Source organism: Telopea speciosissima, chromosome 2 (assembly GCF_018873765.1).
Source record: "Telopea speciosissima isolate NSW1024214 ecotype Mountain lineage chromosome 2, Tspe_v1, whole genome shotgun sequence".
Lineage (NCBI taxonomy): Eukaryota > Viridiplantae > Streptophyta > Magnoliopsida > Proteales > Proteaceae > Telopea > Telopea speciosissima.
The window spans coordinates 78,476,781-78,540,785 of record NC_057917.1 but is presented as its reverse complement, the minus strand read 5'-3'; the positions used below and the strand labels follow the sequence as shown (position 1 = coordinate 78,540,785).

The 64,005-nt window shown below is 38.7% G+C and overlaps 1 protein-coding gene across 1 annotated transcript; it reads right to left on the bottom strand.

Moving 5' to 3' along the window:
• Positions 1 to 3,553: 3,553 nt before the first annotated feature.
• Positions 3,554 to 43,202, bottom strand: LOC122651541 (vacuolar protein sorting-associated protein 53 A). The gene is made up of 24 exons (XM_043844957.1): positions 42,966 to 43,202; positions 40,572 to 40,666; positions 39,648 to 39,704; positions 39,268 to 39,418; positions 38,736 to 38,806; positions 29,371 to 29,495; positions 27,578 to 27,738; positions 27,325 to 27,466; positions 26,929 to 26,992; positions 22,500 to 22,679; positions 22,372 to 22,413; positions 21,788 to 21,892; positions 21,588 to 21,644; positions 18,892 to 18,969; positions 15,113 to 15,220; positions 14,956 to 15,021; positions 10,045 to 10,122; positions 9,836 to 9,969; positions 9,654 to 9,747; positions 8,918 to 8,995; positions 8,131 to 8,193; positions 5,705 to 5,773; positions 5,532 to 5,627; positions 3,554 to 4,109 (listed from the first exon to the last, which is right to left on the bottom strand). Exons 1-24 carry the CDS (start codon positions 43,021 to 43,023, stop codon positions 3,810 to 3,812), a joined length of 2,472 nt encoding a protein of 823 aa, XP_043700892.1. The 5' UTR covers positions 43,024 to 43,202; the 3' UTR covers positions 3,554 to 3,809.
• Between the last annotated feature and the right edge of the window lie 20,803 nt (positions 43,203 to 64,005).

The following is a 64,005-nucleotide window of genomic DNA, read 5'->3' as shown; positions in this document are numbered from 1 at the left end:
AGACTTGTTCTGATTCACTTCCTCTACTAGTGTTCTTGGTTGGTTTATAGCATTTAGAGAACAACATATATAAGAACTTTAATTAGTTCTTGCTAATGTTTGGAAAGTGTGTATCAAGGACCATATAAGAACTTGCAACTCATATGTAATCAAGCTTAGAGTTACTATAACAGATGGGTTTGTTTCTTTGGAGAGTATTAAGCAGTTGTGGTGTCACTGTCTCTCAACAACTATATCATATAATCACTTAATAAGTTATGGGTGTTATTGTACAAGAAATGGAGGAGACTTAACTGTACTTGGGAGCTAAGCCATACGTTTCTATTGTTATATTTCCTTTCTCAGGTACTAAGAAGGTCCTTTGTTAGCTTGGAACATTTATTGCCAAACCATAAGGACAGCAATGTTGGGCCCAGTTGGGTCAACTTCAGATTGAGATCTGAATAGCCCATCTTGACACAGACTTGTTGAGATTAATCAGATCAAGAGAACAGGCCAACCCAAATAACATAATTCCAGCTAGGTTTAGACTTTGGATCAGGTTAGAAATTTATCGGGCCAAAAAATGGGGACCCAAACCGGAACCGGTCCTTGGGCCGGTTATTTATAGAGGTAGCTTACAATGATATATGAAACTACCCATATGAGGCTATTTGAAGGACTGTAGAACAATGGCCTATTTTTTGCTCTATTTTGTGTTAGATCTTCTTAGTTTATAAATAATAATTCAAAATCAAATGGATAGATGAAAATAGAAGGGAGGTTAAAGCCAATGAGATAGGGTTGATGGGCCTAAACCATCAATCCAACGGTGGAAAGATGAAAATAGAAAGGTGAGAGTACCATGATGGTTAATTAATGCTTTGCTTATGAATCAACATAGAAGTGTGGAATCTTGTTGGTACTACTCTTGTCTAGTGAGTGATAGAGAGAGACGACTACGGAAAATTCATTGCATAGTATGGGCCTTTCTGTGTATGGCCCACCAAATATGGCCCATATAATTAATAGAATTCAAAGGACAGGGTACTGTTGTTCTGTACCACGTAAAAAAGAGTACTCCAAGGACGAATAATATGGTAGGAGAAACTTTCAATCATCCGTGCAATCAAAGTGTAAGTGTGTAACCCCATAAGGCCCATAACCGAATCTTTGGATTTCCAAGGGTATAATAGTAATACCTTCTCATCCAAGTTAAAAAGAAATGGTGAACAGTCGCTTGCTTGGCTGGTTGGTTGCATGCCCTCCAGGAGGTCATGGGGTCATGGGAGCGACTTTTCTGGTCACATTTCTTAGCTTTCCGTTTGGTAGTTGTAGTTGGCCTATGGACCCTTGATTAGAAAGATAGACCCAAAAAAAAAAAAGTAAGAAAAATGGGAGAAGATTCATGTAAGAAGGAATATGTTTGGTACCCCCAATGAGGCCATGAGGGGGATGAAAGATGGTATCATCTATATCGGGTTTACATGGAACCCACATGATCAAAATAAGAGAGAAATCAATGTGGGTCCCACCGTTCATTATGTAAGAAGGGTATGAAAAAAATCCACATGTCACTTGTCCAATTGTCTGAATGATAGATCATTCTTCCGCATAACCTAAATTAATTAAGGGGCCCTTTTCTTTTTTCCCATTCACCCTAAGGGTAATTTAGATTCAGCTTATGATAATATTTAGCAATGGCATACTATGTCTATTCGGAAGGGAAAATCCAATAAAAATACTTGGAGAGAGTTTTTCACTACTATCCAAAGTAGTGTGATCCTATGATTGAACATTAGATAGTGAGTTCCATCATTAAACTCTTGACCCATTATTTTATGAGGTCGTAAGTATCAGGATCGATCTTTGTGGCTTAAGAGGTTGGAATTTTTACCCTCTGCTGTTCGCTGTCCAAATAGCACAGTACTGTCCCCTCACATGGGGCGCAAAATGACGACTTAACCTCCCTCCGATAGTGTGTTCAGGCAGTCATCATTTCACCCCCATGTGAGGGGACAACAAGTGCTATTCGGGCAGCGAACAGCAGAGGATAACGATCCTAAGAGGTTGTCTCTTCCTCGTGGGTAAAAACTCGGTCTTTGTATGTAAGACTGCCAATAAAGGCCATACGGTGGTCACAAAAGATGTTGACACTTGTTAGTGAGCTAGCTAGATGGGTCCACTATTTAAGAGTCAATTGAAAAGCTGACGTGGTAATATTGTCCGTAGGATATATCAGTGTGACCTATCCAGCACTCTCATGTGTCTATCACTCTCCACCCATGTGAAAAGACACATCTGCCCCCATTTTGAGGAGGAAAGAAATAGACACATGGGAGTGCTAGCGTAGGCCACACTCTCCGACAGAAAACTGCTTCCCATACATATATAAGGTTGTTAGTATACATGACTAACATGAAACAAGTGAATAGGCTGATAGTCATTGCCAATAAAAATAGTGTATTAATCAGCATTTTCCTCTCCCCTAAAGCAATTAAAAAAAAGGGGAGAAGATTACACACCTTTGAAGTGGGACAAAATAGTAATCCTAGGTAAGAAAGGAAGAGAGATAGACATAAAGGTGCAAATGTACCCTGCCTAGGTATAACTTTTTCCCAAAAAATAATTCACTTTTTTTTTTCTCTCTATCTTCGGTACTTGCATGGAGGGCAAAGAAAGTCTTCTTTCGGAGAAGGAGGTCAAGTCATCAGTGAGATACCACTCTCGAAGTGCTGGAATTCTAATCCTGTCAAGTCCTACGAGGCAAGGGACAGTCTCAGGTCGCTAGCCTCGGTGAACCTTTAAAGTCATAATATGAATATTCAGGAAAATTCCTTTCGCCCCCCCCCCCCCCACTTCCCTTTTGGGTGGGGGAGGTTAGTGCTTGTAATTTGTGAATGATTCTGCTCAGAAAATTAGATGCTCAAAAAAGGCCTACATAGAAAATCTTACCAATGGGGTGTCATTATTCCCACTGCCCTCTATTGTACGGAGCCTAAAATGCCCTTGGCACAATTTATTGAGTCGATTGAGTCCCATCCAACCACTCTTCACCGTCGGTGGAGAGAAACTGGGTCCCAATAAGAAATAGAGAGCAGCAACATAACAATTTCCAATTGTCCAGTATATTGATATTCATCAGCCATCAGAATATTGTAACACTTGAGGCTCTGATCAATGACCTAGTTGACAGATCCAAATAGCTACTGAGATTTGAAGAAACTGGACCAATACATTCCCATTCCACTGTTTCATGGCATACCATATGTAAGACATGTAACACCATTTTGATGATAGAAACAGGAAAGATCCAAGCTCTAGAAATAATTGAATCATGAAATAAATTGCATTATCAAACATTGTAAGGTGGTGTCAGCCATCCAGAATATGCTACTGATTCACTGGTTAGGATCTTTGATATCATCACTACAAACCTAAGCAAAACCCCACTGATGAGGTGGTCCATCAATCCAACACTAGAGCACTATTATAATACACTTACTAGTGTTTTTTTTTCTTCCCCTTTTTGGTTGGGGGGTGGGGTGGTGGGGAAGGGGTTGTGAAGGGTAGTAAGGATGGTGAAGCATTCAAAATTGGATTATCTCAATTACAATATCTTCTATGTAACACAAGCATGTTTCTTTGATTTTTAAAAAATTGGATACTGATTGATTACACTTCCAATGGTAAAATAATGGTTGACTATACTTGTTGAAAAGGAAAAAGAAAAATTTAACTTACCTCTACAACAATACCTACTCTGAGAAACACACGTATGCTTTTGGAAGCTGCAGTTAATTTCTCTAGAAATCGATGCCATAAGCACATTATGGGCTGAAGAGCTTCCGGAAAGGTCCATCCTTCCTATCTTTTGCTGCCTCTGTAAGAGCAAGGAACCTTCTGAAACCAGTTGTGGCAGCACCCCGTCCTAGTGCAGCTGCTCGGGTGAGCACATCTTCTCGGGACACCACTATTGCTCCAACTGAAGCAGGATTGGCCACAACAGGAGCAGCTGGGGCAGGTGGGACAGCTGGCACAACTGACTGAGCCACAGAAGGTTGTGTAATCCCAGACCCATGCTTGTTAAAATCATCCAGAATACTCTGTTGGTCTGCTTTCTTCACACCCTGCAAATCCATTCTCTAGGCAGGTCAGCTAATAGAGAAAATATAAAAAGGATATGTATGTAATAATTTAAAATTTCCAAACTTAAAGAACGTGGTTGGATCTAGCAAATTCACTAAAATTAACCCTATTTCAGATGGCAGTGTGCTGGACAGTGTGATTCTGCAGCTCGATAGTGAGCCATGAGTCTGACAAATGCTAAAAACTGAGTACTTTAAAGGTTAAACAATGAGTCATACAAAGATTCTACGACCCTACTGCTGCAGGATCTGATTTCCAACTATTCTGTGAAAGTAGCTGAATTTAATCCTTCCGAAACAAAAATTAATTTTTGTTTTCTTTCACAGCATGCAGTATAACACCCTGAGTGATTACATACCAAGTGACATATCAAAACGTTTCTGGTGAAAGCCTAGATTTATCAGGGTGTACAAGCATGAAGCTTCCATTCATAGGTAGTAAGGTCACAGAAAGATTATGTATAGTTTTATCATCTAGTGTCTAACAGCTTTTAGGGGCAATTGGGCAAGTTGGCTGCAACAAGAGTTCTGCACACTTTAAAAGATACAAGTTATATTTTTTTCCCTAAAAGAAACAGGGGTATGGAGAATAATTTTCATTCAATATATCCATTTATCCGTCTTCAGCTCAAGTGAACTCCAAAAATTACACTAAGACTCAGCTAGATTGATTGGTGCAGAGTTGCATCGAACGGATACTATTGGATATAGCTATGCATGCTTACAACTAGCTGGTAACATTTCCCTTTTTCCCCCCCTGTTTTGTGAAATCCATTCCCCAAAGCAGAAGGAACATTCTGTAGTTTTGCTTTCTGTTGTTTGTCTTGGACTCTTGGTGGTTTCCTATTAAGAGTCTAGTTCTGGTTTTATTATAAAGGTATTGCTGGTCCATGATTGGGATTATCTCATCCCATCGTGTTCAGATTTTCTCTCCATCTTCTCTCTATTGCCTTCCTCTTCTCAATCTTGGTCAGTGCTGATTGGTATCAGAGCAATTTTAAATCAGTATTCACCTTTTTTTTTTCTTCCTGGTTTGAGAGTCTCACAGAGACCCTTCTTGTGGTTGCAGTTACAAGAGCTACAAAAAAAAAGAAGCTCTGAGGTAACATTTTCCTGTCGCTAGGTGGCAGGATAAAGGGGTCTCAACCTTAGCAGAATCAGTTGGCCCAAGTTGGCCTTGGTCTCGACTTTAATGTCCAAGACACAAACTAAATAGTTCAAGGTGTCATAAACTCGTACCAATACCATCTCAACTTTGTATTTATCCTTGGTCCTTACAACGCAACACATAAAGAGTCCTTACCTCGTTGCTACTTGCTAGAGGTAAATAAAGGGAATAACAACTTTTAAGATCAAAATAAACTAAATATGATGAAAGAAAGTTGTGAATTAAAGGAGCAGAACCTTAAGCTCAAGAATCCGCTGAAACTCCAAAGGTGTTCCCTCAGGAAGAAGAGCTCGGTATGTATCCGCCACAGAATCAATTGGAGATAATATAACCTGACCAAAAATATTATAAATTAGCCAAGAGCAGATAATTCCCAAAAAATGAACACAATCTTGATTCAATAACTTACCTTCAAAAGTGCCTCAGCTTTGCTCATCTCACGGCTGACAAATTTTGAGTAGCCAGCAGCACCTGAATTCTGTTTTGGGGGGGGGGGGGGGGAGGGGAGTTAAACTTAGACAGGAACTTCAAGTACTACAAGGTGTTACATGCAACTTATCCTAAATTTGCAAGTTGTATGGCTTACAAGCAAAAAACTCTAAATTACAAAATGATATGACCAAATTGCTTGGACAATGATAGATCAATCACTGCATGGCTAATGCACCAGAAACAAAGTCCAGTGGCAGATCAAACACTAAAGACTAATTTCAATCAAGTTGTATTCTCTAAGGTAACACCATTAAGGATATCCATTGAGGTACTACCGAAAAAAAAAAAGAGGTACTGCCTAAAGGTCACACCTAGGTGTTTTAAACTTTATAGAAGAGACTTCTCTTGGGCAATGCCGAAAGGATTCTTATGTGATCAAAATTGATTCTAGACTCCCATAAGGTTGAAATAGAGAACTTTTAAAATATGCAGTAAAGGTTTGGCTATGTATATTTGTGGTGTTAGGTGCTGACCTAACGCACAAACCCACCTTTTATCCCAGGCTTGAGAGCAACAATAGAATGAAACAACCCATAAGCAAGTGTATCTAGGATAATAAGCTGAGATGGATGAATTGAAAGACAAGAAAAGGCAAAATACGAATGGAAAAGAAAAATTGATGAGATTTAAGAGATAAGTTGAAGGAGAGTCGTATCCGGTGGTATGGGCATTTGTACTGGATGCCATTTAGTACGCCAATAACGAGGAAATATGATGCAGATTAAAGAAGTTAAAAGACCAAGGTATAAGTTGAAAATTACATTGGAACGAGTGGCTAGAAAGGTGGGACTGAATTTGGGTCCACAACAAATGTAGCTTTAAGCATAGTTGAATGATCAAACAAACATAAACATACACGGTGAACCAAAATTACAAGCATAATGACCCAAAAACCATATTTCAATTATTTTATTCCTTCGAATAACTTCATTAAGGCTGTAACCGGTGCAAATCCTTCTTTCGCAGGGTCCCAAGATGGTAGATTGGAGTTGGTTCATTGACAAACTTCAGTCAACTTTTATATCACATCCACATATGCAACCATAATATCAGACTAAGAATACGAAGAAAAAAAAACTTTATTTTAATTTTCTTCAAACCATGTTAATATCACTTAGGAATGCCTCGCACCCACTACCTGGCAAGACACTGATGCAGATCTTGTTTGGCTACTGGTTTGATGCAGTTAAATCACCTAAAGAGGCTTATTTTAACAGAAATTAGCCTTGGGTTGGGTTGCATACATGTTGGGCCTTTGATCCCATGGGTTTTCAATGTAATAGGCCACTTTTATGGGCCTAAAGCATGAGTAATAAGGTTGCAAACGGGATTAGCTATTTAGTTTCTTTACTTAGTTTATTTTTAAGTTGTTTTGGGTTAGTTCAATTGAATCGGTTCTGAACCTAAGTTGCAAGTAATTGTTAGTAAGTGTTTTAGTTGGCTGGATTAGGATTTTATAAGCCCAGCCATGTTTTAAGCCTTTTTCCTACTTTCCTTTGTTATTTCACTTTCCTAATCAATTTAGGATACCTTATTAGTTAAGGATTGGGTTAGGCCTTTCCTTTTTAGTGTTTGAGTTTACTTTTGAGTTTTCTATATAAGGTTGTAAGGGGGAAAGTATTGTACGCAAATTTGATAAATAAAATTGCTGTGATTTCTTGCTGATTGCTCATTCGCTCATTACTCAGGACTCCATGCTCATTATTTACGACTCCTCGTGCTGGTGTTTGATCAAACGAACCACCTTATGGTGTGAAGCCTGGGTGTTATTTTTGTTGACCTTATTATTCCACCATCTTCTTCATCCATTAACAAGTATAAACCTTCAAACCTGCCTACTTGAACCTTCCTTTCTAGAAGATCACATACTAGGTGTTTTCGGAGATTAAGCAAATCAGCCACCCGATGACCTAAGATTTTCACCATACCTCCATCAAATTGATCAAATCCACCCGTCATAGCATAAACCTTGCCAGATATCATCCATGATTATGAAATCTATTCTATCAGCTGTAGTTTGACCACCCAGATAGCTTTACATATTTCCTCATCAATTAATATCCTAAATATACATGAAAATATACTTTGACAATCATTGAAGGACTCAGGATCAACCAACAGATGGAGATTGTAGGAGTTTGCATAAAAGGATGGTGCCTAAATTGATAGTCCAGAGTGACAAGCCTATTGCCAAATTGTGCAGCACTGCATCTAAAATAGGGTGTGTATCTGAGCAAAAAGAAATTTACCCCACAATTACGACTATTGAGCCGCCAATAAGAAACATGCATAAGTCGCATTGGTTAAGAGTTTATTCATACTTGTATTGGCTATAGAGTGTACCTGTTTTCCAAGAGCAGGAATATCAAGGAGGATTGTCTTTACAGCCTGCGTATCCAAAAGCATCTGCAAATTCATTGAGGAAAAGAATAAGAACAAAAGAACCATATCTAATTTTGGAATTTTATGATTCTACCAATTCTAAAATTGCACTCATTGCCTTAATTCTGGCATAAAAAATTAGTTCTCAGATTCAAGAACCACTCATTAAAGTTTCCCCAAAATCTGGAATTGGCCTTGAGCTGAATTCTAGATTCTGAGGATTTTGGGGAGCGGTGTGATTAGGCATTGACCCACCAGATTTCAGCCAAACATGCCTAACAAGCACCAATTTGTAGTTCTGGACCAGAACCTAGAATTAAAATTGTATCCAAACAAAGCCACTTCTAGGTTTAAGTTTCCTTCTCATTGGGATGATTAATAGACAGGGTCTCACAAACCATCCTTCAATAATGGGCATAAGTAAGGAGCATGTATTTAAGGTCGGGTCCACCTACAATATCACCTTACTCCCGGGGATCCAACCTGTAGATATTTTGATTATGTCCTCTGCCCCTTCTGCCTTTCACTATTGATCATTCAAAAAACATGAGACAGATTTGCTCAAGAGTCGAGTCTGATCATTTCTAGAGTCTAGACTGGGTGGACCCTCTACCCTACATGAGTATAATAGGTATGGCTCCGCCATTGGTTAGTGGTTAAAGTTCATAGGATTTTGCCTTAAAATTTCAACTTTGTACGATCAATCTTCAAGTATCTGCCTGTGAGCACAATGAAAATGGGTTACTACCTGTTGGGCTCCAGTTTCAGAAATGTGCTTGCATTTGTAAATGTTGAGGTAGAAGCGAGGACCAAGAGATGCAGCCAGCTGTATGATAATATTAAAAAATGAACAAATAAAGCATCTAAATATCATAAATTAACTTCAGACATTTTCAAAATTTAATTCTTTGGCATGGAGTAACCGAATCTCATTAATATGGGCAAAAAGAGTAAGAGAAACCATTAATATTGTCACAATGGATAAGGGTTCACAGTCAAAGTGTTCCAGTATGTTGCATCACAGAGAAATGGATTCTTGACCATAAGGAAAGAATGAGCCATGAAATATTACCTTATAATGCCAAAGCTGGTAATCATCATGTAGACACAGGGTATCTAAATAGAGATCCTGATTTTAAATCGTTACGCAAAGAACCAAACAAATCTCAGACTAAGTAAGGTTTATAAAATGGTCTCACTAAGAGTGTGACTCAGAATAGCATTATTGAGTAGTGATACAGTACAAGTTGAAGGCTCTGAAAGGACAACGGGTAAGTCATCAAGGACTTGGATGTAAATGGTGAAAAAAGACGTGAGCCTTGATGACTAAATAGGAGAAATGCCCAAGATAGAATAATGAAACAGGATCCATGTAGCCAACCCCAAATAGTTGGAAGAGATTTTGTCCAGTTAAAGTATAAATTCCACTAGAAATGAAAAGAAAATATCACAAAAGATTGAACTCCGTAAGTGCATATAACCACCTTATCAAGAAAAAATTGGAAGTAAACAGGAGATAATAGGCTGCCAAGCACAGGAATACTGCTTGTGAGGATCGAATTTATGCCATTGACATACCTGCACGGAAATGCAATTTGTTATTTCACAAGCACCTGCAAAGACATCACTTTTCAAGGTAGAACAAGTTCAAATATTAAAATCATACTCTGATTGGTCACCAACACTTTCAAGTGTGCCCCAAGGAACACGTGTCATTGCAGCCATTTCAGCATCAAATTTGGTTTCTAAACCATGCACTAATGTCATTAATGCTTTTGTAATTACTGCAGAGAATTCATCCTGTACAGTTGCGTAGATACCATTATGATGCATGGAATGGTTTTAAGTAATCCAGTACAGAAATGGTTAAATTACCTGCACTTCTGACATATCCACCTTGTCAGCATATTGAGAATCAATGATTTTTGATACATTTTCTGCTAGCTCACCAGACTGTAGTACAAAGACCTAGTTAGTCAATATAAAACCACAGAAGCAGACCAATTTAGAATCAGATAACCTTCAGAGGAACCTGATATGCACTCACTTAGTGAATTAACGTGATACCTTAATCAAATGGGGAGTACACTCTACCCAAAAAAAAAATTCTAGCAAGCAAACAAACCATAATTTCTTGAAGATAGTCAAATCAAATGCACCTTTCACAATGTAGCCTCATTCCAAAACATAGTTCTAAAACTCGCCCCGAGATCTCGGAAAACTCGACCTGGTCGAGATGAGATAGCATGCGAAATAAAAAAAAATGCAATGTTTAAAAAAACTCGACCGAGATTTGTATATTTCGAGAAATCTCAGTGAAATCTCGAATATTTTGAGAATCTTGACCTCCTCAATACTCCTAGAGTCATAGTATTGTATTGTTGGGACTTGGGACTTGGGACTTGGGACTTGGGACTATGTAACGTGCATTGTGAACTATGTATTATTCATTGTACTTGGGTTGGGTGTCTATGTAATATGCAGTGTGAACACTTCACTATATCTTGTGGTTTGTAGTATTGTAGTAGAAACTTTAAGTCTTTAATTATTTCTTAAATAATTATTCAATATTATGTGTCTTCATTCATTATTGCATAATTTACTTGTTTTACTTGCCAATTATGTCTCATATCATTCAAATAATGTGTAGAATAGGCAATATTACATTAAGGGTTCGGCCTTTAATGCCAACCAAGGATGCAAATCCAAAACATCAAATTAGGTGTATTTTTTTTTCCAATTTGAAGCTTTAAATATGTTTATTAAGACTAAAACAAGCTTCCCTTGAGTTTTGGAGCCAACTGTGGCCATTAGCCCACTGAAACATAGTTCTAAAACAAAAAAAAAAAAGTACATTGTCTCGCTGAAATCTTGAGAACTCAGAAAACTCGATCTAGTCGAGATGGCTGTTCGAGACGAGTTTTTGAACCATGTTCCAAAATAACCAATAAGTCTCACATAATGTAACTCTCCAACCAACAACAACTATTCAACACATCACAAGGCATTTTTGATGAAACAGAGAGGAAAATCTGAAATCGACGGTACCTGTGAAGCTGAGAGAGAATGAGTTGTGCTTCCATAGGACATCACTTCAGCAACCGAGGCCCTAGGGAGGTGAAAGCTACCTCCTAGGCAATTCTAACAAGCCTAGCTACACTTCAATGGTGGCTTGATGAGAGAGAAACATGATCATGAAGAGGAGGCTGGCGGTAACACTGTATTGAGCTCCTTGTTCTTCAATCGACCTTCACACCCCCAAATCATCCTCCATTAGGTCTTTTAGTAGATGGTAGAACTCTATTAGATCTTCTAAGTGTATTATCTTACATGGTATAGCCTTTATTGGAACCCTCTCCTTTTCTAGGGTTCCAAAGAGAGGAACAAAGGAAGTGTAAACTTGGTCGACTCTCAAACCAAGCTCTGATACCAAGTTGGAAATAAGCAAGGATCGATTCAAGAAAAGAAGCAAGAAGGTAAGATCTGAGAAGAGAAGAAGAAATGAGGTGCAACCGTATGGGAGAGAGAATCAACTTCTCTCCCCTATATTCTTCACTAATCATAAAGCTGGAATTACATACACCTCCATAGGGAGGTAAAAGGTAAAAAGAGAAAAATACAACTTAAGGTGACAATACAATAAACGAGTTACCAAAGTACCCCTATTACATAAACTCTAACAATGCAGACACGGGATCATGTTCAACTACTTAATCTTTTTTACAGTAGTGAATAAGGAGACGGCTTCCTTCGCTGCCTACTCTGCTTTCGCTGCTTAGCTTATGCTATCCTCTCAACTTACTGTAGGCGGCTAGTCTTCTCCGACTGAAGAGAATACCAAGTTAGTACAGAGATCTTGGCGGAAGCTCTTTTGGATGTTGAAGGGTTTCCGTTGTAGGATTACAAACGGTCAAGCACAGTGCATTGTTACCCATCATACCTTTGGTTGACAGCAATTCTGGATAAAAGCAACCTAGCTGTTGTAGGGAAAAAGAGGAAAATTTTATTCCAAAGCAAAGAAGCCCAGTTTGGTGATAAATCTGCATCAACTCTCCCCAGCTTGAAAAAATTTGTCCTCGAATTTTGTAGTGATGAGGGGGAAACAACATGTGAGTTACAACTTTAACCATTCCCAAACAAAACTCTGGTGATGCAGGAACATTAGAAATAAAGTCTTCAAGGCATGGAGCTTTCTCTTCACAGAACCATGGTGGCACAACAAACTCTATGTGCTCGACCTCTGAATCAATATCAACTGTGTATGTCGTATTCATAGAGTCTTCAACGTAGGTATCCTATTCATCTAAGACTTGAGGCACAAGCTCCACCTCTTCAAGAACAACATCTTGAATGCCAATAGTTTCCTGTGGAGTGTTCTTGACCACCCCTTCACCTTCCACTGTTTCAGCTTTATCTACCTTGATTTCTTCAAGTAGACCTTTTCAGTAGAATCTTCCACCTTTGAAGTTTCAAGCACTGCCTCTTCATTATTATCATAATTCACTGTGATCACTTCAGCTTTATCTACAACTTCAGGCTCCTTTTCATTAAATGCTTCCTTTAGTGGTGGAACCTCAATTTGCAAACTGAAATTCATTGTAAGAGGCTTCAAGTTGTCTTCGGCTTTGAAGGCCTCCCGTGGTAATGTCGTCGAAGAGAATTTAATTGACCTTGCCGTCGAGCTTTGAATGCCCGTGGTAGATATGTCCCTCAATTCTTGCTTCATCTTTGCCCATGTAACAAGTGCTCTACCAGGGTATTCAAGATCATTCTCATTCACGGGCGGAACCCACTAGCTTAGTACACGCTAGTGTCATCTTTCTAGACTCAGGCAAATCATACCAATCAAAATAATCATCTTAAGCAGCTAACCAATCATCAAATACCTGTGGATCATGTTTGCCATCATATTCCTTCAACTTGAACGCCTCTGGAGGTCTAGACTATTCCTTTCCTTCTCTGTGCCTACTAGGAGGTCGATGAACTTGAGACTGTACTTGATATCTGTCCTCTTCCATTGGTATGTTGTTGTCCCTTACTGGAGTAGCTTGACGTTGCTCAATTAATTACAACCTTTCATACATAGCTTCCTATCTAGACCTTATTTCTTCAAATATAGCTCTCTGTTCAACAGAGAACTTTGGAAACATCTCAATCATAGTAGCCATAGGATCGGGTGTTGCTAGAAGCATTGGTCTACCATGTTCATCCATGCTCCGATACCACTTAATGTAGTTTTAGATTAGTAGGAGACCAACTAGAAGCCAAAAAACAGGATCTGCTATGAACTAGGTAATTGGCTAGGTCAAAATATGTGCAAATTGTGAAATTAGGGTTAGGGTATGATGGGACCTAGGGTTTGAAGGTAAGGTTAGGTTAAGTTGATGGAGGGGAGTCTATCAGTGAAGGTCTTGTTAAGTTTTAAAGTTTAAGAGTGCAAACTTGGATTGGCAGCAATTTAGGTTTAGGGCTTTGAAAAGTGGAAGATGAGGGAATCTAGGGTTTAGGATGGTCACCTAGGGCAGGGGTTTGGATCGAGCTTCCCTTATGGGGAATGAGACATTCGGTCAGACTATGGAGGGTTTCTGATGGTCAGAATATGCTGGGCAGAAAGTAGGTTTTTGGGGAAATTGGAAACAAAAGGGGGAATGTTAGGGTTGGGTGGTTTAGAGGATTAGGCGAAGAAAGGTTGGGGATGGGGAGATTCAAACTCACTGTTGTTGCAAAGAATCCTTGGAAGCAGCTTGTTTGAAGATGAAAACTTGAATAAAAACTAGATATTGAACTAGAACTTGAAAGTAGCTTCAATAGAACCACCCGGACTTCGCACCGCAAGGTGTCGATTGGATCAAACACCAATTCCACCAGCCTTGATCAGAGACAAGACTAAAACTACAATGGAGAAAGCAAGTTGCAGAGCAGCTTCAAAGAGAATCAAATTTTCAGAGGTGAAGTCTGAAGAGAGTCCCCACGATTTTTATTATTGATAATGGCCAAAAGGCCTGCTGTCCTAATCAGGCTAGGAGTCTAAAAGCTCCTAGCCGACTCTAATTACAAATCACAACCTCTCTCAAAATCGTGGAGAGGTGTGGTCCCAAATATACTTTAAATTAATTAAAAGAAAGGTGACTCAAGTAACTTAAATTGAACCACTGGTTCAAACCAGTTTTGGATTGGTTCAATTTAAAACACTTTAACATGAAAATAAACTAAGTATAGAAGCTAATCCCATATGCAACCTAATTACCCATACTTTAGGCTCATATAAGTGGCCTATTATATAGAAAACCCATGGGATCAAAGGCCCAACATGTATACAACCCAACCCTAGACTTATTCCTAAGCAAAGAGGCCTAGTTTGGTGATAAATCTGCAGCACTCCCGGTGTGTGTGGAGAGCTCAACTCAAATCTAGTAATAAACTTATAAGGAACAATCCACACCTTCACAACCATAACATTTTCTTCATTCCCCCCCCCCCCCTGATCTGACTTGAAATGGAAAATTCATCATACAAATATTGAAAATAGAAATGTTTCCACAAACTAAGAGATCTAACAATTTCTATAAGTTTTTTACAGTTCATAGCTAGTTCTTTCCCAATTTTACCTGAAAACCCAGTAAATAATCACCTATCAACTGATTCATCAAACCAGATTGCAATAACCAACCCAATGTAATTGTCAAGAAGTGTTCGTGAAATAATCAAAATATCAAGTCCTGAAGTATAAGAAAAGCATTATCCAATTTTCTCCAACACATGATGGAAGTCAATAAACCAACTGACCGTTTTATGGCAATATTCTGCTGTGTTCACAATGTAGCAGATCATCCTCTCGTCCCTGTCAGATGTCTGCTAGCTTTATTCAGTGGACTGATAAAAAAAATTTTAAAAAATAAAAACATTATTCACATCTATGCATACAATATCTACTTGTGGCTACCTTGATCTGTCCATCTGTGCCAGTGGCAGCTGCAACAATCCCTGTACCACCTTTGGGTAACCGCCCATAAAGCTTTGTAGCATATGCTTTAAGAATTCGTTGAAATACCTGAAGACAGAAATGACTCCATTGTCACGTTCTTTGAATCATAAGAATTTCTTTTTAAACCAGGTTCTTTCAATCTGAACTATGACTGAGTCATGCATCCAAGACTGGAAGCCAGTGAACGGAAATTCGATTGTAAGTGAAACATGCTACAAACATTTAAGGATTATTCAAGATCTCTTGACGGGTATACAAGTCCAGGGAAAACAGTAACTTAGATGCCCAAAGAACCAATAAAAGCCTAAAGCAATAAATACCTACCACAATCATAGTTCAAAATCTAGCCAAGATCCCGGCGAGATCTCAGAAAACTCGAGCTTCTCGAGACGAGTTATTATACGAAACAAAAAAATGTAAAAACTCGAAAAAATCGACCGAGATTTTGAATATTTCAAGAATCTCCGAAAAATTTCGGTGAATCGAGAATCGACCTCCTCAATACTCATAGTATTGTATTGTTGGGACTTGGGAGTTAAGACGTGGAAGACTAGGGTAGTAAGGTGTCTATGACTTATGTATTATCCATTGTATCTTGTGGTTTGTAGCAGAAACTTTAAGTCTTTAACTATTTCTTAAATAATTATTCAATGTTATGTGCATAATTTACTTGTTTTACTTGCCAATTATGTCTCATATCATTCAAACAATGTGTAGAATAGGCAATATTACATTAAGGGTTCGGCCTTTACTGCCAACCAAGGGTGCAAATCCAAAACACCAAATTGGGTGTTGTTTTTTTCTTCAACTAGAACCTTTAAATATGTTAATTAAGCCTAAAACAAGCTTACCTTAAAGTTTTGGAGCCAACTATGGCCATATGCTCACCGAAACATAATTCCGAAACATAAAAAAAAAAATACACTGTCTCGCCGAGATCTCGGAAAACTCGACCTGGTCAAGATCATGGTCTAGACCGAGTTTTAGAACCTTGACCACAATAACCATGAAATACCAAATAAGAGTTCTTCTAGCCTTTAGGATGTGAAACTGTACTTAATTGCTATAAACTATAAACCCAACAAACCAACTACACGTATTCTCCTACCCCTTTTTCAAATTATACCAAATTCTCCTCCTTCAGTAGGACTGTTTTCCCCACATCTTTTTCCCCTTTCTAAAGGAAAACAGTACAGCCAAGTCCAAGTAATGCAGCAATGGATTCAATGTGATGGTTCTTAGTTTCAGACGAAACTTGTAGTTTCGACAGAGACAAATTGGTTTAGACCTTGTCCAACACGAAACCAAGGGTCGAAACTGGTTTATAACAGGTTTTGACAGGTTTTGCAAGTCTCGACACTTGGTCGGCCAAGAGCTGAGAGTTTCGCAAGGTTCGACACTGCCAAGGGAGATTTGGCCAAAAAAACTTGTAGCTTTTGGCCAGATCACTTGATTTTTTCCTACTTTTTGGCATTTTTCTACTCATTCAACACTTCCACCACTTGGATGTTAAAAAATGCATTTATCCACCCGTGTCCACCTTGGATAGTCCGCCGTGTTAGAGCTCCTGCTTGATATACATATTGTTTCCTCCCTTTCCTACAAGGTCGGCCTTTTAGAGGAAGCGGTTCCAACATTGGATTTGCGTCATTGGAACTTGAAGGTAATGGTTTTTTTCCCAAAATATAATTTTTAGAAGAATTAGTATATAGACATAATGTTGGGCACAAAATATGTCATGTGATACATATGTGCTGCATTCGAAGGAGCATCACCAACATCTTCAGTGGTACGCAGCTGGTGGATTAGACCCACCAAGACACTCCATAAATTGAGTGGTGAGTGTTCTATACTAGTATTTCTCTAACCTAATGCATGTTTTGATTGTTTTAATTGCATATTTACATTTCCAGTAGCTACATTATATGTAGTCATTGTATATAGTAGGGCTAGTGTACAACAGCATTCAGCATACACTAGCAAACTTGGGTGGGATCCAAACCACAAGTACCATTTTTGGGAGGTTTTTTTGTGAAACTAATTCATGGAATAGGTGTCAAATGGAAAAAATATGCAGTACAAAAAAAGGGCCAAAAAACCATTTTCTGGGCCTTGAAACCTAAGTTTCAATAGGCCCAGTGGTCAATACCCGAGATATGTTGGTTTCAGCAAGGGCAAAAACCGGCCTCCAAACCGAAACCTCAACTCTTGGATATGGATCTCGCACCCATATCCATGTCATGGCAACATGATACATGCGGAAAAGAGAAGTGTCCAGGTTACATAGTGCCCAACCGCTAGTCTAGTGGGGAGCTTTCCTAAAACAAAAATATATAAACAGGGAGGCTAATCTCGAAGTATTAAAAATGAAAAATTAAAAACAGTAACAGAAAACAAAGAACTAAGAAACAGCATATTGACCATAACTACGATAAACTAATCAACCCAAAAAGGAAATCTAAGGAAAAAATGTTACAAATTTCAAGCAAAAAATCTACCAAAATTATGGAACTACTTTTCTTTCCCCAGGGTCAAAAGCTCACAAACTTGCTGAAATTGGGGAGATTTTGAATGAAACCTGTGAAATTGGTGAAATATTTCTCATTCCCCCAGGTTTGATATAACCCACTAGAAAAAATTTCAAATATTGCTAAAAACAAGCCCAACAACCCAAGAAGACAGTAAAGACCCCAAAACGCCCCAGCAATCCAAGAAGACAGTAAACACTCCAATTCCCTCAGAAAACTCCAAAACCATCCCCAGCCACCCTGTTCCACAACAAAAACGGAACTAACTTCTACCATGATAGAGACTTTTCCCCTGCTTCCATCCCTCTGTCCTAACTCCATTGCCTCAATGTCTCCTAGTGGCAATCCAACTTTGCAGTATATGGCAAGGGGTGGTCACCTCCTTTAAGTGGTCAGAAATGCTTGCCTTTATTACCTCCTGATGAGTAGGAGGCAGGCCTCGGCTACTCTAATGGTCACCTCTGTAGTCCCTCACATCCAACATTTCAAAGCGATTTGCAGACACCCCATTTAGTCACCCTGAGGATGTTCAGACAAAAATCGAGATCACAGTTTTGCAGCTAGTTTCGGTCAGGCCGATACCGAGACTACTTGGATCTCGTTTTAAGGTTTCGACACTGGGTTTCGACCATAGGCCTCTCTGGGTTGAAACACAGGATCGAAACTTGGGTTTCGACCATGGGTTTTAAACCCTGGTTTCGTTTCGGCAGGCCTGAAACTGGGACAACTCGGAGGTTTCGGTCAGTTTCAAACGAGATTTAGTTCCATATGTTCAAGGCAATGATGAGATGGACATTCTGAGACAAAAGGGAATACCCACCTTTTATAATTAAGTAATTAACCCCGAGAGCAAGACCGCACAGCCCAGAGCCCATGGTTCTTACAAACTGATGCCAAAATTGTCAACAGCACCACCCCCTCCCCCCAAATAAGGGGAAAAAAAGGAATAGCAGGCTCAAATTCAACTGCAGGAGCCACTGTTGCATCAATTTTAGTACCAGCATGTAGAGCTCACTATACTTCTTCCCATTCCCCGTGTCTTCAATGGAATTCTTTAATACCTATAAAACTAAATTAATATAGCAACAAAGGAAGCACCTTAAATTTACAGATGTAATCAAAGTCCAATGTTCAATAATGTTGGGCTCAATTACAAGTTTTACACAAACCAACCTCCAACAAATGTAAAAAATGAGTTACAAGAATTACCTTGAATAAATTAAATAACGTCTGGCTCTTTGTCATAGCACTGCATCTCTTTAAACTTTTCCTGATTACCAAAAATACCTACACAACACAACATGGGAAACTAAGTCTTTGCAACAAATGTGGAAAAAAAGAAGAGATTATACGCTCGATACACTAAATTGTAGCAATGATATATTCGAATTCACAGAATCCACGCATGTAGATTGTAATATTCAACCAGCAGCAAGGGAATATTCACATTTTTGTAGGAGATGAGGAAAAGGCGGCCATTGATTTCCCAGCGTCAAGCAGCAATAAGGCAAAATTTCTAGTCTTATCACAGATTTTTTGAGAGAGAATTAACAAAAGTGTCAACAGAAGAAACTAATTTCTATCTGGTATCTGCTTCACAGGGGTAAAGGAGAAGAAAAATAACAAGCTCAAAGGGTGTTATTTCTTCCAAAACTATGACCTATAAACCTGTCCTCACCAATGCAGTTGAATCACTTCCTAACCAATTCATGAAGAAGAGACTTCTGGACTTAAAACTACATATTCAAGAAAATAAATAAAGATGTACAAATGTACAATTACAAAGTAATAAAGAAGAACTAGTAGCTCTAGAAGCAGAATAAATAGGGGGGAAATGCAAATCATTCTAGCCATTTAGTGGTCAAATTCAATCTAGGAGTTTTAGAATCCAATTCGGTGTTTTTAAAGTGCGCTTTCTTTCCTTTTAAACCTTTTGATCTTTTAATAGATAACAGGGATTGACTATTCAGTCTAAAAAAATTGTCAAGATGTACCCACAATCATGACAAAAAAAAAATACATTAGCACTATAGGATTGAAATCATATTATTCCCAAGATCAATTCTATCACTTTCTCCAAAGACAATCAAAATAGAGACCTAATCCAGCATCACAGAGCCAATATCTCTACATTCTAGTATTTTACAAAGTTTCATAAGGTAGTTTACCCCCAAAGACTTCAGTTTTCTAGATTCTCCAATTAACCAACATGTCAATAAGTATCCAATAATGTCCAATTGAGAGGAACGTCTGGTAATGCTGCTCAAGCAGGAGCATCTCCAGCAATATTTTCAAACCTCTATTTTTAAATAAATAATACTCAATCTTCTTTTCAAGACATCAATTATAGCTTGTATCACATGTCACATGTTCTAGTATAATTTAGTCTTTCCTTGCTTTTGAGAAGGAGGTTTCTTTAGGGCTTATAAATACAGGTTGTTGGTAATACTGTAAGAGATTAGATTTTACAAGGAAAAAGATTTGGGAATTATGCTTAGCAGGCTGCAGTCATGCTACCCCATAGCTGTGATCGAGGTTTTTCATGTTGATATTTTACCATTATTGTATTTTTTTTCCTTCAAAATTCTTGATCTTTTTTCCAACTCTGTTTGTGTGCTTTTTGATGAATAGTTGTTGTTTGATGTTATTTTAAAATTTGTGTGCATTGATATTAAATGGGGCAGCAAATTTGAAGCCTTCCTCCAATTCTGGAACAATGAATCACAATGTATTGTTACAATCATGATATGTCTGGAGGCTCTTGGATTCAAATATGTGATCATGTATAGCATAACTGATATGCGCGGGTGAAAGCATTCAAATAATTACTGAAGAGCATGTCCTCTTCTTAGCCCCTACAGGCTCATGTTCTTATTGAATTAAACATGTAGAAAATGACAAAAGCAAGGTTTAATGGCTGGGCAATGCAGCAAACAGGCCTATGTTGATAGAAATTTTCATTCGGTGGCTGAGTGGCTAGCTTAAGGAATTTATGTATTTCACCATCTCATCCTCTCTTCTGCACATGCAGCTGTGGCAACTGTCATCCCAATAACCATCTGATGAAGAACAAAAAGATGACTGTTTTCTGCAATCCACTAACGCATGGACGATTCAGATCTGGACAGATCCAATAAAGAAGTTTGAAGACCCAAATTTTCTACTACGCAATCCAGATCGAGACACCATACTTATTATTCATATCCAATAGAAGATTCAAATGCATCAGGAGTACAAATTGGATAAGGGTCAGATAGCCCATATGGGCACTAAGGATCTGTATCACTGTATGGCAACCATTCTGATTCAAACACCAGAATCCATTTTTTGGAAGGTTACCATACAGATCCTAATACTCTATTTTAGTATTCTTCAGGCTGGATGCTTCTGCTCTGGTTTTAACTTTTCCATTCCCTCCTCCCCCTTTTCCTTCTTGGCTTGCATATGGCAAATCAAAAGAACCAATATTTGAAGATACAGATCCACATACAAAACATCTTGTCCAAACCAAATCCAACAAAAAAATTGGATCTAGTTCTAAGATCTAAACCTGATTAAAATGGTGTCTCAAATCTGACCTGCTTCACTCCATTCCCTACATGCTACAAGATGCATGATTTTGTCTTTCTTAATTAGAAGATACCGGCAAAAATTACACCTAGTTCGCACCTTTTATTTGGTTATAGGTCTGCTAATTGAAAAGTGATGATGGTGAGGTTGTAAATTGCAATACAAATTCACTATTTGGGCCTCCCACTTCGGTTGCCATGAGGGAAAATAGAAGGAATAACAAAAAGAACAAGTATTTACATAAGCTGGGCTTACCACATTTGCAATACAGAAAAATGCTAGCCAAAAAAGAAAACAGAAGAAAAAAGTAAAAGACCAGCTTCCAACAGACGTACCTGCATGCTGCTTGATAAAATATTTGTCTGACCTTCTTCAATATCCCAGGATTCCTCCTATAAACATCAATTACTTGGCGTGAACATTTGTTTTTTTTATTTTTGGAGAAGGAAGGATAAGACAGCAAAGATATTATTAAAGGCCCCAAATATTATAAAAAAGACATACAATGTGTTATATTCTCAAAAATAAAAAATACCTGGACAAGTTTTTCCAAACTCTCCATTAGAGTTCTCTCCTCTAGTTCTACATATACTGTCAGGTGAGGTTCAAAGCAAGATGATATAATGCCCCGAAAGTTGAACTGTCAAATCAATAAATAAAAACACATATAGTGGAGTGTGAAGTTAATGGCTGAAACAAGACAAAACACTATAAAGGAATGGCAGCTACCTCACAAAAGACCAAATGGACAATCTACCAAAGGTGGCACACATGAAGCGAGAGGCCCACATCTAAATAGATCTCACCAAGGATATAGAGTAACGGTCATGACTGAATGATCAAAAATATCCGTTTTTAGGATATTCTCAGGGTGAAAACAATACAATTTTCTGTCTGTCGAATGGGCAGCCATAGATACAGAAAGTTACAACTGACCCTATGGTCAGCTTATCAAACAACTCTGAAGGATGGCTCACAAGTCACAACTGTTTGACTATGTACTGCATAATGTTGGTAGATTACCCATATGATCCATCACTCCATCAGGTAATAGCTTAGTATAATCAACTCATCAAAAAATAATAAAAAAACAATACAACTCAGAACTAGACAACATACCCCAGCTCCTGGCACTGAAAAATCTTTAGGCCCATCCGTTTCCTGCCATCAGATTACAAGAAAAAAGACTTGATGACCTAATAACACATGGAATATGCAAATTACTTGCAGCAATTTACAATGCATACATCAGTTCCACTTCCATGGTGAGCAGCAAGCTTTTTTTCATACTTCCTTCGGATATCTAATACAGTTTGACTGTTACTCTCTGCTTTATCTATTTCTTCAATCTCAGTTTCCTTATTGCGGGTGCCTCCACCAAACTTCTCAGCTAATTCTTCCTCAAATTCAAGAGTCCTTTGTAATGCCTGCAAACAGTAGCCAAACAAAAGGAAAATCACCACAACAAAATAAAGTTGTGTGAGATGGAAATATTCAAACATTCCACCAAAAGCCTACATAAAAAGATTTAGCCAGCCAAAACAATAAGGAAATTTGAAACCCTTTCCTTCCCATCTACATGGGCAAGTAATAAAACTAGGAAGTCAAAGACAACTTGGTATTTCCAATCTGGCTTCAAAGTAGACATTCATGTTAATAGTCAGGGTTCAACTATTACAAATACAGAGTAAAGGCACTTTCTTGAAGGAGGTAGTTACATGTGGATCACAGGGGCAAGAAGTAATTTTCCACAATCCACACTACAGAAATGCTTAATGATCATGAAACTCTTTTTCTGAAATGCCACTGCCCTAACAAAAAACTTCTGCAATGACTAGATGAAGAACATGAAAAGGCCCCAGAAGAGAAGGTAAAAATCAAAATTTTTTTAATTCTTTGGCATTATTGAAAATTTTGCAACCAAGACTGTATAGCTCCCTCCTTTGAGCCATACAAAGGATTTCTTGTTCGGTCCAGAATCAAGACCCCCTCACACACAAAATTTCTATACTTTCCTCAACTGTGATAGCTTTTGCTCCTATAACTTTTGCTCTTCTGAAAGTACATGAACACTCATTTTAAATTGTACATATCTGAAAAATATATATCTGAAAACTATATGCATTATATTCAGTTCACTGCAGTTCAAATGTTCAATTGAAATATGACACCACTAGACAACAGCTTTCAACCTGTTCAGTGATCTAGAATTTCCTATATTACTTCCTTCAGAGAAGATCTTTGCTACCAATTAATAATAATAATAATAACGATGATAACAATAAGCACAATACTAAAATATTAATATTATAATATTGCCACTATCATTATTAAAGTACCTGTGCATCTCATACAGTTACACTAGTAAGGAGTAACTTCTCAACTCTCTCTCAACTACTAATTTGCCAAATCAGGATCAATGATACTTCAATTGACAAGGGATACGGGATAGCTCACTCTGCAAAAGAAAATTCCAACTCAAAAAGCAATGGAAATTTCAGCGCTTTAACTGTCAAGCTACTTGGTCATATTGAAGATGCATGTACTCCAAGAAATTGTTCACATGTTAATTAATTCATTTATGAGTGTGTTTGATGTAGGATGTTAGAAAATCCTACAAATGAAGGCCCACAAAGAGCATAAAAAAAATCTAACAAAACTAATCACTTTATTCAGAATTGCTAAATCATGCAATCCTTGTATATTGTATAAATGGCAAGCGATCTCCATAGTGACAGTCAACATAACTTTTAAGGTGATTCTAGACGTCTAGAAAAACATAATGAAGCATGATACGTTTAAAGAAAAAGTTCAATCCATAGGCTGAACAATTCAACCAACAGGGTTTCTGGGAAGAGTAAAATTGACTGACACAGGCTTTCATTGAGATTAATTCAAGGGTTTGAAAGAAATCCTATAAAAGTACTACAGTAGTCAAGTAGTCAAGCCTAAACTCTCAAAGATATAAGATGTATGTTGGCAAGGTTTCAAATTGTTGCGCAGATCAAGATTCCCAAAGATCCTAAAGTAAACCCTGTTTTATAAATGCCTTAGCCAATAAGGCCTTGCCTAGGCAACTTGCTTAGGTGCCTAAGCGACAAGGCTACTGGACAGTACCTTGGCTCACCTTGGCACCATTGAAACTATGCAGACAAGCAATCCAGACATTAATTACAACCTTTCATGACTTAAATAACCCACCTAAAATAAGAAAGATATAAAAATGCTTTCAGCCTCAAAGATATACTATGACTATGGGGGCTTGAATCAATGGACCTCTCAACTGGAAAGCCCACTCTACTTGAAAAATTAATTGAATTATAAAAATAAACCCTTCTCTAGCTGTAAAATAGATTCTACCTATAAAATAAAGCCCCTCCATAATCCACCATTAAAATTAGACAGAATTAAAAGACAAGCTGATCCCAAGCAATCTCAAGTCTAACCCATATCTGGATTAAGCCCCCATCCTTAGCTTCAGACACAATGCTTCGCATGGGAATTGCTGGCACTGGATTTACTTAGAAAGTAGAACACCTCCTCCTTGTTTATGTGGTCACCAGACTCACCACGGCATGGATTTCATGTTTGATGTTCCAGCATCACTATATATGTCTGCTAGTGTTAGGATATACATCTTCCAACTATTTATTATAGCTTTTTGCATCTTTGTTTGGTGGATTCCAGTGAGAATACTCAATTTTCTTGAGCAACAATTACATGTTACTACTTGGGGCCAGAGAAGAAAATCTGACCCATGTAGCTTCAGGGACAAACTGAACATTGACTGAATCAGTCACAGATTTAATAGAAGACTTGGGATCACTAGAGCTGGCCATCTCCAACCAAACAAGTACCACAAAGCAATCAGCAGTACTCAACAGCACAACTGATAGTCACACTTGCACAAACCAATCAAGAAATTACTTCCCAATGATTAGGAAGACACAGAGAACTAAACCTAAGCACATATCACTAGTTGTCATTAAGCACAATAACAGCACCTGAACACAATTGCACTCGTCACACAGAACATCGCGATGGCCACACCAGTAAATGAACCACAGTAAGTAATATGATAGCAATAGCAGGTGTTACATTCACAATCCTTCCCAGCCACACAGAAAAAGAAAACAGCACATCATACGAATATATGCTTCACGCACATGGCAATTCCATACAATCACAGTAGATCAGTAGACCATTAACAACTGCAAGGGGCAACCAATGCCATTGATAGATCACAAAAACTTATATCAAATCCTTAGAGAATTAATTAGCAGACCATAAACATAATCGCCAACAGATTACAACAATGACTAAATCAACCCCAGCCTAGATACATTATGTATCGGACCACAGTTCCAGCAGATAAATATCCCATTCTATTGACCATCATTAGAGAGGGAGATGATACATGACATTAAGTTGCTGCACAGAGACACAAAAGAAGGGCTGAGATCTGAAGATCAGATCCCTAATAGAGATAAAGCGAAGGAGATAAAAGAGAAGTGACTACAAATGAAAAGACAAGATGAGAGAACAAAAGCAAGAAACAAACACACACACACATACAGAGTCTACGTTTGGATCTAGAGCTCTGATTTAGTAGTTAACTAGAGTTTATTCTTGTTAAGTTCTTAGTTAAATTAATCAATTTCATGACAGGTTTAGGAAATATAAGTTAAGTAAAACTATTATTTTTCTGCTTTTTTTAGAGAAGGGATGTGACCCCCACCCCATAGATTGTGCAGTTTTTGAATAGGAATATTTTATTTGAAAAATGTCTGAAGGTCTCTCTATCTATCTATCTCCTCCTTCCATCGATCTGATTTCTTCCCTCCTACTTCCTCACTTTCTTCTCTTCTTTATTCTCTCTTTCTTTTCCCCATCACAGGCAAAACCAGGAAGAATTTTAATCTAGGTTTGTCAGGAAATAAATCAACTCTGGGCCTATGGAGCAGCCAATCTGATCTTTGATTCTTAATCTGGAATCTGGGTTGGCTGGCTGCATCACCATCAGGCCTCTATTCCTTGTTATACATCTCAAATAAGATTTCCAATAAACATAAAAGCTCAAGCTGATACTTATCTATCAAAAAAGCTTTCTGTTCCTTCTATTCCAGATATCATATCACATAAGGCAACAATTTATGTAGGGCCAATATCTCCAAGACAATGACTAGGGCAGAACTATGCTGTGAAGATCAATCAGATATGTGTTAGAACCCAAAAACCCAAAACCCACTAATCTCAGACCCTTGGTTGGGTAATGCCAAATTACTTTCAACACAGAACACACAAAATCTTAATGAAATGTTTCTACATATGGCACCACATTCCTGCCCTAGATATTAGAAGTGGGAGCCCATAATTATTTCGTCTAACCCACAAATTTAAAAAAAAAATCATTTCGTCTTTCTCTTTTGTGCCTTTACAGGGATATCCAAAACTAGAAATATAGAGATAATATCACAAGAGAGAGAGGGTACTCCACAACACATATGCAGGGGAGGGGGAACCCACGCACACCAATGACGATGCGGATAACAGAATCATCCACATGAGGTCCACATGGTCATAGCAGGAGAGAATAGTATTCTGGCATCGTGGGAAAGTTTTTCCCATATCACAAAATATTCTACAACTCATTTAGTCCAAAGTTTCAAAACATACCATCAGCAACGTCCCAACATCTGGCTTTTCTTTGAGGGTATCAAGGATTTCCTCAAGTTGTGCCCTGCAACAAAGAACAAAAGACGTGAGCAACTCATAGAGCTCATTGAATTCAAATGTACAATGAATGCCAAAGATTGTTTTTCAAATTAAATTCAGATTTGGAAGGAAATTGTAATCTTTGAAATTAAGGACACAATTATTACTTGAGTTAATCATACCGTCCATTGTTTGTTACATATTAAAAGATAAGGAAATGATGTCGTTTTGGTAGATATAAAAAAATAAAGAAATGATACCAAAAGAATTGGAATGCCTTCTACAGAATTAAACAAAAAAGGGAAAAAGTGCAACAGAAAAGCTCAACAAGAAAATATAAGGATAGAGATGCCAAACCTTGTCAATTTACAGAATTGAATACAGAGCAAATATGCAACCTGCCATGAAGAAGGAAAGATCTTCCAGATCTCCTCATTCGTACGAAGACGGCGCTTGATCCATGCATATCTACGTTCAGATTTATCCAATTTTGCAAGCTCTGACAGAATGTTTAAATATCAACTTCCAACATTAGTATGACAGAAGCTGAGTACCAAGATCATGATAGTCCATGAACTAAAATGCAACCAAAATCATTAATTGAACAAACCTGCTCCTTCAAAAATCTGCCGATATGAAGTTAGTTCCCTGTTGCAAAAGATTTTTACCAATTCTTCCCGCACAGATGGCTCCAAAGCATCAACAACTAAACAAGCATCTGATAACTGCTGCAGCAAATTCGTTTCTTCTGTCTCTTTCCCTGTACCTAAGCTGCCAAAAGAATAAATTTACAATTTTCAACCAAGGATAAGCTATTGCTTTCTTTAATTGAAAAAGGGCTCTTGTATGGCTTCTGTTTATTCCCCTTCCCCCTCTCCAACCCCAGGTGATCAGTGACACTCAACATGATGTTAATTACAACATTTGGTGTTCCTTAAGTTGATGAAGCTAAGAAATTGCTTGAGAAAATCCATCGGTAGATTTGTATAGAGAATGCATCACCAGATTTGGCACCAAATCATCACTCTTCTAGCATATAATGTTTCCTCTTAGCAAACCATAGATATCCTCTCAAGCCTCATCACTGAAGCAGAGATCAAAGCTTCAAGTAAAAAAAGAAAGGGCGTACCCAGTGCACGAGGCTCCCGCCACTGCGGGGTCTGGGGAGGGTCATAATGTACACAGCCTTACCCCTGCTTTCGCAGAGAGGCTATTTCCAGACTCGAACCCGACCACTTGGTCACAATGGAGCAACCTTAGCATTGCATCAAAGCTTCAAGGATCACTACCAAATAAATCAGTGAGAATGGCCAACCCACCAATATGATACCAATATCATAAAGAACTTAGACTGCCCTCAACTGTTCCCTTCATGTATCAGCCAGGATCTGCTTGGAGCAGCTGATTCAGACCAGATCACTATCAGTATCAACGGAATCTGATCCAATCCTGAATCCTGAGTTCAAAATTCTTGGCAGAGGTCTTAGAGATGTTAAACCTGTATAAATCTACACTCTTCTTTAGTTTTCTTGCATATTAGGACAGTTCGGAGATTTCACCAGTTACAAAAGGCGAAGGCTCCATTTGGCTAGAAATGAAGTGAAGCAAAAATAAACTAATTTGCATAGGTAAAGTGAAAGTGAAATGGAAAAGAGAATATAAAATAAAATTTCCAATAGGGTGTTTAGATGGAAATAAAGCTCATGTAAAGTAGTCCCTGAATCATGTGGGTCCCACAACATTAAAAAAAACAGCTGAAAAATGTTGAGCTGTATTTCTGCAGAAAATGTGATAGAAAGAACATGGGACCAACAAAACTTGAATTACATCTGAACACAGATTTATTCTCAAAATAAAAAGTTTTGATTTTGTTTCTCTTTGCATTCAGAGTTCAGATCTAAAAAACAGAACCTAAGTCTCTTCAAAACTTCTTTCTTTTTTTTCCCCCAATGAGACAATCTTCCCTCCCTCTCAAGCTTTAACAGGTAACTAATATGCTGACTCAGATATATATGCAGTATCTTAAGGGGAAAAAAAGGACAGACGAGATGAAACAAGCCGTGACAAGCACAACAAAAGGAATCTATTGGACCTCTTCTCCATTTGAGACTTTCTCTTTTACTTGATTTCTTCATCTTTTTCAATGTCTTTAGAGCATGGAGGGGATAACTTTTTCTAATAAGAAAATATAGAGTATATCCCAAAATTACGTTTTGATATGATTCCATTAGTGCACATGTGATAGAATTTAACCTAGTCTAATGAATAAATTACAATATACATAAACAGAAGAAGAGAATCAAGTGCATATAAACTAGTTTATTCACATGAATAGAATGTTTTGCAAATAGGAGCCCAAAGATGACGTGAGAGAACGTACGTAAGATTTTTAAAATGACGTACCTTGAGAAATCAGAAAATACATGAGACTTGAGTATTTGTTTGATATTCTTGAATTTTTCTCTAAGTTCAGTAATCTTTGGAACATCCCTGTATGCTTCAAAATGACTGCATAATTGATTTACAGCCTGGAACACAAAGAATTTTAGGTAAATCACGACAACATCCAAAACTTATATACCTTTGAAAATTATTTGATACTTAATAAGAAGATAACTAACACTAAACAAAAAACAAAGGAAGAAGCATCAGAGAAGGTCATTTTCTGACCTAATCTAGATTCTAGGATTTATAGATGTTGTTGTATATTACTATACTATGTGGCGTACCCTTCTCTTTCTTTTTGAAAATTTTATTTTGTTAGTTACATAGAAAAAGAATTATAGATTGGCTGTCATACTACTTGACCCTACAAACTATTTTTTTTTTTTACTAATAAGCCAAAATTTTATCAAAAAAAGGAAGGCTGGTATATTATGAAAAGGTCCAGAGACAGCCTATACAAAAAGGAACCAAGGATCAGTCATCAAAGAGAGATGATCATTCTCTTCTAGTTTCAGATATACCCATATCCTGAACTGCTTGTTTTCTCTTTAACCTATGATCAGCTCTATGTGCTGGTTTTCAGGAATTACAAGATGGCTTGTTCTTCCTCTCATACTGTATTGTAAAAAAGTAGCTCCCAGCAGAAGTACTGGTAATTTAATTCTTTCACTTCGGACTTTCTGCCCATTCGAAGCCCCTAGCAGGTTCCCCGTATTATTTGTCACTTTGTCATAGTCCAGCAGAATCCAATCTCTTCAATTATAGCACCCAAATTTCAAATGAGAACTGGCACCGAAATGAAAGATGGGGAACATCTTTTTAAGCCCTTTAGCATAATAAAGAAAATTGGGAATACAGCACCCTACAGGAATCAGATGATTTATTGTTGGGTAGAGTCATTACATGTGGCGCAGACCAAAAACTGAACTTCGGTTGGAACTCTTTGTCTACAGGAAAGATGGAGATTCTACCACAGCCAAAACAGCAAATTGGGATTTCATCATGAAATTGCCAGAGGATAGCACAGCATCCACCTCCTGACATTCTCATTCGCTCTAATGTGTGTAGTAGCCGAACAATTTGTTGTAGCTCAACCATTTACATTCCTTCTTAAGGATTGGCTTCATTTTTTTTTTTTTTTTTTTTTGGGGGGGGGGGGGGGGGGATGGGGACTTGGGGAATCAAGTATAGGCTCAAAATTCTGTTCCATTCTTGAATACAATTTACTAATTTTGCATGATTCTCCATGGCTACATGATATATTTCAGTGATTGCCTCCGAGAATGGGATTTCTAGCCATTTATCAAACCAAAACAAAGTAAAGGCACCATTCCTAACATTAATCTAATGTTTTATTTAAAGCTCTCATTGCAAGTCATAATTCCTTTCCAAAGGGTGGTAGCATTCACTCTAGATATTTCTGTTAGCAGACCTGAATTAGAGAGTAATTGCTTGAATGATCAATATGAGAAAACAAGCATTGTATTTATAATATGAGAATTACATATTAATGACCAAAAATACCCCTAGTACAGCCGACTTAACTAGGAGGTACAAAGAAGTAAACAAATACAACTGTAAAATGACCAGAATACCCCCACGGTATTCTGGTGTACATAATTCAACACTCCCCCTCAAGTTGGAACAAATATGTCAATCATGCCCAACTTGACTAGATTAGGATGGAACAACTTCCCAGACAATCCCTTGGTGAAAATATCAGCAACCTGATCAGTAGACTTCACAAAGGGAACACAAATCAACCCTTCTTCCAACTTCTCCTTAATGAAATGCATGTCCACTTCAACATGCTTGGTGCGATCATGTTGTACCGGGTTGTGTGCAATGCTGATTGCAGCTTTGTTGTCACAATACAACATCATAGGAAGATGAACAAGAACACCCAGGTCTTGTAGCAAGCCTTTCAGCCAAAGTAACTCACAAATGCCCTATGCCATAGCACGAAACTCTGCTTTAGCACTAAAACGAGCCACCACATTCTGCTTCTTGCTACGCCAAGTAACAAGATTGCCTCCTACAAAAAAACAATACCCAGAGATAGACTTCTGATCTGTAGAACCAGCCCAGTCAGCATCGGTATATGCCTCTATCCGTAGGTGACCATTAGGAGACAGAAGAATGCCTTTGTAGGAGCTGACTTCAAGTAGTGAAGAATCCGAAGAACAGCCTCCATATGAGAAGAATAGGGGACATGCATGAACTGACTCACAGTACTCACAGCAACAGCAATGTCTGGACGTGTGTGTAAGAGATAAACCAGCTTCCCCACTAGTCTTTGGTACAGGTCATAGTTGTCATGGCGTTGCCATGGCGTCCTGGCGCTCGGGGAAAGGGCATATCGAGGTCCGCCATGATATATGTATATATATCGAGCGATATGGCTTCCATGGCGTCGCCATGGACGCCATACCACAATATATGGGTATGTCGACCGATATTTGAACATTTAATGTATAAAAGTCAGGTTTATATATATATATATTTAAAACGATTTAATAACTTAGATGCTTTTTCGTTAATGTGTATTGGAGGTGTAACTTGAAAAGTTACACCTGCAATACACATTATCATAAAACTTAAAAATATTAAACATAATAACTTATACCCTAATGGGGGGAAATAGAAATCGCAAAAGGGAAAATCGAGAGGAGAGGGATCGTGACTCCGGCAACGGTAACTTCCTCGCTTCCTGCAACTCTCGAGTCTCGGCAGCCTTCGAACAAGTTTGAAGTTCGAACTTCTCCGGCAATCTCTAGGACTCCAACTCTCCAAGTAAGTAAATTTTTATTATTTTTTTTTAATTTGGATCTTCTTCCTCCTCCCAGGCAGACCTCTTCTTCTTCTTCTTCTTCAGTTCTTCTCCTCCACCTCCGGTAGTGATTACGCCAGTAGTATCGTTTTTTTTTTTTTTCTCTTCTTGTGCTTCCTCCTCCCAGAGCACCTCTTCTTCTTCTTCAGTTCTTCTCCCAGCCTCCGGTAGTGATTACATCCAGTAGTATCGTTTTTTATTTTATTTTTTCTCTTGCCTTGCACAGCCACATTTACACACACAGAGACAGGGAGAGAATCGAGAGACAGAGGGGGATTTATTTCATTAGTAGTCCTCGACTCCTCTCGGTTTTTTTTTTTTTTTTTTTTTTTCTTTGCTTGTCAGTCACAGAGACAGGGACATAGTCGAGAGACAGAGGGGGGAGGGATTTATTCCAGTCAGTGCTGTAACCATAGTCCTCTCGGTTTTTTTTTTTTTCTTTTTTCTTCTTTGCTTGTACAATCACAGAGACAGGGACATAGTCGAGAGACAGAGGGGGGAGGGATTTATTCCAGTCAGTGCTGTAACCATAGTCCTCTCGGTTTTTTTTCTTTTTCTTGCCTTGCAACTAGCTTGCTTACAGTCGCAGACCTTGGGACTTCTTGCCTTGCATTTTAGTATATTAGTAGTACACTTTCATGTAGATTTTTTATGCTATAGGACATATATTATAGCATACTAAATGACATTAAAAATATAGAAAATAAAAAATAAAACATAGTTGACATGCTCGCCATGGCAACGCCATGGCGGGCGACATGTCGATATATCGACGTGACACCCCTCCACCGACTTGGATCGCCATGACGCCGTGACAACTATGGTACCGGCCATTATCAACAGGTTTACCCTCCTTTTCTTTGAGATGGACAGTAGCCTCCATAGGAGTATCTAAAGGGTGACACCCTAACAAACCAATTTTAGCCAACAAGTCTAAGACATACTTCCTTTGGGAGAGAAAGATGCCTTTAGAAGATCTGGCAACCTCAATCCCAAGAAAGTACCGTAGCTTCCATAGATCTTTAATCTCAAACTCCTGCCCAAGAAACTTCTTAACCGGTTGATCTCATTACCATAGTTGCCAGTAACCACAATGTCATCCACATAGACTATAAGAACAGTGAGTTTTCCACCAGCCCTCTTTATAAAGAGAGTGTAATCAGCATTACTCTGCTTATAGCCCACAGAAATCATGGCCTTGTGAAATCGGCCAAACCATGCTCGAGGTGACTGCTTCAGCCCATAAAGTGCTCGCTTCAATTTGCACACTTTACCTTGATTACTGTCACAAGAAAGCCCTGGTGGAATATCCATGCACACCTCCTCACCAAGTTCTCCATTTAGGAAGGCATTCTTCACATCCAGCTGTTGTAGATCCCATCCCAGATTGACTGCACAAGAGAGCAAAACCCGAACTGTATTTAACTTTGCAACAGGAGCAAAGGTCTGCTGGTAGTCAATCCCATATGTCTGAGTGAAGCCTTTTGCAACCAGACGTGCCTTATATCGATCCACAGTCCCATCAACCTTTTGTTTGACCACAAACACCCACTTACATCACACTGGTTTTTTCCCTAGAGAAGGAAGATTTTGTTGCTGATTTAATTAGTTATTATTTACTTAATTTTCTATTTTTGCTTACTTTCTAACTTTATTTCAGTTTAATTAGTTAAGTCTTACTTAGTCAAGTCTTAGATAACTTGGTATACAAGCCTCAACATTCTCTTGTAAGAGGCTTCTAGTAGTTTCCTTTTTCATTACTTTCTATTTTTAAGTTTCTAATTTTGTAAGCTAGCCTACTTCATTAAATAGGCAGCCCCTCTTCTAATAGAAACAGAATTTTGAGAATAGAAAAAATTGCTGGCCAAGCTTGCCATCGAATTATGGGAGAACCTCCTTGTTTCAACAGTTGGGATGGCTGTGGGTGAGAGAGCCATTCCCCCTACCCCCTTTCTTCTGTCTTCTCCTTCTTCTCTTACTCGTTCCTTACTGTTCCTGCTGTTGTGAGACTGCAACCAAGTGCTGCTTCTACATCTGCGACGACCTAGAAAGCATCCTAAACATCAACTGAATCTGCTGTTGTTGTTCAGAGGGAAAGAAGACCACTTCTCACACCTGCGGCTGCATCAGTTTCTTAGTGCCCGCTTGATAACCGTACGGGTGTTTCTGTTCTGGTTATGTGCTGAGAAACAGCAGAACAGTTTTTTCATTTTGTGTGTTGAGAAACCATTTTTGACCCGCTTGGTAAACCTGTTCTGGAAACGTTTCCAGAAGACAATTGGAACACCATTGGTGCTTGATAAAATCTGTTTCTGGGAACATGTAATGTGACCAATTTTAATAATATTTGTCTTGAATAATGTACTTTAGACAAATGGTCTGAGCTGACAAATGAATAATAAAATAAACCATGGATTTAGCTTCTGTACTCCTAACCAGCCATTATTGAATCAGCTATGAAAACAGGGTTTTAACACTAATAGAGTTCTAATAGAGCCACAACAGTAGCTTAAGATATACTTAAGATATAACCTGATCCAGTACAATAGATTTTCCTAATTAATGAACCTGTCTCAAGCTAACTCAGTGGGTACTAAGGCTCCTAACCATGGACTTAGAAGCCTAGTTACACACCCCCCCCCCCCTTGCTGCCGAAATAAATTATCATTTTCAACCAAAAACAAAAAGACCCAGCCGCTGCGAAATGTCTTTCATCATATGGGTAGGGAATCCAAATCATGCTTCCCCTTGTGGCCTCTGTGGTGGGCTGGCTTGGCTGTGTAGCTAATGAGAATGGAAGATATTCCATCACAGGTTTGTATGGCTGATTTGTTCAGTCTTCTATTCATAATTTCATACTGAGTAGTCTACTCATGTGGAAGGGTCATGTGGAAGGTTCACCTTATATTTGTTTGCTTCTGTTAGAATATGTAAAGATACAAGGAGAGCTCCAATAATGAGGAATTGATTGTCCATTGATATAAAACACTGTCATCGATCCCCTCAATCTCCCTACTAAATGATCAAATGTGTTGCTTGATGAGCATAATAGAATGGTTCAATAAATTATAAAAGAAGACATATATTACAAATTACAATCCAGCCAGATGAGTTGAGAAGTGAGGAATTAGAATTGTGGTTCTTACTTACTGCCTATTTAGAACATTATATAGATTCAGATATTTTAAAATGTATGGAGTGAGATACTTGGAGATTTCAAGCTCTTCTGGAGGAGAGCATCCCACAAGCTTCAAATACATAATTATTACAGAACTGAACTCCCATATCTAGCTCTCATTTGGCAGTAAAGAGAGAGAGCTTCCTTATCTATCTACCATGGCTAAAAGACCCAGAGTTCTGAAGGTTGTTATCTGAAGGATCCCAATCTAAGGAAGACGAGAGAATCTTGGACAGAGACAAAAAGACATCAGGGATGGCTGGACGAGAATTCAGATCGTATGCCACACAATTCTCTGCAAGCTGGGCCATGGAGAAGGCCAAATCCAGGGGATACTTGTTCCTCAAACTCTCAAAGAAGGATCCATGAATCCCCTTAGCTTCTCTCTCACATTCTCTCCTTTCAAGACCTGATGTATACTTTCAGACAATAAGCTTTCTGTTTTCTTTTCATCATCGAAGGCAGTTGCAGCTTCCCTTCCAGACAAGAGCTCCAACATCACCACTCCAAATACAAAAACATCTAGTTTAGGAGTAACTACGCCATTTTCTATATATTCAGGGGCCAAATAACCCTGTGTACCCACTACGTGCCTTGTCAACTGGAAACCTTCTTCTTGATTCTCCTCCTCCAAGGTTCTCGCTAACCCGAAATTTGTAATCTTGGCTCTGAAATTCCCATCCAAGAGAATGTTACTGCTCTTCAAATCCTTGTGAATGTAGGGAGGATTCGTGTAGTTATGAAGGTAATTAAGCCCATCTGCCACATCGTAAGCAATCTGAACTCTCTGCGTCCACCCAAGAGGGCAAGTACTCTGATACTCCTTCTCGTGAAGCCAATCGCTTAGAGAACCCTTCTCTGCAAACTCATAAACGAGATAGGTGCTCCCTTGGTGTAAACAGAAACCAGATGGTCTGATCACATTGGAATGGTTGATTTGTTTTAGAATATTCATCTCGTTTGAGACATCCCCTTTCATCCTCTTTATAGCAGCATCATCGCCATTAATCTTGCCGCGATAAATAAATCCCTTGATCCTATGACCTTCACTGAAGGACCCAGTAGCGCTCTGCAACTCTTCGAAGTTGTACAAGGTCAATGATTCGATTACATAGCGAGCCCCTTGGGGGGTGACGGACCCAGATCTATTTTCAGGTATGGCAGAGTAATCAGCCGATCCACCAAGCTTATTACATACCCTCTTCTGGAATTGGCATGGGTCGCCAAGTCCGGCGACACAGGAACCAAACCAGACAACCGGAGAGGGCCAAAAGAGCTAAACCAGCTGCAATTCCAATGCCAACAAAGACCCATATCTTCGATGAAGAGTTACCTCCGGGAACGACAGGAGGTGATTCAGGGGACTGCGATGGCGGTGGGGGACTTGATTTTGTGATGATTGTGGCGGGAAGCCTTGGATTTTAAAGGTTTTTGCAAAAATCATAGGGAGAGAGAAAGACAGAGACTCACTGAGAGAGCGAGAGAGAAAGACAGAGAGAGAGCGAGAGAGCGAGAGAGAAAATCAGAGACAGCGAGAGAGAAAGTCAGGAGAGATAGAGGGTACCTGAGGTTGTCGATCGATCTACAAAGCTTGCCGCCGTTAGGGTTTTCTTCTCAGACCCTATGAAGAGGACGACCCTGTGAGAGTTGGGTAAGTGTTTAGGTATGGATTTCAATTTTATCGGGAACAACTTGGCAATTTTGTGCTGAGAAACGACAGAACATGTTGGACATGTTCTGTCAAAAGCCTTCTAGGGAGCATAAATTTTGATTTTTGTTTCCAAAAACAGTCACAAAAAACACTACGTTATCAAGCGGTTTTTGGGTATTTTTCCATTTCTCAAAATGGAAAAACACCAGAAATTGTTTCTCGTAAGGTTATCAAGCGGGCACTTAGTCTCTGCAGCTGTTTTGAAGATCCTAATCTCAGCACCCTTCCTCCCAACCAGGGTGAGATTTGTTGTTGTTGCACACCATTAAGAGATCCTTATCGTGTTGATCCTGGCTGCAATCAATCTCTCACTGGTTTCTCCCTGGTTCGAGGTCGACCCTTGCATTAAATAAAGGCTCAGAAACTAAAAACAAGAAAATTAATTCTTAGCACACAACTATTGCGACTCCCTAGACTAATAACTCACCTAGAAACTAATACCAATAAAGTATTAAAGACTTAGGCTTTAACTCTTAAACTCCTAGTCGAGGAATTTAAAAAGTTACATTAATACATCTGGGACTATGAAAAGACAAGTACCGGAAGAAAAGAAAACACACATAACTAGAGACTCTAAAATTCTGGAAGCTTCAAGGATTGGACCACATGGGCCCCACAATCAAGGGAAATGCAGGGGTTGACCCTGGCCAGCATACACCATGGCTAGGCTTGGTTCTGGGCCCTACGGTTTGGGTCTAGTTCTGATGTGGACCAAAACAGCATGAGGGATCTTCTTCAGGCTTGATACTGCATCAAGATCTATTGCCAGAAGTGTAACGGCCATTGCCACTGGAATCATCATTCCCGCATCTACTGGAAGGAGGAAGAGGAAAGTACGAAAACCTCTAAATGACGCTGCAACTACCACCGTTGACATCAAAGAGGAAGAAGAAGACCACCTCATTGGAATTCATTTGTTACAATTATAAGTTCATAACTTTAAGAACATATTAATAATTTTAATACACTGGGTGCCATGCCATGCCATTGCCTGGGCTCGCCTTGGTGCCATGACAACTATGATTACAGTACCATTGATCACTGGGACATAACGATCACCTGCCTAACAATTCATGGTATTGCCTTGGCTAGCATACCATCCAATCTGACAGTCAAATGTTTCTGACTATTTTTGAATGAACAGTCTTGTACATGCCCATTGTTTAATTACTTTTCTCATCTAATAATTGCATGACATATGATGGCCAAGGTCAGACAGTCAAAATTCAGGACCAAATGATCTAGGTTCCAGTCCGTTTTTCAAAATATTACCGTTTAGTTTGTTGATTGTCTGCTGATGGATTCTATTTCTGATAGAGTATCCAAAACTACATATTTGACATCCTAACTTTCAACTTATGATTATCAGAGTTTTTTAATTTAGTACTGAAAATTTAAAAATACCCTAGACAAGGGACTATTGATAGGTAGATCTGAAGAAAAGGCTTTTGAGCTGCCTAAATATGTTACCTTAAAATACATAAACCTTTGCCCAAAAGTGAGGGAGGAAGGGAAGAAGGAAAGGGTTGGGTGTAACCAGAAACTTAACAGTAAAATTTACTAAAACTTTATTGTATAAAAACTGTACTAATACTTTGTTGTACCTCCAACTGCGCAGCAGCCTCCTTATATTGTCGTTTTGAAGCCATTACCTGAAGCTGCTCAACGGCTGAGACTGCAAATGTAAAGAAATAGTTTTATCAATAAAAATATAAAAAGGATAGACATCCATTTTCAGTACTATGTTTTGGCAGGAAATGAAAAATCATCCATTAATAAAAAAAAATGAATACAGAAAATAAAAGATAGCGAAACAGCCATTCCATTTACTAGTATAAAAGAACAAATCTAAAAAAACAGCAGCAGTCCTCCAACATACGATTTGTCCAATCGCACCAAAGCTGAATCTATGCACCTCCAAAGAACCACTAGAAGCAGAATTGTCTCAGATATCAAGTTAACAGACTAACAGTATAGTTAGTAAAGTCCCCCCACCCCCCGGTTTAGAAATCAGTCTCATCCAGGCATACACATCAAGGTACAAAATTTTATAGTTGAATCAGAGATAAGGAAAGTTTTATGCAAAAGTGACAAAAGCACAAAACTCAAGGAAGTTACAAGGAATAAAAAGCTAACCTAGCATGGTAAGACGATGAAGAGCAGTGATTGTAGTTGTTATATGCTTCTTTGCAAAATCCAGCTTTTTAATGTCACGACAAATTTCCTGAACCATTGTCTCACTTTGCTCTGCCTTTGTTTTTATTTCTCGGATCTTGTACATAAGTTCCTGTATGGCAAGAAAAACAGAGTTCCAAGCACATGTAAGAAACACCATCATGCCCCACCAAGCATATGACAGACTCAGATGCTGATGGTGTCCAATCACAGAATAATACAACAGCCTCATTGGAACTAAATATCCTGATAACTAAAAAATGGGAAAAATCCCAGTCACAAATTATTTAAGGGTCATTAAAAAAAATGGTTCACTCCCAATTACATATTTGAAAGCACACCTCAACAGCACTTGTAGCCGCAGCAAGATCTTCCTTAGCTTTAGTTCCAGAATTACTCTGAGAAAAAAATGTTTCAACCATCAAAAGATTTGAATAGAGAGAGCGGAAAAAAAAAATCAGCAAATATGACATGCTATGAAAGGGGGGCATTGGGAGGTGCATTTATGCAAATGGATGATTTTACATTTCAATTGTGAATTTTTCATAACTCAAGTAATTAGACATACACATGGTGAACAAGGTTGCAGGACTACTATATGATGTGTCCACATAGGACAACTTGATGATCATAAGCTCGTTGGGTCATCTTCCAGGACTTCTTTTGCCATTTCTTTCTCTGACCATTGAAGAGAATATAACATAAATAGCATTGTTAGGAACCAATGGGAACAGAAAATTTTTCCCTGCAGGTGATTTTGCCTCTAGGACCCATCATATGGTTGGTCCGCAAAAGCATTGATGCTATCACTGCATTTTTATTTTATTTTTTTTGACTTACAGATTTGTCACTGCAGTTGCTTAGAAATGTTAAATTGCAATGTGCTTTATAAGACACAAGACAGTAGTGCTATCAAGCTATAAGGATAAGTAGCAATAACAGAATAGAGACAGTAGAGGAAGACAATTTTTCTCTGCAGGTGATTTTGCCTCTAGTACCCATCATATGGTTTGTCCGCAAAAGCATTGATGCTATCACTGCATTTTTTATTTTTTTTATTTTTGACATACAGATTTGTCACTGCAGTTGCTTAGAAATGTGTTGCAATGTGTTTTATAAGACACAAGACAGTAGTGCTATCAAGCTATAAGTAGCAATAACAGAATAGAGACAGTAGAAGAAGCGAATTCAGTGTAGTTCTCAATAATTTTGAGAACCAGAGTGGGGAAAACCTATTGAAAAGATGACTAAAGAAGGACTATGACCTGTTGCCGAACAGCTGCCAATATTCCCGCGTCCACATGGCGAATCTCACTGTGTATCTTTTGCATGAGTGGCTCCACACCAGACAAGGATGCCTCTGGTTATGATCAAGTACTAAAAGTCAATTTATTGCAAAATGAAAAATAATAAATTTAAGGAACACAGATTAGCCATGCACTATAGTATTCAAGGGTACATTATCAGCCATTATTTAATAACATGTGCATCTTTATCAGCCAACTCCCCTGTTTCCAATCAATAAAATTGATAAATGAACCTCCAGTTATGGTGTGCTGGAACCAAGGCCATGCCGAAGACTATACAATTCAAAGTAATATTAACTTTTCGTCTATACTGAACCTAATGTTGTTTGTAAATGTAGCAGCATTGGAGTTTCTCTTTTCATTAGTATAAAAGCATATTGGAATTGCTAATTTTGTTCGTAAATGAAGCAGCATTGGAATATCTCTTTTCATTAGTATATAAAAATATTGGAATTTCTCTTGTCATCAATGTAAATGTATAGAATCCGCAGGAGAGACAGAGGAAAACCCGGGTTTGTCCCGGCCCATATAATAATGAGACTAAGGGCGGGATACATTCAAATATAGAATTACAAAGGGATATTCTGGAATGAAAATATTTAAAAATAAGTCAAAGAAGGAAAAAGTATAGAAAATAAATCATTTATATTTTCTTTGTTTTATGATCCGTTAGAAGGCAGACTGAATAGGTTGTGGATCAAAAACTAAGAATTGGTGACTTAAGTGCTGATGCGCTTCAAAGTGCTATTGTGATCACATGTAACTAATATGGACAAGAAGGTCGGAGACTAATTACTCAAAGATGAGTACTTCTAAAAATCATCTGTTTTAAGGTATATCCACCAGCATGTACCAGTATTAGAACCACTGACAAAAGGTATAATTGGCAGGGGACTCATTTTGACCTAGTGCAAATTAAGTTCTTCGGTATATGTTTTGTGGGCTAAGAGAAATGGTGTAGAAGAAATTCCAATGATTTGAAGACATTTGTTCTAAGAATTTCTATGGTCAATTGGTCATCCTGGTCGTTGTCTTAATAATCCATGTGCTTAAGAAGTTTAAAGGCCAGTAGTGAGAAAGTTTTGAGAGTATAAGTGGATAAAGTTAGAAGATATTAGTGAACCCTTGACAAATGCACCGACATAACAGAGTTTATATGGCAAACCTCAATCACATGGGACAATGGTGCAAACTCCCCATACATGTTCAGTATGACATATATATGTGCACAAACAAGTTCGCAGTTCAAGGGGACCAAAACGAAGAAGTAAAGCAAAAAGGAGGTACATGCACTTTCCTCCATGTAATATGTCAATTGCATGACATGCATTCAGATAAAAATCAGCCAAACTACAGGAAATTTAAGAAGAAAAGCTAGTCCAGACAGCCTAGAATAGAAAGCATATTTGCCAAACTTCATCCAGACTTCCACAAGACAACTTTAAAAGTTAGCAATAAAAATTGCCATACTACAGAAAGCTGGAAAAAAAGAATAATCGTATTTACATAGTGAACAAATCATAGAGTTTTGAACATACTTGTTAATTGTATTAATTAGAAACCTAAAAGGTTCCAAAATCAAAATTCCACTTTTTCCCACTAACAGATCAAAGAACAAAAGTTATGCAACCCACTTAAAATGTCCCTCTCATTCCTAAAACTAAAGTAAATATATTGATACAAGTTTGTTCTTCAACAGGTTCTCCCTAAATAGCCTCATTAACTTCTTACAACCCCACCACCAAATCCTCTGCCCGAGGAAACCCAACTCTCTGTATGCCCTCATTTTTATTTTTTTTTAATTATTACCAATCTTCTCTGCCAGGAATGGATCCAACAGAATGCCCATCAATGTCTAAACAATGAGTACTTACTTAACGATTATAAATTATTTTAATTAACACTTACAGTTAGGAAAATAATCAAAATTCCACCTTGTCCCACACGGATCAAAGAACAAAGTAAAGTGATAGAACCGACTTAAATTCCCTCTCATCCCTAAAACTTAAAGAAAATATGTTTGGCGCAAATTTGTCCCTCTACCAGGTTCCCCCTACCCCCATTAGCTTCTTATAACCCTTACCACCGGCAGAAAACGAAGCATTCTATGCTCTTTCATTGTTTATAGTGGATCCAACAGAGTGCCCATTAATGCAAATCAGCGATTTCTTACTCAACTGATTATAGATTGTTTTAATTAAAAAAATTCAGTTACACATACGAAACTGTATCGAAATTAAAAGTCACAAAAAAAAAAAAATTCGATTCCATTACTCAAAGAATCAGAAGCAGAAACAGCAGCAGTTATGACAAAAACTAAAGGACAAATTAAGGGGGCGTACGAGGAGTAACCTGTGGGGAACATCTGGTTGATGTACTCGAGAGCGCTGGACTTATCCATGGCTCTCATAGAACTGAAAAGTCGAGTTTCAGTTCACAACGAATCTGAAGCAAAGACCCACGATTGATGAGCTCAGATGTAAAAGAAGATCAAATTGGAGAATAAGAATCAATGCTGAAACTGCAGTTTTAGTTAAGTTCAAATGGGTCTTTTTTTTTCGCCAGATCTTGAAGTCTACGGCCTACCGGCAAAAACGTCTTTAATCTGCATCTTTTATGTCTTTGGCCATGCTGCCCTCCTAAACCATTCATTAGTAGTCGGTATCGGATCGGCTGGACCTGCCGATCCCGATCCCTGACCGATCTTATATCGATGTACCGGTACGGAACAAGGTAAAATGATACCAAACAAAACTGATTTTTATAAAAAAACAGGCAAATCCGTCTAATATAGACCGATACAGACCAATCCAGATCGGTATTACCAGAGACCAATTGCATATCCAATTAAAAACTCGAGGAAATCGACACATTTCCTGGCTGGCTGATCCGGCCTTGGTTGAGGAATCGAAATCAAATTGGCCAATTCGAACGATTCGTGCAACTCTTCTTTGAATCGCCCATAATTTATAGGGTAAAGTACACGTACCCCCCCCCCATAATGCAACCAATATTCCTCGTACCCCCCTAAGCGGCTCAATATTCCACGTACCACCCCTCAATATTCCACATACCACCCCTGCTTTACACCCCAAATGCCAGATAGGTCCAATCCGTTAAATACCACCGTTAGATGCCAAAATTTTGACCATTTTACCCTTTGCTTCATTTTCTTTAATCTGAAAAGACTTGATCACCCTCACTTATTTGTTGCCCTAAACTAATTGAAAATGACTATTTTACCCTTTGTTTTATTTTTATAAATGAAAATACCTAATTGCCCTCACTTATGTATTACCCTAACCTAATTAGAAAAGACTATTTTACCCCTAAATATTTGTTCCTACAAACCAACCCAACCTAACCGTTGCATACCCAGTGGCGAAAGAATTCAAGAAACGAAAAGCTTGGGAGGACCTGCTGCTCCGGCAAGGCGTCTAGCTCCCTGCTCCGACGACTTCCTTCCTTCTCCAGCTATGATCTAACCCTGCAGGTTACTCTTCTCAGCTTCTCCTTCTTCTACTTCTTCTATGCTCTTTCTTTTCTGCTCCTTCTTTGTCTCTGCTGTTAGAATTTTAGTTCTAATAAAATTCCATATGGACATAATTAAATCCCTAAACTAGGCTAATTAGGGTTTTGGTCTAATAAAGTGGGGTCATTAAGTTATATTAGAAGTCTAATGTGAACTGGCTTAGTCTGGGCCAGATAGATTCCTATTGGGACTGTGATGAGTCAGACCCTTAGTTAGTAAATTCGCGTATCATACGCATATTATACGCGTTCCCGTATTTTTAAACGTATAATACTCCCGTCCCCGTATTTTCCCATATTTTTATTAAAAAAACGTGTTTTTTAATCGATCGAGTATTATACTCGTATAATACACGTATTATACACTTTTTTTAAATAAAAAAAATTTACCCAAAAGATTAGAATTTAGGGAAACGATTTCACTTTCCCTTTCGTCCCTTTCGATTTGCGTTGAACATCCAACCGTAGCAGGCAACAGTAGCCGCCTTCCATCTCCAATCATCCTTGCCATCTCCGTTCAACAAAGCGGCACTTAAGTCTTGTACTCTCCTCTTGTTTCTCTGGTCTTTGAACTTTGATGGTGGTAGTGAAGCAAATGAATCTGGTGTGATATTGGCGAGAACGGCTCAATCTTTATTCTATTTTATTCTTGTTTTTCTGTCTCTTGTAGCTAATGTGTACAGTGGAGATCCATATCTGGAACTCTCCCTCTTGTCTTGTGTTGGTTAATTAGTGGGCACTCATCCTCCTTCACAAGAACACATCTGGTTAAAAATATATGGTTATCTCATTGTAGATAGAAAGAAATGTAATGTTGGAAGAATGATTTAATGATAAGGTAATCAACTTGCTCATGTCATTTTCAGACAATCTACATTCATTTCTTGTAGATTATTGATATTTTGGTATGTTAAATGATAATCTTAGAGATGTTATATAGCATATTATATTATTGTGTTTATTTTAGTTAATAAAAGCATGAAATTATTTTGTTTATTAGGTGGTGAATGCATGTTATATAATGAATATATGTCCCTTTTTTTAAAAGTATTATTGCCGTCTATGCCATATTATACCCGTATTAAACGCGTACCGTATTATTACCGTATGCGTTTTATGAAGCCGGATTTTTGAAAAGTATTACTACCGTCTAGACCGTTTAATTGCCGTACGTATCCGTTCTCGTTCAATTGCCGTTCCCGAACTGACTAACTAAGGTCAGACCCTATAGGGATTACTATATAAGGAAAGCTAGGTCCCCCCTCTACCCATTACAACTAATTATTCTCAATTGCTATTGAGGAGTGCATTCTTGAAAGAGAGGGAGTTATTTAGTGTTCGTCATCCCTGCGCATTCAGTATTATCATCAGGCCAATTACTTTGAGAATAGAGGGAAAGTACCTAGATCTTTGTTCTTTATTTTTAGCTGCAATAATCATCACTATGGATGCGAAACAAGGTTGGTGGTTCTATCCCTATTTTCTATTATTTATTTGATTGTGTTCTTGAACGCCCTATGTAGATCCTGGCATTTGGGATTTTGTCCCTATTTGGATCAATTTATTCTAACATGTGGTATCAAAGCCTCCATAGATCCATTTCTTGAACCTATATGGATTCAAAATAATAAAACATAATAAGGGAATCAAAAATTTTGTGATTCGAATCAAGGTTTTTAGGGTTTTTTCAGTTTTCCAAAAAACCCGTACGGACACTGGCATTCTACCGGATTTTTTTTTGGACAAAAATCAAATCTGATCACATGGGGGCGTAGAGCTCGAAAAACCAGAACTTTCGGTGGGTGGATCACCACCGGTGGTCGCTTGACGCGCTCTCACGCGCCGGCGGCAGCCGCGGGTGATCTCACTCGCCGACAGAAGTTTTAAAAAAAAAAAAAAAAAAAGGTTTTACGGGGTTTGCTATCGTGCACCCCTGACGGTCATAGATCTGCTAACGTGCGCCGTAGGGTCGAGCCGACCCATTTTCTGATCCGAAAGCCCAAAATTTGACCCAGTCAAATTTGACCCGAATCCGGTTGGACCGGGTCTGAACCGGTTTACTCAAACCGGGGTTGAACCAAATTGATTTGTTTGACCAGTACAGTCAACCAGATTTTGGCTTAAACTTTGATCGGGCTTTCTGGGGGCTACGAGACTCCGTTTGGGATCCCGTTTTTTGCGTTGGCTCTATTTTTCTGTGCTCTACACAGTGATGCCCTTTGTTTTGATCAGATATGTATATTTTAAATATTTTTGATATTCTTTTGATGCATGCCCTTTTATGTAATTTATCGATTTATTCTATTAAGAACCGAACCAAATTCTGAATTGCTGGAATACCTACCTTGATGAACAGAATTATTATTAATTTTGTGTTAATTTTAAGACATTTAAAGCCCCTTGTCATAAATTATAAAATAACACATTGTTTAAGGATGTAAGTAATTTTGAAAAATCCCGAAAGAGGGTTTCATGGTTCCGACAGGATGCAGCCGCCAAAATGACCTTCCTTGTTGGATTTGCGAAACACCGGTCTTATACAGTTGTGGGATGTCCTTCAACTCTGATGTGTGGTCATACACCCAAAGGTGGTGAGCATGTATTGGTACTTGAAGGGATACATATACAGTATGCATGTGAATAGGCTGACCCTAGAATTCTGCACACCCAAAGGTGGTGGATTTTGAAAGTTGAGCTGTATTCTCATGGCCACTGGTATGTAGGGATTTTTACAATTGCATGTTGAGAATTCAGCCCTAAGGTGTTTTCACAATGATGTGTGTAAAATTCTCATTAGCTTATAAAGTTTTCAAGCTGTACTTGCATCATTTTAATTATTGTACTATTCATTGTTTAAATTTTCAGTCACCTTCTCTATCAATAATAACATGGTTACTATTGAGCTCCTCACTGGGTCAAACTTTAAGAAGTGAAAAGAGGACATATTATGTTTGCTATGGAAATGGCAGATGTGCACATGTCCCTTGTTATGGATACACCAATGGATCTAACTGCTGATAGTACTGAGGATGAAAAGCCTGTGCATGCTGCATGGCAAAAAAGTAATCGACTCAGTATACTGTCCATAAAGAGGTCGATACCAGAACACCTAAAAAGTGGTCTGCCTGAGAAATGTACTGCCAAAAAATTGCTAGATGCAATCTCCAAGAGATACAAAGTTTCATCGAATGCTGAGATTGGGACACTTCTACAAGGGTTATATAATATGGAATATGATTGTTCTGGGGGTGTTAGGGATTACAGTATTAGGATGGTCAATTACCAAACTAAACTCAAAGCCTTAGACATTTCTCTTCCAGATGCCCTAATTGTCCATCAAGCCTTAAATACCCTACCTTCTGAATTTGGCATTATAAAAACCAACTACATTTCCCAAGATGGAGTCTGGAGTATTAATGATTTAATTTATAGGGTTGTGTCTGAGGAAGAGAAACTGAAGAAAGAGAAAAAGCCTACTGCCCTGTTTACTTTCAAAGCCCGTAAGAGTAAAAAGTCTAAAAACCATACCCATAAGTCTGCCAATAAACAGTCCGATCAGAGTAACAATTTGGGACCTAAGAAAGGCTCTTTGAAGAAAGAGAGTGATCGCTGCTTCTTTTGTAAGAAGAAGAGTCACATGAAGAAGCACTGCGACAAATACAAGGCTTGGTTACTCAAGCCCAAGCAGCCATCAGGTAATGATTCTTTGGCTTTTATTTGTGAATCCAATCTATCAGAAGCCCCATCCAGTTCTTGGTGGCTAGATAGCGGTGCAACTAACCATGTTGCTTTTACCATACAGGGGTTCATAAATTGGAGGAGGCCAAACAAGGATGAATCAAGGCTGGTCGTAGGAAATGATGGACATTCTGACGTAGAGTTCATGGGAGATGTCATTTTATTATTAGATTATGGTTTTAAATTAACTTTGAAGAACACTTTTTATGTACCGTCCTTTAGGCGAAATTTAATTTCGGTTTCAGTTTTGGACATTAGTGGTTTCTATTTTGAAATAAAGAATACTATGGTTAATTTATTTTTTAATTCAACTAAAGTTAGTTCTTGCTTTATGTCCAACGGACTGTACAGATTGTGTTTGTCTCCCACTGATATCTACATCTCCTGTAATGTTGAAAGCGTTGTTTCTAAAAGACCCTTACCTAAAGAACGATCTTTCACATTGTGGCATAAGAGGCTAGGTCATATTTCTAAGGCAAGAGTGGAAAGGCTGATAAAGTCTGACATCCTGCCTACTCTTGAAAGTGATCTAGAAACTTGTGTAGACTGTTGTAAGGGAAAGATGACCAAAATAAAGAAGAAAATTACAGTCCGTAGTTCTGACCTGTTAGAGGTCATTCGCGCTGACATCAGTGGTCCCTATTCAGTCACATTGTGTAAAAAAATTTATTTCATCATTTTTACAGATGACTATTCCCGATATGGATACCTGTACTTAATTAAAGAAAAGTCTGAATCTCTTGACAAGTTCAAGATTTTTAGGAATGAAGTTGAGAAATAGTTAGGAAAAGTTATTAAAATTGTTAGATCTGATCGTGGGGGTGAGTATTATGGCAGACATGGCGATGTTGGATAGCTTAAGGGCTCGTTTGCCACATACCTTGAGGATTCTGGAATAGTTAGTTAATTTACTATGCCGGGAAGTCCTGAACAAAATGGGGTCGCCGAAAGGCGTAACCGTACCCTTATGGACATGGTGAGGAGTATGGTTAGTAGGACTAATTTACCTAAGTTCTTATGGGGTGAAGCCTTAAAAACTGCTCTTTATATCCTTAACCGTGTACCTACTAAAGTCGCTCCTCTTACACCTTTTGAGTTGTAGACCGACCGTAAACCCAATTTAAACCATCTTAGAGTTTGGGGGTGCCCTGCAGAAGTGAAGTTGTATAATTCGACTTTAAACAAGTTGGATCCCAAGACTACTCGTTGCTACTTTGTCAGCTACCCAGATCATTCGAAGGGATATAAATTTTATAATCCCTGCGGAGGCACTAGGATTGTGAAGTCACAGACAACGAAGTTTATGGAATTTGATGTGGCCAAAAAGAATGATTGTTCTCAGACTGTTCAAGATAGTCACATGGTTGGTACATCAGTACCTATTCTTCTACCCATTCAGACGGATGTGGGGCATACTGTGCCATTGGTTACACCTGCTGGAGTTCAGGAGCCTGATATTGATACCATCCCCGACATTCATGTAGCACCTGATGAGATTTATCTTATTCAGGATGAGGTTGAGGATCCTATCATTGATGCAGTTCCAGTTGAGATTCCTCAGATTTAAGTTGAGGCAGTAGTGGCACCATTACGGAGATCCACCAGGGAGAGAAGGTCAGCTATATCACCTATCTATGAGGTCTATCTCGGAGAACATGACTATGACATTGGTTGTGTGGTTGATCCAGTTACTTATTCAAGCGCTGTTTCTAGTCCTCAGTCAGATTTGTGGATAAACGCGATGAGAGTTGAAATGCAATCGATGAAACATAATGATGTTTGGGAGCTTGTTGGTTTACCTAAAGGTTGTAAGCCCATTGGCTGTAAATGAGTGTATATAACCAAAAGAAATTCCAAAGGAAAAGTTGAGAGGTTTAAAGCTAGACTGGTAGCCAAGGGATTCACTCAGAGAGAGGGAGTAGACTACAATGGGACTTTTTCTCCAGTCTCCTCGAAGGATTCTTTCAGGGTGATCATGGTATTGGTAGCTCATTTTGATATGGAGCTGCATCAGATGGATGTTAAAATCACCTTTCTCAATTGCAATCTTGATGAGGAAGTCTATATGATTCAGCCTGAGGGTTTTACAGTGGATGATTCAGATCATCTTGTATGTAGACTCAATAAGTCTATCTACAGTCTCAAACAAGCTTCTAGGCAGTGGTATCTGAAATTTGACAGTGTTGTGACTTCGTTTGGTTTTATGGAAAACAAAGTGGATCAATGTATATATCACAAGGTCAGTGGGAGCAAATTCTGTTTTCTCATTCTGTATGTGGATGACATCCTGCTTGCAAGCAGTGACCTAGGGATGTTGCATAATACAAAGCAACTTTTATCTAGGGAATTTGACATGAAGGACCTTGGTGAGACCTCTTTTGTTCTTGGGATTGAGATCCATAGGGATCGTTCTCGTCGTTTATTAAGTCTTTCTCAGAGGGCTTATGTTGATCGTGTTCTGGAGAGGTTCAGTATGCTGGATTGCAAACCTGGGAATGTTCTTGTTCTCAAGGGTGACAAACTGAGTTAGACACAGTGCCCAAAAAATGAAGCTGAGAGGGATGAAATGAAGAAGGTGCCTTATGCTAGCACACTTGGTAGTATCATGTATGCTCAGGTCTGTACCAGATCGGATATTGCTTTTGTGACGGGACTTCTTGGCAGGTATCAATCAGATCCTGGTCTTAGCCACTGAGTTGCTGCCAAGAAAGTATTGAGGTACCTGAAGGGGACAAGAGATTATATACTGACTTACAGACACGTTCCTGAACTCAAGCTAGTGGGGTATACAGACTCTGACTTTGCTGGCTGTGAGGATGATAGGAAATCCACATCAGGTTATGTTTTCTTGATGGCAGGAGGGACAGTATCATGGAAGAGTAAAAAGCAGACATTGGTGACCACTTCGACTATGCAGACAGAGTTTGTAGCATGCTATGGGGCTGCTACTCAGGTTATTTGGCTCAAAAATCTCATAAAGGAGTTGACCATTGTAGATTTTGTGGCTAGACCCATCCAGATATACTGTGATAATAGCTCTGCTGTGTTAGTTATAAACAACAATAAAGGACTTAGAAGGTCTAAACACATGGAGGTTAAGTATTTGACCATAAAGGAGAGAGTAAAGGAAGGCGACATTGCAGTGGAGCATATTGGTACAGATGATATGGTTGCAGATCCCCTAACCAAAGGTCTTCGCCCTTGTGTTTTTGAGAGACATGTCATGAGCATGGACTTAGTTGCATCATGGGATGTGGTTAGTTATTGGGAGTTTGTTTTATTTTGCTTCATTGTAATTTAAAGTTTTTTTTTATCTGTATTTGTACCTTATGGTAAACTTTGATTTATATATATATATCAGGTGTCATTGTATGCAGTTTCTTTTAAACACATGAGTATTTTATTTATTGACATGATGTATATATTTTTGATTTTAAAGTCTTAAGGAATGTGTTAACCTTAAGCAAGGCTGGGGCATTAAGTTGTTAGCCTAAAGATATGTCTTGTAACACATAAAGTATAACTCGAGTTATTTCTGATGAGACATACAGATTCATTAGAATCACAAAGTTTATTTCTCTAGTGAGCCTGTGCCATTTAAAGAAGAGAAATTTTGGATTGACAAATTGATAATACATAAGGAATCACTATGTGAGTATTATCTCATTGCCACACTATCACATTGCATCCATGTTAGTAGAGTTGAGGGCTCTCGTGACCATGGAAGGCTCTGTGTCGCTTGATCATAGATGCAGTTACCGCTATGATTCGGTGTCTAAAACTCTATGGGATAGGATTGACTTTCTAATATGACCTCTAGACTAATTTATTTTAAAAATTGTGCACATAAAGTTTTCTTAAAGAGTTGTTAGCCTATGATTTGTTTTGGTCAAAACTGTTTTTAAATCTTTTTAAAAATAAGGAAATTAATGTAAGTCCAAGTGGGAGAATGTTAGAATTTTAGTTCTAATAAAATTCCATATGGACATAATTAAATCCCTAAACCAGGCTAATTAGGATTTTGGTCTAATAAAGTGGAGTCATTAAGTTATATTAGAAGTCTAATGTGAACTGGCTTAGTGTGGGCCAGATAGATTCCTATTGGGACTGTGATGAGTCAGACCCTATAGGGATTATTATATAAGGAAAGCTAAGTCCCCCCTCTACCCATTACAACTAATTATTCTCAATTGCTATTGAGGAGTGCATTCTTGAAAGAGAGGGAGATATTCAGTGTTCGTCGTCCCTGCGCATTCAGTATTCTCATCAGGCTAGTTACTTTGGGAATAGAGAGAAAGCACCTAGATCTTTGTTCTTTATTTTTCGCTGCAATAATCATCACTGTGGATGCGAAACAAGGTTGGTGGTTCTATCCCTGTTTTCTATTATTTATTTGATTGTGTTCTTGAGCGCCCTATGGTAGGGGTATCAACTAGGGGTGTCAATAAAGCCCGCTCGGCCCGAACCCGCCCGAACCAGCCCTGAGCCCGGCCCGGATCCGACCCTGATTTTTCAACCCGAAGGGTGGGTTAGGGTTTAGAAATAGCTTGACCCTGGCAGGGTCAGATCGGGTCGGGTTCGGGTTTAGGCCTCGGGTTGAGTCCGGCCCGGCCCGACCCGACCCTGAATTGTTTATAAGTATATATATATACTTTTATATATACAATATATAGATATATAGATATTTATAAATATTATATTTTTCTTTATACTAACAAAAAATAAAAAATAAAAAAACTCAAAACCCTTCAAAACCTAAAAGCGATGCACATTTCGCTCTTTCCCTTCTCTTTCCCTGCATCTGCCGTCCCCAAACCCTATCTCTTTCCCTTCCAAATCCCATCTCTTTTCCTTCTGCGATGTCTGGATTAGCCTGGCGATTCACATTTCACTCTTTCCCTTCATGCGCCGTCTCCAAACCCCATCTCTTTCCCTCTGCGATGTCTGGATTAGCCTCATCTATCCTTCTCGTTTGGACTTTGGAGGAGAAGGCTGACGAGGAGTCTCCAAAACCCATCTCTTTCCCTCTGCAATGTCTGGATTAGCCTCATCTATCGCTCTCTTTTGGACTTTGGAGGAGAAGGCTGACAAGGAGAGCTGCAAAGCGAGTTTCGACCCATTAGGTATGTCCGATTGTTCTACTTGTTCTGTATCTCGCTCTCTTCTCTTTGCTCTTTCTCCTCTTTTTTTTTTTTTTTTCTTTTCACTGGGTCGAACTCTAGAAGGGGTTAATCGAAGTTTCAGAGGACCGTTATCTGCCTATAAATTTAACAGTTTCAGACTTCAATTTGTAACTTTTTTTTGCGCCTGTTTCAGTTCCGTGTTCTTCCCCATTTAACCATGGAAGTAGAAAGAGTAAATCTTCATCAGAAAAGGAAGTGTGACTGGTCATTGCTTCACAAAGATCTTTTCGATTTAATTCTGGAGATGTTAGGTCTTGCCGATCTGATTCAAGTCAGCTGCGTTTGCAGTTCCTGGAGATCGATTTTGCCTCCTTTCCATCTCTGGCTGGTACTGCAAAAACAGGGGTGGTGGGCGTTTTCGCTGGGAATCGACAGTGGTTATTTTTTTTTTAAGTCAAATGGGTGGGTTGTATTAACAGATGAATAGCTATTTGTTTGAGGAATCAATGGCAAAATTTTCCAAAATATCCAAAACGTATCTGTAAGAGGTGAATGATCTGCTTGAGATCGAGAATTTTGCATGCTTTTTCCAACCCTTTGGCATCATTTGTTGCCTACCACTTGTGTTATAGTTTATGCTGATTCTTAACAGCTTTTAGATAGCTAAATATATTGTATGAAAGGGATAGTGAAAATTATTCAGTTACCCGATAAGGAAAATCATTCTGTTCGTAGTCTTTGAAACCTCAAAATTTAGCTCTAGATCAAGTGATCAAGATATTTTCCAAGTGGCTCACCAACTGAATGCATACATATAAATATAGAGTCCTGGTAATGTTCATGAAGCTCATAACCTACACGCTTTTGATTATTGAATAAGATTGGCTTTGCCTTCTTCTAATTTTGTGTGATTCGAATATTGTTGTGAGATGCTTGAGGATCGGATTCCAATCTAGTTCCAGGAGAGATGCTTGGTCTATATCCTTTTACTTCTCTTCCATTCTTCTTCATTCTGTTCACCAAATCTGGTCGTGTTTTGTTTTCTATTCTCTTCTTGTGAATACCCTACTTGTTGCAATTTCAATTTCTCCATTGATTGCATCGTGATTCCAAGTCCGATTTCCAGTTCTACTCTATTTTAAAATCAGATTTGATTTTCTGTTTCAAATTACTATCTTCATATTATTTGCTGAAAACTGTTGGTGTTTTTGATGCACTTTTGATTACTGTTTGAACCCATTAAGATCTGCTATGAGTAGTCAATTCTTGAATTCTATTTTAAAGAATCCTATCCCTAATATTTTTATTATGAATTTTTATAGATGTATGTGAATTATTTTATTTAAATTTACAAGTCTCTCTCTCCCTTTCTCTTCTTCCCCTCTTATTCTTCTTCTTTAAAGAATTTCTTAGGTTTTTTTTAGATATATTCTTTGATATATATCAATCAGGGTCAAAACAGGGTCAATCAGGGCCAACCCGACCCTGCCCGACCCTATCAGGGTCTGGCCGGGCCGGGCCGGGTTAGGGAAAACCCTGACAGGGTCGGGTCAGGGTTGAGGGTTTCTTGACCCTGCCAGGGTTGGGTCAGGGTCAGGGTTTAGGTTAAGGGCTCTAGGGTCAGGGTCAGGGTTTAGGCAGGCCCGGCCCAACCCGACCCATTGACACCCCTAGTATCAACCGGTCGGGCTCGGTTGGGTTCGGTCGGGCCTAGCTGGGCCTCACCAATTGTGCAGGCTGCACCGTGCCCAACCATTTAAGTATTCGGTCCGGGCCATGTCGGGCTCGATCGGGGTTCGGTCGGTATCGATCTTTAATCGGGTACTAAAATCAGGCTTTAATCGGGTCTTAACCGGGTTGTGGGAATATTTAACTCTTCATTGGGCCTTACCCGGGTCTTAATCGGGCCTTTACAGAATTAAATTGCTACTTGAAAAAATAAAGAGAAAAGAAATGGGTTTCCACCAAAACACATTCAAGACCCAAATCCAAACCCAATTTTTCAAACCATAATCTTTTCCTGAACTTATGTTTATTAGTTTCTACCAAAAAAAAGGAAGAACTTATATTTATTAATTTTTATTTACTGATTTATTTCTTTTTGTAATTATAATTAACTCAAATTTATGAAGTGCTTATGCTTATCAGCTCAATCATCATTGACGGTACTGGGTTCATCATGCTATTTGTTTTCTCTTTGGAGCAAGAACACCCCCAGCCCTTTTTGTGTATGTCTGGTTCTGATTCTATGAAATGAGAAGCTTAATGGAGAAGAATATAAACATTTTTCTGAGTTAAGGAAACCCATCAATTGAATTGCCCATTAATTTGGGCTTAATGGGCTAATCATTTTAAGGAGTTAAATAGGAAAAGAGAGAGGGTTATCAGGTGGGCAAAATGGATTAATGGAGGGTGGTTTGCTTAAAGGGTCGGGCTGTAGCTGGACGGGCTAGGTCGGGCTTGAAAACGGTCGGTCCGGTCGGGCTAGGACCCCACACCGGGACCGCCCTATTATTAAACGTGTCGGGCTTAAGCCCGACACGTTAAAGAATCGGTTCGGTCCGGGTCGGGCTTTAACCGGGCGGGCTCAATCGGGCCTGCTGGGCCGGGCCTAGAATTGACACCCCTACCCTATGGAGATCCTGGCTTTTGGGATTTTGTCCCTATTCGGATTGATTTATTCTAACATCTTCTTCGGCTTTCCTTTTTCTTCTCCATCTTCTGGGAAGGAACCAGAGCAATATAACACTGACACTAATAAGAGAACGAGAGAGAGAGAGAGGTTGAGGCTGAGGCTGAGGCTGAGAGTGGAAGGGACTGTGATTCGTGCAATTGGACTCATCGTCAGCCTCCACCGAAGTCAATTCCAGTCTTTTCTCTTACATTCCCCACAGCTCTCGCTCTTGAGCAATTCTCCTTCAACTCATCCCTGTTTTATGCAATTTAACGAATCTCTCCCATGTTGCATCGGTGTCAAATATGATCTAAGCTCAGACTTTCAGTTTGTAGAATCTCTTCAATGTTATCCGGACTGGGAGACCATCGGGCGCTCTTCTTGGGCACGGGACATTGAAGCTCGGATTCTTCTGGGAATTTGGGATTTTGCCTCTGATTCAAGCCGGTTCTCTGCTGTAAATCTTCGCGGAGGGCCTTGAATGATGTTGTCCAACCATATTCAGAACGGCATCGAAACGGCGAAGCTTGCCTGGTCTCGATTGCCGAACTCAGAAGAAGCTGAAGTTCATGATGGAGCAGACTTAGCGAATACGAGTAGTGGTAACGGTGCCGAGAGCCTGGACTATGAAGTGTTGGGTACTTGTATTACAATTCCTTACAAATAATTGAAACAACACGAATTGCAATACAATAGATTAAGCAGTAGAAACTAGGCTTGACCTTTGGCTGAAATGAGAAGACCAAAGCTTGAATTTGATGTAGAACCACACCCGCAACAACTTGAACAAGCTTGAGGTTGAGTCACACTTGTGGTGCTGCCTTTAAGGTAATTGATGCCTCCTACTGCCAAGGAGTGTTCTGCACCACTACCCCAAGATAAAACAACCTCCAACTAGAAGATGAAGCAGTCCTTCTAGTCCCTTGAAGGAGCCAAGAGCTTCAACACAGCAACCCTCTAACACACTTAGAAGAAAAGAGAGAGAGAGAGAATAATACTCCTAGTGATTGCTAAGTATGGGCATGAACATGTATCCAAAGATGTCTCTTACAAAGCAATTGGTTGGGTTTATATAGGCCCAAGACCAATCCTTGCATTCCCTTGGAATTCTCAAGAATAACCATCCACTTATGACCAAATTGAAGAATAAGATTTATGGGCATGAATATGGACATGAATTGGAGGTTAATTCCAAATTCATGGTCATTCCCCACTAAGGGTCATGAATGACCTTAAAATTCATTCATTCTCCACTAAGACCATAAAGGCCTTAAAACCCCATAAAATGATCATTCTCCACTAAGGACCATAAAGGCCTTAATACCCATAAAGGGAGAGACATCACCTATGGCCATGAATTGAGAAATCAATCTCATTCAATATCCTTGACCCACCTTCCCACTCATGATAGTGACCATGAATAGACTTTAGGGTACCCATAGAATGTTACAACCTTTGGAATTACATCTTTGATCACATGGGTCCCACACCATAACAAAGCAATCAAAAAATTTTGAAACTTAAAATAAAATAAAATATATTTTAAATCTAACAATCCCCCACAAGTTTCAAAACGACACGAGACACACATGTCTGGATCGAATTAGACACTATAGGACACATCGTTGTAGGTGTCTTCCTGACTTGAACCTACACTAGGTCTAATGAACCGCGCTACAGAGTAGAGGTGGAGTCAGACTCCTTGAACCTTTTCTCATTGGTGTAGCTGACCGTCCCATCAACCATATCCCATAGGTCGACTCTTGTGCTACCCATCATAAAATCACTTTGGACTTTTGAACCGGCCATATCCCTTATCTTGAACTCGTGAATGTTTTAGAGAACTCGCCTATAAGTTCTCATCGGCGACGGCCACACCCCCTACATTCACTTAGGTTAGTCCCTAGTGTGCACCACAACTGACACACCCCCACATTTCCTGGGATTAGACTAATTAAGAGCTTTACCGCTCAACCTCTTTCTTTGTGGTAGTACTACTTTCACCATCTACAGCTTGGAATGAATATTTATACAAGTAGTAGTACAAAACCGGTCAACCAGTGATTTCGTTTGTACCCCTTGAACCTAATTCAGGCATTTAGCCTCTTCACATAGGTAGGGTGTCCATCACATGACCTATGGATTAGGCATTAACCCCATTCCTGTAGATGCATTACACAAGTTCTTGACAGACATAGGCTTTGTGAACATGTCAGCTTGGTTACTTTCTGACTTCACATAATCGATAGCAATCATTCCTTCATCTATGTACTGTCTCACAAGGTTGTGTCTGAGGCGTATGTGCCTCCTCTTACCATTGTATATCCGATTCTTGGCTAGATGTATAGCCGCTTGGTTATCACAATGTAGTGATACCGATGGCGCCGGTTTTTGCCACAATGGAATACCCGCCATTAAATTTCTAAGCCATTCGGCTTCCGTTCCTGCCTTTTCCAAGGCTATGAACTCTGCTTCCATGGTAGAGCCTGTCCTACAAGATTGCTTTGTGGACTTCCATGAGATTGCACCGCCTGCTAGTGTAAACACATATCCACTAGTAGCTAAGGACTCGTTTGTATCCGAAATCCAATTTGCATCACAATACCCTTCCAAAACTGCTGGTTTACCACTATAGTGTAAACTATAGTTTATAATGCCTTTTAGGTACCTTAATAACCTATCAACTGCGCTCCAATGTTCCTTACTTGGATTGTGAGTATGTTGACTCAACTTTCCTACCGCAAGGGCAATATCTGGACGCGTAAAATTCATTAGATATGTGACCGAACCAATAATTTAAGCATATCTTTTTTGATTCACTGGTTCACCTAGGTTCCTTTTCAAGTGACACCCCATATCAAAAGGTGTTTTAACCGCTGAAACTTCATGGTACCCATACCTTTTAAGTATATTTTCTGCATATCGGGCTTGGGATAATGAAATATGATTTCCTTGCTTGGTGATTTTGATCCCAAGGATCATATCAGCTGATGAGCACATTTATGTGTGAAATCTTAGGGCATAAAGCATACATTTTACCATATTGGACAGAGTTACTCGGTGCTTTCTTATGCTTTTCAGGTTTTAGGTGAATTCTTGTGAAAATGGAGGAGATGATGCTAAGGAAATGTTTTTAAGGTGTTTAAAGGTGTTAATGGCTTGGATACGTAGCCCATCGAGTCAGCTTCGCAACGGTTTAAACGGCACTTGATTCCGAGTTGAAACGAAGAAGTTACGGCCGTTTCCGTAACGAAGCGCGAAAATGGTCTATAGGGGTTTATTTGAAATTATTGACAGTCGGCCGGAGACAAAGTGAAGCGAAAGTTCAGATTGCAGGGGCCTTAATAGAATTATTAGAAGTTACATTTCTTGTACCCAAAAGATTCCATTTGGAAGGCTCTGGACAGTCCAACTTCAACTTGAGATATCTTGGGCTCCCGAACTCCAAATTGGACGAAATTTGGGTCTATTTTGGGTGATTTTTCGTAAGGAACACAATGGTGAGGCCTATATAAGCACCCCATGCTCCACGTTTTCTGAAGGACAGAATGGGTATTTTATTTATTCTTGAAGGAATCCTAGTCATCACCCTTACTCTCTCTCCGCCAACTTCTCAAGGGCACTTCTGGAATTCTATTTGGGATAGATTTATTTTGAAAGATATTCTCTCACCTATGGAAAGTTGAAAAATCAAAGATGCTTTGATTTTATTGCTTGGAGAAGATATCTACAAAGAAAAGGAAGCACTTGTTAGAATTGGAAGTTTACTTTTCTAGAAATAGAAGGTCTATGTAAACAATCTTCTCTTCTTCTTCTTTCTATTTTTTTCTTTTTTCTTAGGATTCAAGGCATTGTAAAAGAGGAAGGAGAAGAGAATATTCTATTTTCTTAGGGAATATTTCTCCTACACTTCCCTCTTCTCTCTTCTCTTCTCTTCCCCCTATAAATACCCCTTGCCCTTTGGGTTGTAAGAAGTTAGTAGTTTTAGTTCAGTTTTTAGTTAGTTTCTAGTTCAATTTTAATTCAGTTTTTTAGTGTAATTGTTATTTCATTCACTTAGTGAAATTTTCTCTTCTTTTCCTATTTTTGGCTTAAGTTCTTAGTTTTGATTTCAAGTTCTTAGTTTTGATTTCATAAGTCTAGTTTAATGGTTATAATAGTTTTAGTTTAAAGCTTCCTAGTCTAAGTTCCTATGTTGATGACAAGACATGGAGATTTAGAAGAGGAAACCATGGTGAGCTTATTCAAGTATTCAAGCATATCAAGGTATCTCATTCTCTAAACCCTTAATCTCATTCTCCCTTTCCTCTATCTCTCTCTATCTTCTTCTTCTTCTCCCTCTATTTCTTTTATTTTTTTTATATGGTTGTGGTATGTGAATGCACTTTTATTCCCTTATTTCTTTTTATGTGATTATGAAGTGTGGCTGCGTTTTTATTATTCCTTTCAATTCGCTTTAGTTTGATAGGTTAGATGCTCATGCGTTAGGACGTCAATTTAATCCCTTAATTTTGTTAGATGCTTATGAGTTAGGATGCATTAATTTTCATTAGTTTAATTAGTTTAATTTAACATTTTAATTTGGTCCACTTTGCATTACTTTTAAGTTAGTTAAATAGAGTGGTGTATATCTCCTCGTGTTCGACCCATAGCTACGATTGACCCGTACGCTTGCGGTATTATTTTAACTCAAACAAGTTTTTGGCGCCGTTGCCGGGGAGATTATAGTCTATTTTATTTTTCTGATTTTTAAGTAGTTCGAAGTGTTTTAGTTTATTATTTTCTCTTCTTTTTCTGAAAAAAAAAAATTAGTTTTTGAAAACCTCCTCTTGTTTCTCTTCTGTTTCAAATAGTGTGCGCCCAATCTAAAGTCCTTCATATGCCCAAACCCAGCTAATCTTGGTGCCCCTTGATTCGTTGGGTGGTTTGGATTGGCATGTGACTTATCTTTGGAGGTGACCACTCTTGATAACAGGAAAGCGACATAGTGAGAGCGTTGGAAACATAAACGTATAGTAGTCCTCCACCCTAAATCAGAATCCATTTGGAGTCGCCCGTAGGTGGCTCGTGAAGACTATACGGGTTCCCTTGCTGTCAACCTATATGGCAACCTTACAGCTTTGGAACCATTGTTTCGATTTTTGAGGGATAGATGCACTATCTACCTTGGGCTCCCTCTTGTTTTTAGTATTTTTTTTTTCTAGTCTTTTATTTTTCTTTAATTTTTTTTTTTTTTTTTTGTATGGGAGACCTCAATTTGGGATAGGTGGTTAATTTAGAATTATGGGAGATACACTTCCAAATAAGACTTTGGGGGAAAGATGGACCTATGCTAAGGCAACCATGATTTTGGAGGAAATGTTTAAACAGGTTAAGGAAGCCAAAAGTAGTGAGATAGAGAATAATTTTGCACCACCCCAGTACAATTTTGCTCCCCAACCCAACTATGGGCTTTCAAAAAATTTTGATTGGTTACATCCCCAAACAATCCATGTTATGGAAGGATGCCCTAATCTGTATGGGGGTAACTATGGTGATGAGAATGTGAGTCTTCAATTTCAATACAATTCTTTTGGCACTTACAATCAGGGGTGGAGTGATCATCCCGATTTCTTGTGGGATCAATGGAATAACCAAGCTGGACCACCCAATTTCCAATATCATGGTCAGTTTGGTCCTCTAATGCCCAACCCTCCATTAAATCTTAACGGGCTACCTCTCCTTGAACCATATCACCAACCCCTTGAGTTTCAAAACATGGGTGAGGAGGCCAGACTGAATGAGCTTGAGAAATACATAGATCTTCTCACAACAAGCCAAAATACCATGGAGAAGCAACTCTCTCAACTGATAACCATGGTGCAAGAGGAGGAAATGGGTACATTACCTAGTCAGCCTGAACCGCCCCATCCCCAGTTTAATGATATTGAAAGTCCACCACCCCAGTTTAAGGTTAATGAGCGTCATTCCCAACAAGCTGCTTTTCATGATGATTTATTTGTTGAGATTGAGTCTCCTCAAGATATTAGTGAAGCGAGGTTTGATGAGCTACCTAGGGAAGTCCACCTTTTGCCTGAAATTTCTGATTTTAGTGAGCCTAGTGAATTTATTGATTTAGAATCAGATTTTCATGATAACATAGAAAGCCAGGAAATTCGATCTCCCCCTCTCTCTTTGGAAAACTTAGATAATTGTCATTTTGAGGATTCCATTGTCTCACATGTTGATTTGTCCAAACCTCCTAGGTTTGACGATTTTATTGAGGAGGACAATGTTAGTCATAATGCCTTTCAAGCATATTTTCATGATCCTTATTTGGCAAACCAAGTTATGCAAAGAGCGGATAGTTGTATTGCTAGGATTGATTTGAGTAAGCCTCCAATTTTTGATGATTATTTAGATGAGGTTATTCATAATCCTTTTTATGCTTATTGTGATCCATTTTTGATTGATTTTTCAAAGAATGATAGGTGTTCTACATTGCAAACGGGAGAGGAGGGACGAATTTATGGCCTGAGTTTTAATGCCTTCATTTTCCACTGTCCCATGAGGATAGATTTTTCTATTGGATATTTCTCAGTTGTGCTTAACTTCCATATTATTTCTCGCTTTACTAAAATTCATGGTCGAGTGTTTTCTGGGTCTGAAGCTATTTCTCCATTTACTGGCCATGGATTGAGATTTCTGTTGCTGCTCCTAGCACTTTTTGTAAAGCTCATGACTCTTCATGATTCTCTTTGTTGATTATATCCGGTAAGCCCCTTCATCTCCTCCCTTGTCCTTATTTTTTTTCTTTTATGCATGCATTGAGGACACTGCATGAATTAAGTGTGGGGGGGGATGTTGGGCTTAATTGGTAAATTTTGATTGTGACAATAGTTTGGTTTTGTGCATATGTCTCTTTGATTGCAAAGCGAGAGAAAGAGGGAATTAGGTGTCCTAGCATGCGAAATAATAAAAAATCTCTTTTCAAGGATGGTAATTGGTTTGTATCCGGTGAGAGGGATTGAATTGAAAAATATGAGCGTTATTTCATTTGATGGCTAGATTCCTCTATGTGTTTTATGGACCCTTTGATCTTTTGGCTAGTAGTTGAGACCAATTTGTTTGTGGCAAGGCAAGGCATGAAAGTGAAAGTGAATGAGAAAAAAGAAGAAGCAAGGAACAGAAAAGAAAGTGGAATTCCTTGGGACTAGACAGGGCACTGTGCCTCATGAAGCAGGGTGACTTGATCGAAATTCCTTGGAAAGAAACTTAAAAAAAAAAAAAAAAAAAAAAAAACTCTTGCATCAATGTCTCAATGTCTTATGGATATGCAAAAAGCGAAGCTACCAAGTATTTGGGTGTACTGTGTATGCTCCACCATGTCATTCGGAGAATGAGTGGAGTAGAAATAGAGTTTGTGGTTGAAAAAGAAAAAAACTTTTGCCTTAATGCCTGAAAAAAAAAAAAAAGTATGGTCAACAATACTCAATGCCTAAGTCTGTGGTTCCATCGATGCTATGGGGGGTTTACTTGAAGGTGAGTAGTGTTCAGAAAATATGAGGAGATCCCTTGAACTTGATGCATACTTGTTACTTGAATTGATGTGGGGTGATAAAATTCAAGTGTGGGGGAACCTTTGGCTCCTTGATCTTTAGTTGAACACTTTTTGGGATTATGTACACTGTCCTACTTATGCTATGATTAAAATTTGCAGCATTCATTTACAATTGAATTTTGGGTGTATATTCACTGCAAACACCCACGAGACACAACTCATCCACTAGGGGTAACCTAGGGGTTCAAAGGCTTGTTGCACATGCTAAGTGCAACCGTGATTCCTACGAAAGTGAGTTAGGATTTTCTACATTCTAGATTAGTTTTTCTTTTGCTTTACTTGAGGACAAGTAACGTTCAAGTGTGGGGGAATCTAATGAGCACATTTATGTGTGAAATCTTAGGGCATAAAGCATACATTTTACCATATTGGACAGAGTTACTCGGTGCTTTCTTATGCTTTTCAGGTTTTAGGTGAATTCTTGTGAAAATGGAGGAGATGATGCTAAGGAAATGTTTTTAAGGTGTTTAAAGGTGTTAATGGCTTGGATGCGTAGCCCATCGAGTCAGCTTCGTAACGGTTTAAACGGCACTTGATTCCGAGTTGAAACGAAGAAGTTACCGCTGTTTCCGTAACGAAGCGCGAAAATGGTCTATAGGGGTTTATTTGAAATTATTGACAGTCGGCCGGAGACAAAGTGAAGCGAAAGTTCAGATTGCAGGGGCCTTAATAGAATTATTAGAAGTTACATTTCTTGTACCCGAAAGATTCCATTTGGAAGGCTCT

Bases quoted from the DNA above. Each gene is read 5' to 3' on its own strand.
- LOC122651541 (XM_043844957.1), bottom strand. From the start codon at position 43,023: ATGAGAGCCATGGATAAGTCCAGCGCTCTCGAGTACATCAACCAGATG. The intron at 21,645-21,787 runs GTATTTTTTATT...TGATGTTTATAG, and splicing joins GTTTGGAAAAACTTGTCCAG to GAGGAATCCTGGGATATTGA. The intron at 5,774-8,130 runs GTACACTCTATA...CCCCCAAAACAG, and splicing joins TTCCTGCTCTTGGAAAACAG to AATTCAGGTGCTGCTGGCTA.